The sequence below is a fragment of the Ornithorhynchus anatinus genome, chromosome 12 (genome assembly GCF_004115215.2).
Source record: "Ornithorhynchus anatinus isolate Pmale09 chromosome 12, mOrnAna1.pri.v4, whole genome shotgun sequence".
Classification (NCBI taxonomy): Eukaryota; Metazoa; Chordata; class Mammalia; order Monotremata; family Ornithorhynchidae; genus Ornithorhynchus; species Ornithorhynchus anatinus.
This window is the reverse complement of record NC_041739.1, coordinates 43520964-43592831: the sequence shown is the minus strand read 5'-3', so window position 1 is coordinate 43592831 and position 71868 is coordinate 43520964. Positions and strand designations below refer to the sequence as shown.

The 71868-nt window shown below is 45.4% G+C and overlaps 2 protein-coding genes and 1 non-coding gene across 3 annotated transcripts; 2 read left to right on the top strand and 1 right to left on the bottom strand.

Annotated features, from left to right (window-relative positions):
• The first annotated feature begins 4143 nt into the window (after positions 1-4143).
• On the top strand, positions 4144-12037 carry LOC103164955 (vomeronasal type-1 receptor 4-like). The gene is made up of 2 exons (XM_029076536.1): positions 4144-4205; positions 11092-12037. The coding sequence occupies exons 1-2, from the start codon at positions 4144-4146 to the stop codon at positions 12035-12037; spliced, it is 1008 nt and encodes a 335-aa protein (XP_028932369.1).
• A 2952-nt stretch (positions 12038-14989) lies between these two features.
• LOC120638721 (vomeronasal type-2 receptor 26-like) lies at positions 14990-54914 on the top strand. The gene is made up of 9 exons (XM_039913684.1): positions 14990-15068; positions 16646-16768; positions 17393-17460; positions 48135-48972; positions 50088-50185; positions 51440-51667; positions 53051-53082; positions 53239-53362; positions 54171-54914. The coding sequence occupies exons 1-9, from the start codon at positions 14990-14992 to the stop codon at positions 54912-54914; spliced, it is 2334 nt and encodes a 777-aa protein (XP_039769618.1).
• A 7777-nt stretch (positions 54915-62691) lies between these two features.
• LOC114815731 lies at positions 62692-62799 on the bottom strand. The gene has a single exon (XR_003763533.1). It is a non-coding gene; the product is annotated as a U6 spliceosomal RNA (small nuclear RNA).
• Between the last annotated feature and the right edge of the window lie 9069 nt (positions 62800-71868).

Sequence of the window (71868 nt, the reverse complement as noted above, 5' to 3'; positions counted from 1 at the left end):
GGGAAGGCAGGGGAACAGGGGGTTAGAGGAGAGCTTTAAACATCTGGAACAACTTGCACGGGCAATGGGCATGGGTGCCAATAAGGATGGAGAACTAATTTGGCCAGCCAGAGGAAAGGGCAGAGTAAAAGCATGTAAAGATAATCTTGAAGAGGACAAGGTAGGCCTGATATCTAGAATTCCACCCGCCGTGTTCTGTGGCTTGCGCCTAGGAGCAAAGGAAGCAGACTGTGCAGGTGATCCAGGGCTGTGGGTTAGTGGTTCAGTGAAGGAACAGGGAGCAAGTCAGTTAAGTTTAATAGAGAGGTTGGTTTTGACAGGGTCAATTTGGTTATTCTCAGTAGGTTGGTTGGATATGGAGGCTAAATGGGGAATGTTGAGTGAGAAAATTGGATGGGGTCAAAAGATCGGAAGCTCTGTGGGGAAACAGCGTGGATTATTTGTGAGGTGGAAGTGTGTGGGAGAGAAGACACATGAGGAGGTTTTGGTCAGATAGAGGTATTTCAGAGTTGATGAGAGAAGAGACTATGCAGTGCCTAGCAATGATGTGATCAAGCGCGTGTTCAAGTTGGTGAGTGGGTGAACTGGGGTGCAGCAGGACATCAGTGGGGTTGAGGAGTAGTAGAAAGTAGGCAGTGGAAGGATCATCAGGAACATTTACGTGGACATTAAAGTAGATCAGTGTAGGGATGCGGAAAAAGAGAAAGAATGTGAGAAAGGGATCAAAGTGGTTCAGAAAGTTGGAGGTGGGGCCTGGGGGCAGTAAATGACTGTGACATATCTGGAATGAGTGTCAGAGGTGGATGATATAGGCTTTAAAGGAAGGCAAAGACAGGGATGGAGGAGGCAGAATGGTGTGAAAGTAGCTTGGGGGCATGAGATGGAGCAAACACCTCCACCTTTCCCAGAGTCTGGGGGAATGAATGAATGAAGATGAGGCTCCCTTTACAGAGAGCAGCAGTGGAGACCATGTCATCTGGAGAGAGCCAGGTTTCAGTGGTGGTGAGGAGGAGCAGTGACTGAGTCAGGACACGTCAAGGATGTAGGGAAACTCCTCCATGATGGAGAAGGGCTTCCACAAGCTGCGCTTGGCTGAGGCTTTGGGAAGAGTGGCTGGGAAGGGGACCGAACAAGGGGTAGGGAGGGGTTGGATGGGAGTTAGCTGATGGGGCCGTTAGAGGAGGATGAAGGGTGGTGCTGGAACAGGAAGACATGGATAGGGAAGGGGAGGTGGTGGGGACTGAACAAGGGGTAGGGAGAGATTGGCTGGAGGATGGGAGGAGGGAGGTCTGGGCTGGGCTGCTTGGAGGGTGGGCTACTTGAGGGGTCATGGTGAGGTCAGAGAAGTTTAAGAATTAGGTGAGGTAATCAATAGCAATAAACTGCTTAATCCCATGATTCCCTGAGGAGAATCTTGGGATTTTGAGAGCTGATCAGGGACTAAGTATTGGAGTTCTGGTGGACAGACTGTAGGCAGTGTTCTGATGGCAGATGAGCTGGTTCTGCTGACACCACTTGGCACAGAGATTTCACTTTCCCTGGGCAGTTATCCGCCCTGTGCGACTGTCTAAGGTCCACTGCAATTGGGGGCCCCTTGGTGGAGAGATCTCAATGTCCTTGGGCATGTGAACTGAACTCTACTGAACTCAATTCACTTGCTCCCTTATTCCCTTCATCAATCTCTTACCGCTAACCCACAGCCTGGAATTACCTGCACAGTCCAGCGCCTTTGTTCTTGTGCACGAACTGCAAAGTGCTGCTGGTGGACTTCTAAATATCCCACTGACTTCATCCATTTCAAATTTATCCTTGTGTACTTTAACTCTTCCCTCTCCTCTGCTGCCTAAAATTATTTCTCCACCCTTATTGTCACCCATGCCCATTGCCCTTGCCAGTTGCTCCAGACATTTAACTTCCTGCTCAGGCCCCCATCCTCCTGCTTCTCCCATCCCTTGCCCCTAATGACATGGCCACCTATTTAATTAAGAAATTGACACTATCAGGTATAATGTCCCTAAAATCTCCCTGGACCCTCTCCCAGTCTCTCCCCTGTCCTGCCCCCTCTTCAACTCTCCCATCTTTCCCAGCAGTATCTCTGGAGGAGATCGCCTCCCTTCTCTCAAAATCCACAGCCTCCACCTGTGCATCTGACCCCATTCCTTCATGCCTTATCAAAATGCTTATCCCCTCCCTTCTTCCCTTCCTTGGCTTCACTGACACCGTCCTCCCCTGGTTCTCCTCCTATCTCTCAGGCCACTGATTCTCAGTCTTTCATGGGCTCCTCCTCTGCCTCCCAACTAACTGTGGGTGCCCTCAAGGTTCAGTTCTGGGTCCCCTTCTTTTCTCCCTCTACACCCAATCCCTTGGAAAACTCATATAATTTCAAGTATCACCTCTATGCTGATAACACCCAAATCTACAGCTCCAGCCCTTATCTCTCTCCCTCTCTGCGGTCTCGCATTTCCTCCTGCCTACATCACTACTTGGATGTCCTTCCATCGCCTCAAACTTAATATGGCTAAAACTGAATTTCTTTCTTCCCACTGAAACCTTGTCACTTTCCCATCACTGTTGACAGCACTACCATCCTTTCTGTCTCACGAACCCATAACCTTGGCATTATTCTTGGATCCCCTCTCTCATTACACCCATATATTCGAACCATCACTAAATCCTGTCGGTTTTACTTTCACAACATTGCCAAAATTCACCCCTTCCTCTCCATACAAACTGCAATTACTGCAAGCACTTATCCTACCCTGCCTTGCTTATTGTGTCAGTCTCCTTGCTGACCTCCCTGCCTCTGTCTCTCCCCACTGCAATCCATACTGCATTCTGCTGTTCAAATCATTTTCATTGAAAAACATTCAGACCAAGTTTCCCACTCCTTAAGAAACTCCAGTGGTTGCCCATCCAGAGAAGCAACGTGGCTCAGTGGCAAAAGCCTGGGCTTGGGAGTCAGAGCTCATGGGTTCGAATCCTGGTTCTCCCACTTGTCAGCTGTGTGACTGTGGACAAGTCACTTAACTTCTCTGTGCCTCAATTACCTCATCTGTAAAATGGGATTAACTGTGAGCCTTACTTGGGACAACCTGATTACTCTGTATCTACCCCAGCACTTAGAACAGTGTTCTGCACATAGTAAGCACTTAACAAATACCAACATTACTATGCACCTCCATATCAAACAAAAACTCCTCACCATTGGCTTTAAAGCACTTAATCACCTTGAGCTCCTCAAATCTGCCAAACATTCATTCTTCCCCCCTTCAAAGCCTTACTCAATGTACACCTCCTCCATGAGGCCTTCCCAGCTTAAGCTCCCTTTTCCTCAGTTCCCTATCCCTTCCAGGTCACTTCGACTCACTCCCTTTGCTCTTCCCCCCTCTCCCCCAGCTGCACAAAATTTATATAGTTATATATGTATATATTTATAATTCTATTTATTTATATTCATGCTAACTTATTTTGTTGTCTGTCCCCCTCACCCAGACTATAAAGCCCATTGTGCGCAGGGATTGTCTCTCTTTATTAGTAAATTGTACTTTTCATGTGCTTAATACAGTGCTCAACACACAGTAAGTGGTCAGTAAATACTATTGAATGCAGGCAGTGTACATTAACTGTCATGGGGAAGTGGGGATAAGCTGAGGGTGAAGTAAGAAGAAGAAATTGAAGGAAAATGGAATTATCATTTTAGAGTTCCTGAGAACTATGCTTTACTTTCTGGGAAAGAGGAGAGTCCAGAACTTTACTAGATCAGACACACCAGTGTTTCCTACTCTGGCAATCAGGACTCTCCCCTCCTTTCTTAACCCTCCATCTCCCCCCACCCCTTTGCTATTTTAAAGAGGACTTCCAACAGGGAAGGGAGTTGGTTCCTTCCATGGAGATATCTCAGATTCCCACTCCAAGCACTGTCACAACAACAGCAAGTGACACTGTAATGGCACCCCTGAAGAGAGATGAGCTCAACCACCTTGTCCCTATAATTGCTGCTCTGCTGCATCCCTCCAGAACAGAAAAGCTAAGTCTTTTTCTGCACAGAATTGCGTGTTGGGAGAATAAACTTGTTCAGGTGAGTGTGTCATTAAGTGTCAAGCTCTGTGCAACATGGAATGGAGAGGGAGAATCAGAGGGGGCATGCAGCCTGAAAGCAGGGATAAGGAGACCTGGGGCAGTGAGAGCCCTGGGGCAGTGATGAAGTGAGAAGAAGAAATGTAAGGAAAATTGTATTATCATTTTAGAGTTCCTGAGAACTATGCTTTACTTTCTGGGGAAGAGGAGAGTCCAGAACTTCACTAGATCAGACACACCAGTGTTCCCTACTCTGGCAATCAGAATTCTCCCTTCCTTTCTCTGGTCTCCCTCCACTCTCCCCACCCCCTTCCCTCAACCTGGCCTAAACTCTTTTTCCTGTAATGATTTTTGGTGATTTTCATTCCCAGAAAATAAGATTGATTAACTTCTACCTTTAATCTTACCCATAGGCCCCACTTAAAACTTAGAGGTCTACCTAGAGATCTTCTAAATGTTCCTGCTGCCTTTTTGGCAATAAAGATTTCATATCCTGGGTTTCCTACTTTTACAGAAACTTCCTCATCCAATTCCTTCATTGAAATTTCACATTTTAGTCAATAATACACCAGCATCCATCCTGTCCCTTTAGACCTCAGTGATGGTATTGCCATTTACTTCTGACTGCCTCTTTCTACTCTCCCACATCCTAATCTTTGCTCACACCCTTCCTCCTTTCTTTAATACCCGTCCCCTTCAAGTATCCAAGCCTTTACCTCTTCTCATTTTCAAAGCCCTCCTGAAAATCCATCTCCTCCAAAAGGCATTTCCTAATTAATTTCCTCCTTCCTATATTGCTTCATTCCACTGTCACCCTAAAAAATTTATGTTTACACGATTAGCACTTACTGTAGTCTCACTGCAGTTTTGTTTGATATGGAGGTTGATAGGCAACCACTAGAGATTTTTGAGGATGGGAGTGACATGCCCTGAACATTTCTGTAAAAAGATAATCTGGGCAGCAGAGTGAAATATTGCCTGAAACTGGGGACAGGTAGAAGATTGGGAGGTCAGAAAGGAGGCTGTTATGATAATCTGGTCAGGATAGGATGAGAACTTTTTTTCCCCACTTTAGCCTTTCTGTACAACTGTTTTCCTATATTGGCTAAAGGTTTCTCACTCTTTCTTACTTCCTCTTTGCCTTCTTCTTTCCCCACCTTTATCTCTGTTTTCTTCTTTTTTCTCCATCTCGACCCTGTCTTTTCTATTTCACTCCACTGTGTTATGGGTCTTCACATAGAAATCAATCACTTCTAAAATTCTTAAAACACTTTGTCATCTCCATAAGTATTGGCATAACTCCTTCTGTTTCCACCAGTTTTCAAATACTGAGCTTTAGGTTCTCATTCATCTGTAAAGTCATTTTTTCCTGGAAGCTTGAAGATGCCCTAGCTGGTTGTTTTATCTTCTCTCCTTGTAGTCATTGTAAATATATTTATTCCCTCTATAGATCTTACCCCTTTCCATTTTAATCTGACATGATTTTAGTGTCATTATCCACTGTAACAATACACTTTCACTCAATTATTGCTATTTGATTGAACACTTACTGTGTGCAGAGCACTGTATTAAGTGCTTGAAAATTATAATGCAGCAATAGAGACAAAATCCCTGCACAAAATGGGCTCTCAGCCTGGGGGAGGGGTAGGGTGGGGTGGAGTCAGGCATCAATACAAATAAACAGGCATCAATATAAATGAATATAATTATAGATATATACATATATACATATGTGCTGTGGGGGGAAGCACAACGGAAGTGAGTTATGGTGATGCAGAAGGGAGGAGGAGCTTACAAAAACTGGGTTTAGTCTGGGAAGTCCTCTTGGTGGAGGTGTGCCTTTAGTAGCACTTTGAAGGGGGGAAGAGTGACTGTCCAGAAGATTTGAGGTGAGAGGCAGGTCCAGGCCAGAGGTATGTGGGCCAGGGGTTGGCAGCAAGACAAGCGATATTGAAGCACAGTGAGAAGATTAACACCAGAGGAGCAGAGTGCAGATTGGATGTAGAAGGAGAGAAGGGAAGTGAGGTAGGAAGGGGACAAGGTGATGGAGACCTTTAAAGTCAATATTGAGGAATTTTTGTTTGATATAGAAGTGGATAGGCAACCCCTGGAGATTTTTGACGGGGTGGGGGTGTGACATGCCCTGAGTTTTTCTGTAGAAAGATAATCTGGGCAGCAGAATGAAGTATATTCTGAAGTGGGGAGAGGCAGGATGTTGAGAGGTCAGAAAGGAGGCTGATGCAGTAATCCAGTCAGTGTAGGATGAGAGATTGTACTAACGTGGTAGCAGTTTGGAAGGAGAGGAAAGGGTGGATCTTGGCAATGTCATGAAGGTGAAACCGGAAGGCTTGGTTGACAGATTGGATAAGTGGAGTGAATGAGAGAGAGGACTCTTGGATGACATCAAGGTTGCAGGCTTGAGAGACTGAAAGGGTGGTTGTGCTGTCCACAGTGATGGGAAAGTTTGGGAGAGGGCAGGGTTTGGGAGGGAAGATAAGGAGACTGCCACTCCTGTGGACTTTCAAAGTAATGTTAAGGTCTAAAGGCCTTGCCCGATTAAGTTCTCTTTTCCCAGGCTCCCTCTCCCTTCTGTGTCATCTATGCACCTGCAGCTGTGACCTTTTAGCATTTGATATACACACTACCCTCAACTCCAAGAGCATCTATACACACTTCTTTGTTATATATTATTATTTCTTTATGTTTATCTCTCTTTCCCCATTTCTAATGTCAGCTTATTGTGGGCAGGGAACATGTCGTGCTACGTCTGTTATATTGCACTCTCCTGAGTCCTTAGAACAATGCTCTGCACATAATAAGAGCTCAATAAATTCCATTGATTGATTGATTAATGGATGGATAAAGAAAAAATGAAATAGGAGTGCCCTAACCTGTACTCTGATTCAAATTTTTTCTTGTGGGTCACAAGTGCACATTTCAGAAGATGGAGTGATGTTTGTTTTTCCCTTCTCTATCCACACTGCCTACTATGCAGGCTTTGTGGGCACTTGCATGTTACATACTTTGGCATGTCCATCCCAAGGAGTCTATTGCTACATAATATCCATATTACACACTGTGCATGTCTGACTGGTACAGTAATAATAATAATAATAAGGTTGGTATTTGCTAAGCGCTTACTATATGCAGAGCAATGTTCTAAGCCATGGGGTAGATGCTGGGTAATCAGGTTGTCCCACGCGAGGCTCACAGTCTTCATCCCCATTTTACAGATGAGGGAACTGAGGCCCAGAGAAGTGAAGTGACTTGCCCACAGTCACACAGCTGACAAGTGGTAGAGTCAGGATTCGAACCCATGACCTCTGACTCACAAGCCCGGGTTCTTTACACTGAGCCACGCTGCTTCCCAAGGGCACAGTACAAGGGTACAGTAAGGGCACAGGTTCATCCAATTGGTGGTCAGCTTCACCTACATCCAAGCTAGGTGCCAAGTCAATTTCCAATTGGTGCCAGGAAGCCTCTTGCAGTACTGTCTGGAGGTCTCAATAGTATTTTGGACACAATCCTGCCATTTTTCTGGGAAGCTAGTTCCACTAGAAATCTGAACCTCCTTGAACATGGACACCTCAACCTTTTACTTTATGAGCAATTACATTCTTCTTTCAATTTTTCTCTCAAATAAATAATACCTTTTTTTGACCAAGAAAACTGGAATCTATTATCTCTTAAATTTAAGCTTTTACCTCATCTACAGATGTTTTATGCTTTCAAGTCAATTTTGTGTACACTTTCACCAATTGCCCTAACTTACTCTGTTAAATTGCACAATTATTTAATTAACCCTCTAATCCCACGTTAATCACTTTAGCATCAATATTTTGGGCAATTTGCTCTTAGGTTGATATTACCCTGTGTTACTAACAGTAGCTGTAGCTGGAGTATTCTTTACAGTTCTTGAAACAAGTATAAGATCTGCATATGTATAAAATTTTAACCTCACTTTAAAGAAGTTCTAAATGTATTGGCAAAACTGATTGTCACCTATGTCATAAGAGGGCATGGCAAGCAGCATAGCCAACTGGATAAAGCGTGAGCCTGGGAACCAGAGGATTTGATTTCTAATCCTGGCTCTGCCACTCGCGTGCTGTGTGACTTTGGCCCAGTCACTTAACTTCTCTGTGCTTCAGTTTCCTCAACTCCAAAATGGGGATTCAGTATCTGTTCTCCCTCCAATTTATACTGTGACCCCATGTGGAAAAAGGACTGTGTCTAAACTGATTAACTTATGTCTTCCCCAGACCTTAGAACAGTGCTCGACACATAGTAAGCACTCAAAAAATACTATAAAAAAAGAAGCTTTTTCAGTTCCCTTCAGGATTATCGGTATTCTCCAGTCTGGTCTGTTTTCATTAAATCTTATGTCTTTTTACCACAAGGAGGCAGTGTGATCTGGAGGAAAGATCATAGTTTAGGAGTCAAGAGTTCCTAGGTTCTAATCCTAATTCTGCCACTTACCTGCCAGATCACCTTGGGCAAGACACTTGACTTGCTTTGTCCTCAGTTTCCTCATTATTAAAATGGAGGTTCAATAACTATTCTCCCTCCTTCACAGACTGTGAACCCAGTGATGAATAGGGATGTATCAGACCTGATTGTCTTATACCTACTCTGGTACATAGTACAGTGCTTGACATATAGTAAGTATTTCTAAAATACCATTATGATTGTTATCAAAGGAGAGGCAGCATGCTCTAGTGAAAAGTCCAAGAAGTTTGGAGCCAGGAGATCTAGCTTCTAGTACAAGCTCTGTCTCTGGCCTGCTATGTGACCTGGGGCAAGTTGTTTGCCTTCCCTAAATCTCAATTTCTTCAACTGTTAAATAGGGATGATGATAATATCTGTTTCTCCCCACCTTCCAGGGATATTGTGAGGATAAAATGGATCGTTGATCTAAAAATATTTTGGAAAAAATAAAATTGCTATACAAAAACAAGGTATCATCGTAACACTGATGGAAATCCACAGTTGTTATTTTCCTTGTGCATTTTACTATGTTTGATTGTGATGCTATCATATTTAATTGATATTACCAACTGCTATTTTTGGTTCTTGATATTCTATTTCATAAGGAAGCATTTCAAATTCTCACTCTATCACCTGGGGTCTTGATTGATCTAATTCAATCTATTTCTGATAACATTTGGCCACATAGCCTATTATGGTCCTTTTGCATCAACTAAAATTAAGTTCAAAGACTTGATATATTAATGGTTTCTTTAATTCAATCATTCAATTTATTGAGCATTTACTGTGTGAAGAGCACAGCACTATGCACTTGGGAGAGTATAATGTAACAAAGTTGATTAATACATTCCTTGCGTGCATAAAGCTTACTCTTTAGAGAGGGAGATAGACATTAATGTATAAATGAATAAATTGTGGATTTATACTGTAAACCTCTTCTAGATTGTAAGATTGTTGTGGGCAGGGAATGTGTCTGTTAATAATGTTACATTGTACTCTCCCAAATGATTAGTACAGTGCCCTACACACAGTAAGTGCTCAATAAATATGATTGATTGATTTACATAGTTGCTGTGGGACTGAGGGAGGGGTGAATAAAGAGTGCAAATCCAAGAACAAGGGCAAAACAGCAGTAGGAGAAGAGGAAATGAGGGTTGAGTCAGGGAAGGCCTCTTGGAGAAGGTGTGGAGAGTGATTGCCTGACAGAGGTAAAGTGGGAGGGCATTAATTCCAATTCATTTGCATCTAGTAGTTATCGTCATGTGTCCATAATTCTTGTTTCAGATGTTGTTATGTTTCTAATGAGAGAATTTCTGAATATTTCAAAATGTCACTTTCAATTTGATTTTTGTTATGCTGTTAAGTAGGTTGGAAAAGTTGTGTAAAGGATCTGAAGAATCACTTTCCTGGTAAGTCACAGAAGAATTTAAAATGGCTTATGTAAAAAACAATCACCTAAAAATCATAATAAATGCCAAACAATTTTCTATCAGTGGCATTATGCTGAATTCATCTGGGTCCACAGGATCCTTGGATAAAATGTTTGCTACTGTTCTCTTTCACATGTGTACTATTGTATAAGGATGCACAACTTGATATTCTTAGGGTTCCCTTCTAATGCCCTAACTTTCCCTCTAATACCTCATTTTGGATGTCTTATCCTCTCATTAATTTACTCAAATGTCTCAGTCCATTGCTACTGTAGCTTGTACAAAAACAGTATGTCCTAGTGGACACAATAAATATTATTACCAAATATGATTATCACTTCCACCACCACTACAACCACATTCAAACATCATTAGGGATCACTTTTCTATTTGTGTACTATTAGGTGAACAATTATATGCTTCCTAAAATAGAGATCAGAAATTCTCCAGCATCATGGGATTTTATAATGGCAAACTCTGACTTTTGATTTATGGCCCATTTTCTTCCTAATAATTCCCAATATTTCCTTGGACTCTTTGGCTTCCACAGCCAGTGAAGATACAACAATCTCAGTAACAAGTTGTGATGTGAGAATTTGGAGCCAACCATATCTTAGTTGTAGCTCAGATTATTTTTCCATAGACACATTACTTAGCATTTGTCCATACTGAAGATCATTTATTGTTTACTCCATTCTTGGGACCACTGAGAATATGTGCACATGAAAATGACATTCACCAAGTATAAAAGTTTAGTGTCACCTACAAACCTGGTGATTGCCTTGCGCACTGCCTCTCCCAGAACATTCAGAACATTCATGGATATTTTAAACAATACCTCCTATGGTCTCTTTGGCTTCCAGATAGTTTAAGAGCAAATGCATGTTTTATTTTTGTTTGGAAAGGTTGAATTCACCTTTCTGCCCCTCCCCATGTGGACATCATCCACCTCTGAAAATTGTTATCATGCAACATTAGTTGAGGGTGGACTAGAATAGAGAATTTGGCCATCATGCTGAAAGGCACATTTCAAATCATCCTCCTTGAGTGTGTCCAATTCTATCTAGCACAGGTGTGCCATTTTGGGTTTCTCTTTAAGGTATTCTGAATTCTGCAATTCTGAAGAAGTCAAGAAAATACCTTCAGGTGACGGGATTTTGACAATTCTGTTCATTGCTCAGACTGGGGTTGGGCTTCTGGGGAATTCAATTCTGCTCATGCTGTATATCACCATTTTCATTTTCCATCACCAACAGAAGAAGATCACAGACCTGATCCTCACTCACCTGACTGTGGCCAACACAGTGACCCTTCTCACCCAGACTACTCCAGGGATGGTTATTGCCTTCAGGTGGGAGAATTCTCTGGATGGTTTTGGGTGCCAGGTCAACTCCTGTATCAGGAGAGTGGCCAGAGGCCTTTGTATCTGTACCACCTGTCTCCTGAACAGTTTCCAGCCTGTCACCATCAGCCCCAGCAGCTCTGGCTGGGTCCATCTGAAACACCAGGTCCCCAGGTTGATCTTGCCTGCCTTTATCATATTCTGGATCTTCAATCTATTAGTGAAAATGAATGTACTAAAACCAATTGTAGACAACAAAAATGTCACCATTTCAATCAGTGGTGACAGTAGGAAGAGTTGTACTAGCATATTTTATTTAAATAAGATAAATAATTCTTCATTTCTCACTGCTAAAACTTTCTGTGATGTCTTCTTTGTGCTCCGCATAAGCTGGGCCAGTGGTTATATGGTACTTGTGCTACACCACCATCGTAGGCAAGCCCAGCACATTCATAGCAGCAGCCAAACCCACAAAGCTTCCCCAGAGACCAGAGACATCCAGACCATCCTGCTCCTGGTCACTTGCTTCGTTTCTTTTTATTGCATCAATAGCAGCATTACTCTGTTTATGAATTTTATTAAGATGGATGACATGACGCTTTATGATCCTTTATCATTTCTGGGTTCATGTTATGCTTTCCTTTGCCCCTGGGTGCTGGTCAGCAGTGCTCCCCGCATTTCCAGACTCAAATCAATCTTTTAAGGAGCTGAGATACCATTCTCCTTCTATGTACCGAAGGAAAGAAATACAGGTCAGCTCTTGCTTTCGTTCATGGCCTAAAGAATGTTGGTAAAGGCTTTAGTCAATGGGAGAAGCAGGATCTGAGAAAAGGTTGTCCAAGTGCGTTTGCCACTCCCTACCTAGAATGGCTTAGTGGTTAAAGCATGGGCCTAAGACTCAAAAGAACCTGGGTTCTAATCCTGGCTCTGCCATTTTTCTGTTGTGTGACCTAGGGCAAGTGACTTCACTTCTCTGAGCCTCAGTTACCTCATATGTCAAATGGGAATTAAGACTGTGAGCCACATGAGGGACAGGGACTGTGTTCAACCCAATTTGCCTGTATTGATCCCATCATTTAGTGCAGAACCTGGCACTCAGTAAGCCCTTAACAAATTCTATTATTATTATTATTATAAAAGAGCATTGGGAACCACCAGTGAAAGATCTCATACACACCGTATTTGTGGATTTTCTTCCCAAATATCTGTTCCATCTGCATGAGCTCAACTTACATTCCCTCACTGAACAGTAGAAAACAATGTTCTCCAAAATATCCCAGTGTTGTTACTAACTATGCTAGGGCCTCACAGCAGATACACACATCTTAGTTAAGAAAGGAGCACTTGACTTTTCTTGCCTCCCCACTATTTTCATTCATTCGTTTCTGTCCATTTCCTCCTCCATCCAGTTTTCTTTGAGGCAATATGAAATCATCATCATCAATATTTTATCATCATATTTATCTTTATTATCATCATCATCCTCAATCTCTATATATTTTATTTTAAATTCTGATCCTTCAAAAGGAAACCCCAAACTTAACCCATCTACCCAATCAGTGCACAGACCTCAGCCGGGTACACCTTGCATCTACCCCAGCATTTAGTACTGTGGTTGGCAAATAATCAGTTAATCAATCGCATTTATTGAGTGCTTGCTATATGCAGAGAACTGTACTAAGTCTTTGGGAGAGTACAGTACAACAGAATTAGCAGACCAGTTCCATGCCTAGAACAAGCTTAAAGTCCAGAGGGGTAGTCAGGCCTTAATATGAATAAATAAGGAATTTATAATATATAATTTAATGATACATATATAAATCATTCAGTCATATTTATTGAGTGCTTACTCTGTGCAGAGCACTGTACTAAGTGCTTGGGAGAGTGTTGAAGGGGGTGGGGCAAATATCAAGTGTCCAAAGTTTGACAATTAAAGTGTGTAGACAAATCAGAAAAGAGAGCAATGCGAGGAAAAAAGGGCATAATAGGGGAAGGACTCTTGCAGGAGATGAGATCTTAGTAATTCTTTGAAGGTGAAGAGAGTGGTGGTCTAGCACATTTGGAGGGGGAGGGACCTGGGAGTCAGAAGGATCTGTGTTGTAAACCTGGCTCTGCTAGTTGTCTGCTATGAGATCCTGAGCAAGTGACTTCACTTCTCTGGGCCTCAGTTACTTCATTTGTAAAATGGGGATTGAAACTGTGAGCCCCAGGTGGGACAGGGACTGTGTCCAATCTGATTTGCTTGTATCCACCTCAGCTGTTAGGATAGTGCCTGGCAGATAATAAACAATTATGTTATAGTAAAAGCCTTGGTGTCATCCTTGACTCTCTTCTCTCATTTACCCCACATATCCAATCCATTACCAAAACCTGCCAGTCTCACCGTCACAAAATCGCCAAGACCCGCCCTTTCCTCTCCATCCAAACCACTACCACATTAGTACAATCACTCATCTTATCCCGACTGGATTACTGCATCAGCATCATATCTCTTTTCCCAACCTTCTGTCTTTCCCCACTTCAGTCTATACTTCAATCTGCTGCCCAGATTATCTTTCTACAGAAAGGTTCTGGGCATGTCACCCTCTTCCTCAAAAATCTCCAGTGGTTGCCTATCAACCTTCATATCAAGCAAAAACTCCTCACTATTGGCTTCGGTGCTCTCTTCCCACCTTGCCCCTTTTTACCTCACCTCCCTTCTCTCCTTCTATATGCCAGCTCGCACACTCCACTCCTCCGGTGCTAACCTTCTCATGTTGCCTTGTCCTTACCTGTCCTACCATTGACCCCTAGCCCATATCCTACCTCTGATGTGGAGTGCCCTTGCTCTCCAAATCCATCACACTTCCCCCTTTCAAAGCCCTACTGAAGGCTCACCTCCTCCAGAAGACCTTCCCAGAATAAGCCCCTCCTTTTCCTATGCTCCCTCTCCTTTCCACTCCCCATTGCCTCAATTTGCTCTTGTTCTACCTGCCCCCCCACCCCTCCCACAGCACTTGTCTATCTATGTGTATATTTACAATTCTATTTGTTTATATTAATGATGTGTATGCATCTATAATTCTATTTATATTGATGTTAGTGATGCCTGTTTACTGGTTTTGATGACAGGCTCCCCACTTCTAGACTGTGAGCCCATTGTGGGCAGGGATTGTCTGTATTTGTTGCTGAATTGCACTTTCTAAGCGCTTAGTACAGTGCTCTGCACACAGTAAGTGCTCAAAAAATACGATTGAATGAATGAATGAAAAGCTTAATAAATACCCTTTAATAATAATAATAATAATAATAATTATAATGTTGGTATTTGTTAAACACTTACTACGTGCAAGCACTCTTCTAAGCATTGGGGTAGATACAAGGTTGTCAGGTTGTCCCACCTGGGACTCACAGTCTTAATCCTCATTTTACAGATGAGGTACTGAGGCACATAGAAGTGATTTGCCCAAAGTCACACAGCTGACAAGTGGTGGAGCCAGGATTCGAACCCTCGACCTCTGACTCCCATGCCCGTGTTCTTTCCACTAAGCCATGCTGCTTCTCAAATACTTGAAGTTAGGCCCTAGTGTAATTTGAACTCATGACCCCTGGTTATTGTTATTATTATTATGCCTGTTCTTCACCCTTGTTGATCCCATCCAGCCTCAGTCCACCAATGGTAGAATCCAAGAGGGAGGGCACCTCCAGCTATAGAAGGGGCCAGTACTGTCCAGGCCATGGAGGTGCCTTCAGCAGTAAGGCCCAGGAGTTTGACATTTTGGAAAAGAAAATGATAGTTAAACGAATTTCATTTGTCTATGTAGCTAAGAAAATGTGCATTCAGTCCCTTTCTTGTCAAGCTACAAAAAGCTAGATGCTGCTGTCCCGTCCCCACCCCCGCAATTCCATATATGTCCCAGCATTTCCCATTTTGTGGCCATTTTACTGCTATTCCCTATTTTGCCTAGCTCTCCAGCCTCTCCTTTTCACACCTGAGGTCCACGTTTGCTCCTGAAGGAAAGGCCGCTAACCATCCCAGTGCCCATTTGGCAAACCAGGGGGAAAAAAAACTGAATCAAGGGGAGGATCTCTGCCATTCTCCTACCAGTGACCAGATAGATCTGTAGGATCTATCCAGGGGAGGGACCCCTGAGCCCTCTGGCCCCTCTCCTCCCCTCACACGGGAGCCTAAAATTGAGCCAGAGAGAAGGCCTGCTGACCACACCAGCACCCACTCAGCAAGATGAGGGGCAAAAGATTGAGACAAAGAGAAAGTCTCCGCCACCCCCTGCCCTCCCCTCCCCTCCCTTCTCTTCACACGGAGGCCTAAGGAAGCCAGAAAGAAGGGCTGTGACCACCTAGCATCCATTTGGCAAGCCACAGGACAAAAAACTGAAACAGGGAGGGTCGGTCTATCTACCCACCACCCTCCCCCCTTTTCCTGCCCCTGCTCTCCCCCAACCCCCCCGCGAGAGTCCTGGGATCACCACTTTGAAGGGAAGAGAGGCTGAGCCTTGGCAAAAATCTGGAGGCAAGAATTCAGACTCCCCTCCACTCAAAGATGTAGGAGAGCAACTTACTAGGAGTTAACAACATGTCAACAGTCCCCCATCAAGGACTAAGGACTCGATAGCCCTGCTTGCCTATTCACTAGGCAGATGCTTTAATGACTCGCTAACCACATTCCCCCCCAGCAGGGAGCTGCTGAGTCTTCTCCTTCTAGAGGAATCCTCCACAGCCCACTGGGTGTACAGATCACCTGCTGCAACTCAGGACTTTGTTTTATGCCCTAACCCCAAAATGTGCCTTCACTCCTCTCCCTCTTGTCTCCGCTTCACTATTCCAGCAACCCTCTTCATCCCCCTCCCCACACGTCGGCCCCCTTCATTGCCCTCCCATCCAACCCCTCCCCACCCCTCTTTCCTGGTCCATCCATGACATTCTGTCCCAGCACTTCCCTTCATTCCCCTCTCCACGCACTAAGCCCCTCCAGCTCATCCCCATTCAACTCCTTCCTAATAATAATAATTGTGGTATTTGTAAAGCACTTACTATATGCCAGGAACTTTTCTAAGTGCTGGAGTGGGTACAAGGAAATAGGGTTGGACACAGCCCCTGTCCCTCAGGAGGCTCTCATTCTTGATCATTTTACAGATGAGGTAACTGAGGCATAGAGAAGTAAAGTGACTTGCCCAAGATCATACAGCCAACAAGTAGCAGGGCCAGCATTAGAACCCATGATTTTCTGACTCCCAGGCCCATGCTCTATATAATACACCATGAAGCTTCTTCTTCTCCCTGCTCATCCCCACCCCATGCACCCTCCCCATAGCCTCAGCCAAGTACAGCCTGTGGAGCCCCCACTTCATCATGGGGAAGCTTCCCTTCATTATTGAACTGTTCCTGTCCTGGTCACTATTCCTCCTCACCATTACTGAAATCTGGCCCTTCCCAGGTGACAAGGTCTCCCCTGCTGCTCTCTCCAGAGGGGGCCTCATCTTCTCCCATTCCCCCAGATTCACTGTGAAATGAGGAGGTATTCACTTCCTTCTCATGCCCCAATGCTGCTTTGGCACCATTTCACCTTCCCCATCCCTTTCTATCCCTTCCTTCGAAGCCCATGTCAACTGCCTCTACCCCCCACTCATAATTCTAGTAATGGGAATCTACTGCCCCCCCACCCAGGTCCCATCACCAACTTCTTTAACCATTTTGATCCCTTTCTCACATTCCTTCTCTCCTTCTCCTTGCCTACACTGATATTTAAAGACTTCAATACCCACATAGATGCTCCTGATGACCCTTCCAATGGCTACTTTCAATCACTCCTCAACTCTACTGACCTCCTGCTGCACCCCATCTCACCCACTCACCAACCTGGACACACAATCAATCTCATCATCTCTAGCCACTGCATAATCTCTATCCTCCCAACTCTGAAATCCCCCTATCTGATCACAATGTCCTCACCTGCGTTCTCTTCCACAATCCCCTCCCAATAAGTCTGTACTGTTCACCCACAGAGACCTCTGATCTTTTGACCCCAACCAATTTTCACAACTCCTCATGCCCTATTTAGCCTCCATACCCAAACTACCTTCCCTTGATGACCAAATTGCCACTTTCAGCACCACCCTCTCTACTGAAGTAAACTCACTCTCTTCCCTGTCCCTACATTGATCTCGAACCACTAACCCTCAGCCCTGGGTCCCCTCTACAGTCTACCTCCTTTGCTCCAGTGCACGAGGCATAGAGTGTTGCTTGCAGGAATCTAATTATCGGGTCAAATTCATTCCCTTCAAGTTTATCCTTGTCTGCTTTAACTCTGCCCTCTCCTCTGCCTGGTAAAATTGTTTCTCCATCCTTATTGACACCCATGCCCATCACCCTCACCAGTTGTTCCCCACGTTTAATTCCCTCCTAAAGCTCCCTTTCCCCCTGCCACCCAAATCTGCATCTCCTCCCCTGTTCTCTCCCCCCTCCCTTCAGGCTTGTATCTCCTCCTGCCTTGAGGATGTCTCCACCTGGCTGTCTGCCCGCCACCTAAAACTCAACATGCCCAAAACTGAGCTCCTTATCTTCCCTCCCAAACTCTGTCCTCTTCCTGACTTCTTGTCACTGTGGACAGTACGCCCAACCTTCCAGTCTCTCAAGCCCGCAACCTTGGTGTCATCCTTGACTCAGCTCTCTCATTCACCCCACACATCCAATCCGTCACCGACACCTGCCAATCTCACCTTTAGAATATTGTCAGGGCCTGCCCTTTCCTCTCCATCCAAATGGCTATCGTACTGGTACAAGCTCTCATAATATCTCAGCTGGATTATTGTGTAAACCTTCTCTCTGATTTCCCTTCATCCAGTCTCTCCCAACTCCAGGCTATTCTTCATTCTGCTGCCTGGATCATCTTCCTGCAGAAACGTTCTGGCCATGCCACTCTCTTCCTTAAAAACCTCCAGTGGTTGTCTATCAACCTCCCCACGAAACAGAAGTCCTCACTCTGGGCTTCAAGGTTCTCCATCACGTTGCCCCCTCCTACCTCACCTCCCTTCTCTCTTTCTACTGCCCACTCTGCACGCTCCGCTCCTCTGCTGCTCACCTCCTCACTGTCCCCTGTTCACACCTATCCCACCGTCGACCTCTGGCCCACGTCCTACCGCTGTCCTGGAATGCCCTCCCTCCTCACCTCTGCCAAACTAACTCTCTTCCCCTCTTCAAAGCCTTACTGAGAGCTCACCTCCTCCAAGAGGCCTTCCCCAACTGAGCTTCCCCTTTTCCTCTGCTCCCTCTGCTCCCTCTCTGCTCCCCCTCCACCCTCTGCTCCCTACCCTTTCCCCCCTTCACCTCCCCTCAGTTAACCCCTTTCCCTCTGCTCCTCCACCTCTCTCTTCCCCCTCCTCTCAGCACTGTGCTCATTTGCTCATTTGTATATATTTTTATTAGCCTATTCATTTTGTTAATGATTCTATTTAATGTGATTATGTTGTCTTGTTTTTGTCCGTCTCTCCCAGTTAAACTTTAAGCCCGTCACTGGGCAGGGATTGTCTCTATCTGTTGATGAATTGTACATTCCAGGAGCTTAGTAAAGTGTTCTGCACATAATAAGCGCTCAATAAATACTATTGAATGAACGAATGAATGAATCCCTGACCTCCAGTAACCTGGCCACCTACCTCATCAACAAAATTGATAATATCAAGCGTGATCTTCCAAAAATATCCCAATATCCCGTGACTCTCTCCAGTCCCTTCCCTCTACTGCCCCTTCTTCAATGTTCCCTTCTTTCCCAGCAATATCTCTAGAGGTTATCTCCTGCCGTCTCTCAAATCCACCCCCTCCATCCAGGCATCCTATCCCATTCCTTCACTCCTTATCAAAACACTTGGCCTCTCTCTTCTTCCCTCCCTATCACCCGCGGCTGCTCACTCTACAATGGCTTCTTCCCCCACTGCTTTTAAACATCCCCATATCTCCTCTACTTTAAAAAATCCCTTCTGTGACCCGACAGTTCCCTTCAGTTATCGCCCCATCTCCCTCTTACTGATCCTTTCCAAACTCCTTGAGTGAGTTGTCTACACCCACTGTCTCAAATTCCTCTCCTCTAATTCTCTCCTTGACGCCCTCCAATCTGACTTGCAACCCCTTCACTCCACTGAAGCCACTCTCTCAAAGGTCATCAATGATCTCCTTCTTGCCAAATCCAATGGCCTCTACTCCATCCTAATCCTCTTCAACCTCTCAGCTGCTTTTGACATTGTCAAAAACTCCCTTCTCCTGGAAATGTTATACAAACTTGGCTTCACTCACACTGTCCTCTCCTGATTATCCTATGTCTCTGGTCACTCAGTCTCCGTCTCCTTCTTGGGCTCCTCCTCTGCCTCCTACCCTTCACAGTAGGCGTCCCTTAAGGTTTAATTCTGGGTCCCCTTCTTTTCTCCATCTCCATCCACTCCATTGAAAAACTCATTCACTCACATGGCTTCAGCTATCACCTCTGTGCTGATGACATCCAAATCTACATCTCCAGCTCTGATCTCTCTCCCTTTCTGCAGTCTCTCATTTCCTCCTGCCTTCAAGATATGTCTACTTGCATGTCCTCCCATCATCTCAAATGGAAAATGGCTAAAATTGAACTTCTTATCTTCCCACCCAAGCCCTGTCTTCCCACTCACTTTCCCATCACTTGTGACAGCACCACCATTCTTCCTGTCTCACAAGTCCATAATCTTGGCATTAGCCAGACTTCTCTCTCTTATTCAACCCACATTTTTAGGCCACCATTAAATCCTGTGAGTTTTACCTTCACAGCATCATTAAAATCCACCCCTCCCTCTCCATCCAAACTGCTACCACATTAATGCAAGCACTGATCATATCCTGCCTTGATTATTGTGTCAGCCTCCTTGCTGAACTCCCTTTCTCCTGCCTTTCCCCACTCCAGTCCATTCTCTGTTCGCTGCCAGGATCATTTTCCTTCAAAAACATGCAGACCATGTTTCCTCACTCCTCAGTAAACTCCAGTGGTTGCCCAACCACCTTCGCATCAAACAAATATACCTCACCCCTGGCTTTAAAGCACTAAGTTACCTTGCCCCCTGCTACCTTACTTTGCTACTCTCCTACTATAACCCATCCCACACATTGTGTTCTCCTTATACTAATCTCCTCACTGTACCTCCATCTCATCTATCTCACCACCGACCTCTTGCCCACATCCTACCTCTGGCCTGGAACACCCTCCTTCCTCATATCAAACATATACCTGCTCTCCCCCACTTCAAAGCCATATTAAAGGCTCATCTTCTCCAAGAAGCCTTCTCTAAGACCTTCTCTCCCCTTCTCCCACTTCCTTCCACTTCACCCTGACTCGCTCCCTTCATTCATCCTCCCTTCCATCTCCTCAGCCCATATACATGGATCTGGAATTTATTTATATTAATGTCTATCTTTCCCTCTAGACTGTGGGCTCTTTGTGGGCAGGGAATGTATCTGTTTGTTCTTGTATTGTACTGAAGGTACTGACGGTATTTGTTAAGCGCTTAGTATGTGCTAAGCACTGTTCTAAGCACTCGGGTAAATATAAGGTAATCAGGTTGGACATAGTCCCAGTTCCACATGGGGCTCACAGTCTTAATCCCCACTTTACAGATGAGGGAACTGAGTCACAGAGAAGTGAGGTGATTTTCCCTAGGTCACACAGCAGACAAGTGGCGAGGCCACTTGTGGGATTAGAACCCAGGTCCTCTAACTCCCAAACCCATGCTCTTGCTCTAAACCAACAAAACACACCCAGCTATACAAAGGTACAGCTATGGTATGCCACTTGGTAAGCTTGGGTTGATCTCTTGGTGACTGAAAACTCATTGCGGACAGTGAAAGTGTCTATTACATTTTTGAGTATTTGTTAAGCTCTAACTATGTACCAGACACTGTACTAAGAGCTGGGGTGAATACAATTAAATCAGGTTGGACACTGTCCCTCTCCCATGTGGGGCTCATAGTTTTGATCCCCATTTTACAGATGAGGTAACTGAAGCACAGAGAAGCAAAGTGATTTACCCAAGTTGTCACGGCAGACAAGTGGGAGAGCTGGGAATAGAACCCATGACCTTTTGATTCTCAGGCCTGTGCTCTATCAACTATGTCAGGCTGCTTCTCCATTATTGTATTGTTATATTGCACTTTCCCAAGCTAATACAGTGCCCTAAAAGCATTTATTGGCTATTTCGTTTTACCATTGAAAGGGAACATTGTATGTATGAATTAATTCTCTCAAACATTTTGGTAATTATTTTGAGGGTTTTTTTGGAGAATTTCTGTTCACAAATAACATTAGAGTTCTAGGAGAGGTAGGGAAGGTCAACAGTCATGGAAGTTGCACTGCTCCTCAAAGTTGGGGGGTCAGAAACACAACTACATTGTGGGGGAGAGCTATGAACTATCACTTTCTCACCTTTCCCACCCCCCTCACCCTGCCTTCAATTATCTCCAGCTTCTTGCTGGAAATATTAGGGCCACTCAGATCAATCAATAAATCAAAGCTCATTTAATGTTTAATGAACACTCGCTGAGTACAGAGCACTGCACTTAGTACTTGGGAAAGTGCAGTGGGTGTGGGAGGTGGGAATGGGATTTCTAGTTGGGGTGTAGTGGGAGAGAAACAAGAAGCCAGTCATTTAACCTCTTTGTGCCTCAGTTTCCTCATGATAAAACAACTGTTTCATGTCAGTCAGTGCTATTTATTGAGTGATTACTTTGTACAGAGCACCATACTAAAGATAGAGAAAGTACAATACAACATAGTTGGTAGATCCCACTGTTCCTCATATCCCAACCCCTTCAGCATCATCCTGACTTGCTCTCTTTGCTCTTTCCCTCTCCCAGCCCCAAAGCACTTACGTACAAATCCATAATCTTCCCTCCCAAGCCCGGTCCTCTCCCAGACTCCCCTATCACCGTGGATGGTACGACCATCCGTCCGGTCTCTCGGGCCTGCAATATCGGTGTCATCCTTGACTCGTCTCTCTCTTTCACTCCACACATCCGATCCGTTACCAAGACCTGCCGGTCTCACCTTTACAATATCACCAAGATCTGACCTTTCCTTTCCACCTAAATGGCTACCTTACTGCTACAGGCTCTTTTTATATTCCGGCTAGACTACTGTGTCAGCCTTCTCTCTGATCTCCCTTCCTCCTCTCTCACCCCGCTCCAGTCTATTCTTCACTCCGCTGCCCGGCTCATCTTCCTGCAGAAACGATCTGGGCATGTCACTCCCCTTTTTAAACACCTCCAGTGGTTGTCTATCAACCTCCGCTCAAAACAAAAACTCCTCATTCTAGGCTTCAAGGCTCTCCATCACCTTGCCCCTTCCTTCCTCTCCTCCCTTCTCTCTTTCTACTGCCCACCCCGCACCCTCCGCTCCTCTGCCGCCCACCTCCTCACCGTCCCTCGGTCTCGCCTATCCTGCCGTCGACCCCTGGGCCACGTCCTCCCGCGGTCCTGGAACGCCCGCCCTCCTCACCTCAGACAATCTAATTCTCTTCCCCTCTTCAAATCCCTACTTAAAGCTCACCTCCTCCAAGACGCCGTCCCAGACTGAGCCCCCCTTTTTCCCTCTGCTCCCTCTATCACCTCTCTGCAGCTAAACCCTCTCCTCCCCCATTTCCCTCTCCTCCTCCCCCTCTCCCGTCCCATCCCCTCAGCACTGTACCTGTCTGCTCAACTGCATATATCTTCATCACCCTATTCATTTTGTTTATTTTGTTTAATGAGATGTACATCACCCTGATTCCATTTAGTTGCCATTGCTTTTATGAGATGTTCTTCCCCTTAACTCTATTTATTGCCATTGTTCTTGTCTGCCTGTCTCCCCCGATTAGACTGTAAGCCCGTCAAAGGGCAGGGACTGTCTCTATCTGTTGCCAATTTGTACATTCCAAGCGCTTAGTACAGTGCTTTGCACATAGTAAGTGCTCAATAAATACTACTGAATGAATGAATGAATGAATGAATGAACATGGGTGAGAAGTGGGCAGTAAGACAAATGATATAGAGGTACAATGAGGAGTTTAGCTTTAGAGGAGTTAAGTGTGGAGGCTGAGTTGAATTAGAAAAGTAGCAAGGTGAGGTAGGAGGGAGCAAGTAGGGTGCTTTAAGGCAATGGTAAGGAGTTTCTGCTTGATGAGAAGGTTGTCGAGGAGTGGGGAAACTTGACCTGAACGTTTTTGCAGAAAAATGATCCAGGCAGCAGAATGAAATACGGACTGAAATAGAGAGACAGGATTTGAGTGATGTGGGTCACTTCCTTCTCTGGCCACCCTGTTCATTGAGCTGGATTAGTATCAGTCAATTTACTGAGTGCTTACCATATGCAGAGCACCATTCTAAGCACTTGTCTAAAACTGGGCTCCTTATCTTCCCTCCCAAACCCTGTCCTCTCCCTGACTTCCCTGTCACTGTAGATGGCACTACCATCCTTTCCATTTCACAGGTCCACAATCTTGGTGTCATCCTTGACTCTGCTCTCTCATTCACCTCACACATCCAATCCATCACCAATACCTGCTGGTCTCGCCTTCATAATATCGCCAAGATCCACCTCCATCCAAACTGCTACTGTGTTGGTACGAACTCTTATAATATCCCAACTGGATTACTGTGTTAGCCTCCTCTCTGCTCTCCCTTTCTCCTGTCTCTCCCCACTCCAGTCTATTCTTCATTCCATTGACTGGATCATCTTCCTACAAAAATGTTGTGGGCATGTCACTCTGCTCCTCAAAAACTTCCAGTGGTTGCCTATCAACCTTCACATGAAACAAAAACTCCTCAGTCTTGGTTTCAAAGCTCTCCATCACCTTGTCCCCTCCTACCTCACTTCCCTTCTCTCTTTCTACTGCCCATTCTGTACACTCCACTCCTCTGCTGCTCACCTCTTCATGGCCCCCCATTCGCGCCTGTCCCTCTGTCGATCCCTGGCCCATATCCTACTGCTGTCCTAGAATGTACTCTCTCCTCACATCGGCCAAACTAACTCTCTTCCCCTTCAAAGCCCTACTGAGAGCTCACCTCCTCCAGGGGGCCTTCCTTGACTGAACCCCCCCTTTCCCTCTGCTCCTCCTCCTCTCCCCTTCCTCCCCACCCTCTGCTCTTCCCCTCTGCTCAGCACGGTGCTCATTTGCATATATTATTTATTACCCTATTCATTTTGTTAATGAGGTGTATATCTCCATGATTATATTTATCTTGATGCTGTTTTGTTTTGTTTTGTTCTGTTTTGCTTTGCTGTCTGTCTTCCCCTTCAGACTGTGAGTCCGTTCCTGGGCAGGGATTGTTTCTATCTGTTGCCGAATAGTACATTTCAAGCGCTTAGTACAGTGCTCTGCACATAGTAAGCACTCAATAACTACTATTGAATGAATGAATGAACTTGGAAGAGTACATTATAAGGAGATGGGGAAACCCCTGCACTATCATACTAGTCTCTTTCTCCCCACTTTTCTCGAACTGCCAAACGCCTTCCTATGGACACAGGAGGCACCCTCAGACTATCTGAAGGGGTCAATCAATCTATTAATCAGTAGTATTTATTGAATACTTACTGTTTGCGGAGCACTGTTTTAAGTGCTTGGGAGAGTATAATACAACAGAGTTGATAGACATGCTCCTTGCCCACCACGAGCTCACAGCCTAGAGGTGTGTGCTTGTTTGTTACATTTGCTTGGCAAGATCATTAAAACAACACTCTTACCAAATAAGAATCATCAGCTTTTAGTTCCTATAGCAAGGACACAGGATAGTTCCACGGGGCCAACTTCACCTACATCCTGGTTCATTGACTGGTCAATTTCCAGTTGATGTCAACCAAGTTTCCCTCCGTAATTTTCACAGACATTCTCTGCTCATTAGACATAATCCTACCCTTATCTTGGGGAATTGGTTCTCCTAAAAGTGGGTATCTCCCCATCTCCCAGTAACAGCTCAACATTAACACTTTTCTTCCCCAGTAGTAAACGTATCAAAGTAGAATTGACTTTATTTAAGCCATCACATTTACACCAGACAAATAAACAGATAATTGCTTTTACCAAATGTGCTGATATGCTTCTTTAACCAAAATAGCCTCTCTACATATAGTGCCATACAATTCCTGACATTCTAAATGAAGAGCAATTAAGGGAGCAGTGTGACTAAGAGGAAAGAGAATTGGCCTGGGAATCAGAGGACCTGACTTCTAATCCCTGCTCTGCCATTTACTTGTTCTGTGATATGTCATTTCTCTGTGCCTCAGTTCCCTAATTTGCAAAATGGGGATTCAATACCCTCCTACTTAGAGTGTGAGCCCCATATGGGACCTCATTACCTTACATCTACTCCAGTGCTTAGTACAGTCTTTATCAGTACAGTCTTTTTAGTGGTCCTCCTCGACAACCCAGCTGCCTTTGACACTGTTGATCATCCCCTTCCCCTCACCATGTTAACCAACCTTGGCTTCACTGACTCCATTCTCTCCTGGTTCTCCTCATCACTCTGGTCATTCATTGTCAGTGTCCTTTACAGGTTCCTCCTCCCTCTCCAATCTCCTAACTGAAGGGGTTCCTCAAGGGTCAGTTCTTGCTCCCCTTCTATTCTCCATCTATAATCACTCCCTTGGTAAACTCCTTTACTCCCAGGGCTTCAACTATCATTGTTACTCAGATGATACTCAAATCTATATCTCCTCACCTGTTCTCTCTCCCTCCCTCCAGGCTCACATCTCCTCCTGCCTTCAGGACATCTCTTCTTGGATGTCCTCCTGCCACCTAAAACTCAACATGTCCAAGACTTCTTATCTTCCCTCCCAAACTTTGTCCTCTCCCTGACTTTCCCATCACTGTGGATGACACTACCATTCTTCCTATCTCACAAGCCAACAATCTTGTTTTCATCCTTGACTCCACTCTCTTATTCGCCCCACGTACCCAATCCGTCACAAAAACCTGCTGGTCTTACCTTGACAACAATGCCAAGATCTGCCCTTTCTTCTCCATCCAAACCGCTACCATGCTAGTATAATAATAATAGTAATAATAATAATAATAATAATGATAGCATTTGTTAAGCACTTACTATGTGCAAAGCACTGTTCAAAGCCCTGGAGAGGATACAAGGTGATCAGGTTGTTCCACATGGGCTCACAGTCTTAATCTCTATTTGAAGATGAGGTAACTGAGGCCCAGAGAAGTTCAGTGACTTGCTCTAAGTCACACAGCTGACAAGTGGCGGTGTCGGGATTAGAACCTACGACCTCTGACTCTCAAGCCCATGCTCTTTCCATAATCACAACTTATTCTTCCTTCTGCACTTGTTGTATTTTTCTCTGTTGGTACTGTAAGTTTGTGCATACAGTTGTGGTGAATTAGAGGAGACCAAGACAGAAGACTGTGAGCCCATTGTTGGATAGGGATTGTCTCTGCTGCCGAATTGTACTTTCCAAGCACTTAGTACAGTACTCTGCACACAGTAAGTCCTCCATAAATACTATTGAATGAATGAATAAATCCTATCTCAACTGGATTACTGCATCAGCATCCTTTCTGGCTGCCCAACCTACTGTCTATCCCCTCTTCAATCCATACTTCACTCTGCTGTCTGGATTATCTTTCTACAGAAGTGTTTTGGGCATGTCACCCCCCTCCTCAAAAATCTCCAGTGGTTGCCTATCAACCTCTGTATCAAGCAAAAACTCCTCACCATTGGCTTCAAAGCTCTCCATCACCTTGACCCCTCCTACCTCATCTCCTTCCTCTCCTTCTACATCCCAGCCTGCACACTCTGCTCCTCTGGTGCTAACCTTCTCACTGTGCCTCGTTCTCACCTGTCCCACCATCGACCCCAGGCCCACATCCTACCTCTGGCCTGGCATACCCTCCCCTTCTCACATCTGCCAAACTAGCTCTCTTCCCCCCTTCAAAGCCATACTGAGTGTTCACCTCCTCCAGGAGGCCTTTGCAGACTGAGCCCCCTTTTCCTCTGCTCCTCCTCTCCTCCCCATCTCCCCACTCACTCTCTTTGCTGTAACCCTCCTCCCCACCCCACAGGATTTGTGTACATATGTACATATCTATAATTCTATTTATTTGCATTAATGCTTGTTTACTTGTTTTGATGTGTATATATCTATAATTCTATTTATTTATATTTATGCTATTGATGCCCGTTTACCTGTTTTGATGTCTGTCTTTCCCTTCTAGTCTGTAAGCCCCTACTGGGAAGGGATTGTCTCTATTGCTAAATTGTACTTTCCAAGCACTTAGTACAATGCTCTGCACACAGTAAGCGCTCAATAAATACAACTGAATTAATGAATGAAAGTGTTTGGCACACAGTAATCACTTAAAAAATATGATTATCCATCATTATTATTTTTATTAATAACATTAATAATAATAATGAAATCCCTCACCCATAGGCATTCCTAAACTGTACCAATGGAAATGGATGAAGTTGGCCTGATATTTAGATTTCCACCAGCAATGCTCTGCGGTTAAAGCACAGGAGTGAAAGAGGCTCACTCAGCAGGTGATCCAGGGCTAAGGATTAGAAGTACGAGATCAACAAAGGGATAGGGGATAATTGAGTTGAGTTCTGTAGAGAGGGTGGTGTTTAGAGCATTTATTTGGACATCAAGGGAAGGAAGGTAGATTGGGTAAAGAAGCTAAATGGGCGTAATGAGTTGAGAAAGTTGGATGAGGTCAAAAGATTGGAATTCTCTGTGGGGGAATAGTACAGATTCACGGGGAGGAGATGTGTGGGAGTGGAAGCAGTGGTCAGATAGTGGTCAGATTTCAGAGTTGGTGAGGTTAAAGGTTGTGCAGTGGTTATAGATGATGAGACCAAGTGTATGTCCAAGTTGGTGAGTGGGCGAGGTAGAGTGGAGCAGGAGGGTCATAGGAGTTGAAGAGTGTTAGAAGGCAGTCTGCAGAAGGGTCATCAGGAAGCTCCAGGTGAATACTGAAGGCCTCAAGGATCAATGTGGGCATGGAGAAAGAGAAAACAAATATAAGAAAGGGATCAAAATTGTTTTAGAAGTTGGAGGTGGGACCTGGGGGGCAATAGATAACAGTTACCTGGAATCTGGAGTGGCAAGTAGAGGAAGATGATATGGGTTTTAAAGGAAGGGAAAGAAAGAGATGGGGGAGGTGAAATGGTGAGATAGTGACACTGGGGCCCTAGAAGGATGCCAATACCTCCTCCTTTCTCAGTGAGTCTGGGGGAGTAGGAGAAGATGAGACCCCCTCTGGGGACAGTAGCAGTTGTTTTCTATGTTGCCTGGGAAGAGCCAGCTTTCAGTGATGGTAAGGAGGAGGAGTGACTGAGTCAGGTACAGGTCAAGGATGAAGGGAAGTTTCCCCATGATGGAGCTATGGTTCCACAGGCCACACCACTAAAGTTGGCTGATCTGTCATGTATGGCTGATCTGGGGGCCTGAAATTTAATACACTTGGTTAATGCCAATTTCAATGCAGGTCTTGGTCCCTATGGTGGTCCATTTCCCAGAAGTAGCAAATTTCTGCATCCTGAACTCCTTAAGCTCCAGAACTACTACGAGTCCCCAGAATTATATCCTATAGCTTTTCTTCCCCATTTGAAGAATTATTTCCCCTCCTCTTGCTCGAATCTTGCAAAGCAACTTCTATAGCAACAGAGAAGGAATCCCACTCATCTTGGACAAGCCTTGTCCCTCCCTGGGTTTGATTATTCCTGGACCAACTGATCTGGTCCCTAAACTCCCAGTGGTCGCTTTAGCAAGTTTCCACGATTGACCTCCCCAACCCTGGGGCTAAGACATGAGCTTGTCCCTGAACTCACACTGCTCCTCAGATCAGATAGGGGAATGTGATTGTTTCTCTGATCATGATGCCAGTTCCCTACCCAGGGGACTCTACTGCAGGCCCCTGCCTCTGGGATCCGAATCCAGGGGCTTAGGGAATGTTCCCAAATGTATGTTTGGGACTGTTCCCAGCCTATGTCTGCAAAGTCACAAAATATTTTCTGTCTAGTTCATGGAGGGTGAGGGTCAACCTTTATCCTTCCCTACTCTGTGAGGGCATTCATCTTCCCAGGAGGGGAGTGGTGATCGGCTCAGAGCAACTGAGATCTAGATATGGCCTCCACCCCTTGTTTCTCTAAATTCACTGAAGACTGGGTCTTGGAGTGCATTCTCTCTTGCTGAAAATGAAATTCCCAGGAATCCCTAACTTTTTCCTCTCCTCCCCAAAGTTGTCGATTGAACCTCTGAATCACCTCCATCTTTTCCTCTAATTGCAAAGTAATGAGATCTACATCCATCACGAACCTACTGAACAGTGATCCCCTGATGGATATCGATATAATGGCACATGACCTATTCCTTCAAAGGGTCCCTGACCCACTTCAGCAGTCGATGCATTTATCTGCCCTTGTTTTTTCCCTAATGTGCCTTACGTGCCCTCCTCCTCTATTCAGTGTGGAAGAGTGCCCCATCAGGCACCCTGTGACACCCTTGAACTTCCTTTTTTTCTTTTTAATGATATTTGTTAAGCACTTATTCTCTACCAGGCACTATACTAAGTGCTGGGGTAGATACAAGCTATTCAGGTTGGACACAGTCCCTGTCCCACTTAGAGCTCACAGTCTTAATCCCCAGTTTACAGGTGAGGTAGCTAAGGCACAAAGAAGTTAAAAGACTTGCCCTAGATCACACAGCAGACAAATGGTGGAGCCAGAACTGGAACCCAGATCTTTCTGGTTCCTAAGCCCATGCTCTACCACTAGGTTATTCTGGTTCTCTCTTGAAACTCCTTTGAGTTCCCAGCTTCTTCTCACCTTCTGGGATATTCCAGGTCCTTGAAGGGCCCATCTCAATTGTTAATATATTTGATAATAAACTCACCTTTATATATGTATTCATTTATTTCTAAAATTTAAGCAAATCCTACATTATAATGATCCCATCCTCATCTTTCCTTAGCTTTGGACCTATGAAAGACTTAAATGGGTTTCAGCCCCACTCTCTGTGTTCCCATACTCAATGACTGTGGGCAGGATAGGCAGTGCATGTAGGGAAATGGCAGTAGAGCTAGGTCTAAGGGAGGATATTTCTGTACCTACACTCTGCATGTTTTCAGTGGACAGGCTCTGAGTAATTGAGAGTTCATGACCAACTTCCAGTGTAAGAGGAGAGGATGTATCCACTCCACAGTTGAAGCCCCAGGTATTCCTTTGAATTCTTATTTCCATGCATAGTAAGACAACTACCTGTAAGGAGACCTTTTCAGAGGGTGCAGTCAGTTCTAGTTCCTGCAAGTACAGATAATTATAGCCTTACTACTACTAATAATAATGATGGTATTGTTACTGTCTGCAAAGCACTGTTTTAAGTGCTGAGAGGGGGGATGCAAGGTGATCGGGTTGTCCCATGTGGGGCTCACAGTCTTAATCCCCATTTCACAGATGAGGGAACTGAGGCACAGAGAAGTTAAATGAATTGCACAGTTATTTGCACAGTTAAATGACAGCACACAACTGACAAGTGGTGGAGCTGGGATTAGAGCCCGTGACCACTGACTCCTATGTCCATATTCTTTCCACTGAGCCATGCTGCTTCTCATAATAATAATAATGATTGTGGCATTTGTAAGCGATTAATGTGTGCCAGGCATGTTCTAACCACTGAGGTGGACACAAGTCAATCCAGCTGAACACAGTTGCCGTCCCACCTGGGACTCACATTCTCAATCCCCATTTTCCAGATGAGGTAACTGATGCCCAGAGAAGTGAAGTGAGTTGCCCAAGGTCACATAGCAGACTAGTGGCAAACCTGGGATTAGAACCCACTACCTTCTGAGTCCCAGGCCCGGGCTCTATCCTTTATGCCATGCTGCTTCTGTAAATCTTCTGAGAACACATACTTTTGAGAATATTTACACTTTTGAGAAGCAGTGTGGCCTAGTAGAGAGAAGATGCTCCTGGGGGTCAGATGATCCAGATTCTAAAGGCAACTCTGCCACTTGTCTGCTCTATGGCTTTGGGCAAGTCCCTTAACTTCTCTATGCCTCAGGTACCTCATCTGTTAAATGGGGATTAATACGGTGAGCCCTCTGTAGGACACGGACTGTCCTACCCGATTAGCTTGTGTCTACTCTAGTGCTTAGTACAGAACCTGACACATAGTGCCTGGTGCTTTAAAAAAAATGTTGAAGTCTCACAGAACTCCACTCTTCAAAATGATGATTTAGTCACAACTGTGATTTTCAATCGAACAGCAAATTTGTATTCAAGAATCCAGTGAACTCTCAAATTCCTCCTTTGGTGAGAAGGAGTGTGGCTTAGTGGTAAGAGCACAGGCTTGGGTGTCAGAGGTCACGGATTCTAATCCCCTCTCCACCACTTGTCTGCTGTGTGACCTTGGGCAAACCACTTAAATTCTCGTACCTCAGCTACCTCATCTGTAAAATGAGGATTAAGACTGCAACCCCATGGGGGGCAACCTGATTACCTTGTATCTGCTCCAGCACTTGGAAGAGTGCCTGACACATAGTAAGCACTTAACAAATACCATCATTATAATTATAATGTATAGCCAAGATCCAGTCTCTCTATTTTTTTGCTCCACCAGGACCTCAGGGGCTCTCTTCAAGAGGAAAATGGGCAGAGAGAATAGAAAACCTAGGTAACAAAAAGTCCTTCCTTTCTTCAGGCTCTAATGCTAAACAGAATTCTTGTTGACTAAGTCTGCTTTGAGATAGAAACCAAGAGGCTCAATCACATCACTCTAAACCATGAATTCCTTGTGGGCAAGGAATGTGTCTACCAACTCTCTTGTATATGGTATTATATTTTCCCAAGTGTGTAGTGCAGTACTCTGCACATAGTAAGCACTCAATAAATACCACTGATTGATGGATGGATTGATTGATTGGACATAATCCAGTCTCTCAGCTGAGCTCCAGCACTCCTGAGGAGTCTCTTCTTTTCATTCCTGCTCCGCTGAAGAAGTAGAAGGTGAGGTTACAAAGGGTTGTGAGAGGAATATAGAAAGGAAATATCAGAATGGTAGAAATTCCCTCAGAATCGTTAGCATGGATATGAAAAATGGCAACTACCAATCTCTGTCTCTGAACATCTTGTCACCACTATCAGAGAGATGATTAACCTCAGTGGACCATTCATGTTCTTTATGGTCCTAATTGAGCTCAAACCTTCTTAAGTATATCAATTAATATGTATCCAGTGGGAAACCTGTAAAGGCAAGTATTTTCCATTTGCCCACTCAAACTATATAGAAAATGAATCCTTGTGCATACTTTGCTTTCTCATTGTTCAGAATTCATTGGTTGTCCCCTCTTTTGAGTGATATGGGTTTTGATTACTCAAAAAAAAATTTTGTGAATGCCCAGTTCACACCCTCCTTGATTTCTTAGGCCTCAGGCTGCATCTTTTCAGGCTGACTGTCCTGATCTTTCCTATAAAGTAGCTGCCCCTCCTCATGCTTTATTTCCTCCAGCTCTAATATGTCCTTCCTAAAACTCCATGAAACGGTCCAGATGAAGGTGTAAGTAACATGGTTTAAAACACTTCCATAGGTATGCCTTTTGTTATTCAGTCCTCTAAACTGTAAGCTCGTTGTGGACAGGGAATGTGTAGGGTTACACTGTTATTTTGTACAATAACAATATGATTGAATGATTGACTGATAGCAGTATTTGCTAAGCACTTACTATGTGTCAGGTACTGTATTAACCATTAGGTAAAATCCAACATAATGAGTTCAAAAATAGTTGTAGTCCCACACGGTGACTATCATCTAATCTTGCCGCTGACCTCTTGCCTGCATCCTACCTGTGGCCTATACATTCATTCAATAGTATTTATTGAGTGCTTACTATGTGCAGAGCACTGTACTAAGCCCTGGGAATGTACAATTTGGCAACAGAGACAATCCCTGCTCAGTAACGGGCTCACAGTCTGAGATCCCCATAACATTCTCCCTCCTCATATCAGGCAGATAATTGCTCTCCCCGAATTCAAAGCCTTACTGAAGGCACATCTCCTCCAGGAAACAACCCCTGAGCCCTCCTCTCTTCTTCTGCCACTCCCTGCTGCACCACTCATACTTGCTTCTTCATTCATCTGCTCTCCTTTCCCCAGAGCACAAATGCATATATCTTTATCAACCTGCAATTTATTTATCTATTTATTTATTCATATTATTTGAATAAATGTTATATGTCTGTCTCTCCCTCTAGACTGTGAGCTCGTTGTGAGCAGGGAATGTGATTGATGTTATATTGTACTCTCCCAAGCACTCAGAACAGTGCTTTGTACACAGTGAGCCCTCAATAAATACTATTAATAAATAAATAAATAAAATAAATGGGGCTCACATTATTAGAATGAGGGAGAAAAGGTAATCTATCCCCGTTTTCAGATGAGGTAAATTAGGCCCAGAGAATGTTATGACAATTACCCAGGGTAATACAGTGGACAATGGCAGAGTCAGAATTAGAACCTAGATTTTCTGACTCTCAGGGTCATTTTCTCTCCTCTAGGCCATGATGCTTCTAATCAATTCCCGATGATGCTCAATGTATGAGTGGCTATTTTGATTGCTTCTGCGTGACAAACTCTATTTGGGTTTGGGAACCTCTCCCAATTCTATCCTGCTGTTAGACAAGTGAGGAGTGAAGATATGTGCTTGCTGTGTCTGAGTGTTTGAGAGCACATTTTCTGAGACTGTGATTTGGCATGTATATGAGTTTGTTTGTGTGAGAGGGTGAAAGACCACCTCTTACAGAGTGAGCATGAGAGTATACGTGGCTACAACTGGATACAACTGGATACTGTTACGGTGAAAGAGAGTGTGTGATGGAGTGTGGGACAGAGAGAGCAGCGTGGTTCAGCGTGGCTCAGTGGAGAAGCAGCGTGGCTCAGTGGAAAGAGCACGGGCTTTGGAATCAGAGGTCATGAGTTTGAATCCCAGCTCTGCCACTTGTCAGCTGTGTGACTGTGGGCAAGTCACTTAACTTCTCTGTGCCTCAGTTACCTCATCTGTAAAATGGAGATTAAGACTGTGAGCCCCACGTGGGACAAACTGATTCCACTGTGTCTACCCCAATGCTTAGAACAGTGCTCTGCACATAGTAAGTGCTTAACAAATACCAACATTATGATTATTATTAGAGAGAGTAAAAGGAAGAGTGTATGGTTGAGGAAAGTGGGTGCAATATGTGTCTCTACTGTCTGTCTCTTTTCCCTGTGCCTCTCCCTTTCTCATTTTTTTTTCTACACTCTAAACCTCCCATCTTTTCCCCTACTCTCTCTCCCTCTGCATCACTTGGGCACATGACTTGGGATTCTTTAAGTACTTTATATTCACTCCATCCTCCCCTCTACAGCACTTATGTACATATTTGTAATGTATTTGTTTGTACCAACATTTGCATCCTCCTCTATACTTTGAGCTACTTATGGTCTGGAAATGTGTCTACCAACTCTGTTTTATTGTACTCTCCCAAGTGCTTTGTAAGGTTATCTGCACATAGTAAGCTCTCAGTAAATACCACTGATTGATTCTTTAATTGAAAAAGTTCTAAGTCCCTCCCTCCTATTTCTTATTCTGTCCTCTCCTGCTCTCTGTTCTTCAGGCCTCACTCCATTTCCCCCAGATTTTCCTCTCCTCCTTCATCCACCAGGACTCTCCCCCGACACTGGGGCTTAGCTGCAATCACCCAGAACCTTCTCCCTGGATTCCTCTCAGTCAATCAATCAGTGGTATTCATTTATTGAATGGCTTACTGTGTGCAGGACACTATTCTAAGGACTTGGGAGGGTACAGTATAACAGAGTTGGTAAATACATTCCTTACCTACAAGCTTACATTCCAGCCTAGCTTACAGTTTACTCTCAACTCCCTGAGTTCTGATTCTTCATCTTCATCCTCATGCTTAAGCTCACTCCTATCAGTTTCTCCCATAAGGACAAGATGTTCCCAACTTCAGTGTCCACAGAGAATTTGAAGGAGAGAAGTCAAGGTAGGTCAGGGCTGGTAGGAAGGTTGGGATACTGGGGATCATGAATTGTGGGTGAAGGATGAAACTATCAAGCTCTCTGAACCATAGAGGAAGTGGAAGGGGACTATATCCCTAAAGGATTCTGGGAACCAATAATATCTTCTGGTCAAGGGAGGGGTGTGGAGTTTGACTGTGGATGGGTGACAGCTTCCTATCGTGCAGGATCAATAGTGGAGCAGCTCTTGGTGTATGGGCTCTTCCTCATGGGTGTTGAATCCATCCCCTCTATCCACAGCCAGCATCACTGACCTTCACCCAGCTCCAACAACGCTAGGGTCTCCCTTCTTCCTGGCTAATAGAGAGTCTATCCCTGGGAATCATGGCCAGGATTAGGAGAGAGCTGCCATGGTTGTGGCAGCGTGGGGCCAAGGTGACCCCAGTGATCAGGGCCCAGGTAGCACAGGGCATGGGAGACAGAAGAGCAGGCTGTGGGCAAGAAATGGGCAGAGAAGCAGCATGGCCTAGTGGAAAGGGTCCGGGGCTGGGAGTCAGAGGACTTGTGTTCTAATCCTGGCTCCACCACTTGTTTGCTGTGTGACCTTGGGCAAGTCATTTCATTTCTCTGTGCCTCAGTTTCCTCATCTCTGATTTGGGGATTTAATCCTCCTTCTTCTATCTTAGACTGTGAGCCCCATGTTTGACAGAGACTGAATCTAACCCTAATTAACTTGTATCTACCCCAGAACTTAGAACAGTGCTTGACACACAGTAAAGACAATAAATACTATTTAAAAAATAAGTAATATCTGACCATGGGGCATATCCACAGCTGCCCTCCCCTATTATATCCCTCTTCATCCTCTTTCCTCCAGTCTTGGTAGACCAGAGGCAGAGAGCTGCAAAGGGGACAAGGTTGGGATCCTGTTCCTACCCTGTCCTTATCCTTGGATCCCAGGAATTTCTCTAGCAGAGGGTGCTCCCAGTTATATTTTCACAATGGTATCAATCAGTAGTATGTAGAGCACTATACTGTGTTTGGGAACGTATAATACAACAAAAATGTCAGACAGTTTCCCCTCCCCAAGTGAGCATACAGTTTAGCGGAGAAGACAGACACTAATATGAATGTGATGTATAATATGTATTTAAAAATATGTAGATAAGTGCTGTAGGTTAGATCCTCAAAAATCTCCAGTGGTTGCCTATCAACCTCCGTATCAAGCAAAAATTCCTTGCCATTGGCATCAAAGCTCTCCATCACCTTGCCCCTTCTTTCCTCACTTCCCTTCTCTTCTTCTACATCCCAGCCCGCACAGTTGGCTCTTCTGGTACTAACTTTCTCACTGTGCCTCGTTCTTGCCTGTCCTGCCGTCGACCCCTGGCTCACATCCTACCTCTGGCCTGGAATACCCTCCTTCCTCAATCCACCAAACTAGCACACTTGCCCCCTTCAAAGCCATACTGAAAGTTCACCTCCTCCGGGAGGCCTTCCCATACTAAGCTCCCCTTTCCTCTGCTTCCCCTCCCCTCCCCATTGCCCGAACCACTCCCTTTGTTCTACATGCCTCCCAGCCCCACAGCACTTGTGTATATATGCATATATTTATAATTATAATTATATTTATCTGTATTAATGATGAGTATATATCTATAATTCTACTTATTTAGAATGATGCTACTGATGCTTGTTTACTTGTTTTGATGTCTGTCTCCTCTCTTCTTGACTGTGAGCCCACTGTGGGCAGGGATTGCCTCTATTTGTTGCTGAACTGTACTTCCCAAGTGCTTAGTACCGTGCTCTGCATACAGTAAGCATGCAATAAATATGACTGAAGGAATAAATGAATGAATGAGCCTGGGCAGAGGAGTCAGAGGACATGGATTCTAACTCCCACTCTGCCACGTTCCAGTTGCGTGACCTTGGGCAAGTCACTCAACTTCTCCATTCCTCAGTTACCTCATCTGTAAAATGGAGATTCAATAGCCGTTCTCCTTCCTACTTAGATGGTGAGGCCTGTATGGGACAGGAATTGTTTCTGACCTGATTATCCTGTAGCTTCTCCATCGTTTAGAACAATGCTTGACACATAGTAAGCACTTAACAAATATCACAGTTAATTGGACATTTCTTGAGAAATCATCACCACTCCCCTGTTCTGCCATTTTGCTCTGACTCATGTCTTCCCATTTGCACCCTGCCCCAGCCCTGCCTCTTTGCTCCTCTCTACACCCTAACAGCACAGTCCTGTTCATGAACAGCCCAGCTTCAGAGGTTCTGACCTCACAGGGAGGAGTGGGTCTTCTTCCCCATAGTAATGAGAGTCATCCTCCTCACGGGCATGGGAGGGGTCCTGGCCTATTGAATGACACCACCTCTCAGAACATCATCTGATTGGTCCAACCTCCTGAGAGGTGGGCCCAATTATACAAAGAAGGAGGCAGAGGTGAAGGGTGGGATATCTGCATCTCTTCATGCAGGTTTGGACCCTAAGACCGTTGGGAAGAAGAAGAAATGGGCAATGGGTGCTAAGCAAAAAGCAGTGAGAGTCGAATGAAACATTTTCCTAAGGGATATGGGCCCAGAATGTTTCTGCTGTGCTTCATGATTGCTGATGTGACATCCTTACATCAAACAAAAACTCCTTACCATCATCTTTAAAGCACTCAGTTACCTTGTCCCCTCCCCCCTCACTTCACTACTCTCCTACTACAACCCAGCCCACACACTTTGCTTCTCTAATATTAACCTTCTCACTGTACCTCGCTCTCATCCATTTCACCGATAATCTCTTGCTTACATCCTGTCTCTGGCTTGGAACTTCCTCCTTCTTTATATCAGACGGACAATTACTAACCCCACCTTCTTCCAAGAGGCCTTCCCTGACTAAACTCTCCTTTCCTCCTCTCCCACTCCTCTCTGCATCACCTTGATTTGTTCCCTTTATTCACCCTCCCACAGCCCCACAGTACTTATGTAGGTATCTGTAATTTGATACATTCATATTACTGCCTGTCCCCCACTCTACTCTCTAAGCTCATTGTGGGCAGGGAATATGTCTGGTATTTCGGTATACTGTACTTTCTCAAACACTTGGTGGAATGCTCTGCACACAGTAAGCAGTCAGTAAATATGATTGATTTACTGAATGACATCAGGACTGCCCACTCCACCCCACCACTGATTCTGTCAACCATAAAACCCACCCCTCACCCTTTCCCCACCTCACCCCATCTCTAACTCCATAAACCAAAACCACTCCCTCATCCAATCCTACTCCACCCCACAAATGACTCCATAAACTAAAACCCCCTGTCCCCCTCCAGCCGCACTCCACCCCACCACTGTGTCCATAAACCCTAAACCCCCTCATTGTGGCCCAACACTACCCTGCTACTGACTCCACAAATTATAACTCCCACTAGCCACTCCAGTTACCCTCCCTCTTGATTAAGGCTCCTAAACTCAACACTGCCTCACCCCCTTACTGGAGTGTCCTAGAAATCCCTGATGAACCAGGGCAAAATCAGCTCTGAGTATTGATATTATCTTGGAGAAATTTGCCTGAGAGCAGGATAGCTTTGTGTCAAGAGGCACTTTCATTGGTAAACAAACTCCTGACTCTGCCCCATCCTCTTTCTACTAGGTCACACAGTAATATTTTTTGAGAGCCTATTGTGTGCCGAGCACTGTTGGAGAGCCAGTGTGGGCTACCACTCTTTTTTGTGTAATGGTATTGGTCAACCACTTACTAGGTTCCAGGCACTGTTTGTACACTGTTAGGCACTGTACTGAAGCACTGGAGTAGATGTCATATGCCTGTATGTTTTACTCACTTATTAAGTAAAAATAACTCAACTTGAATTTCAGTCCCATTTCTGCTCCTCTTCAAAAGCTATACTATTATTAACCTCCCCCTTCTGCCCACTCAGACCCCAAAACAGCCATTCTCAGGAAGCCTATACAATGTCTGAGACCCAGTTGTTAATCCTCACCCCCGTATACAGGAGATTATAAAGTCTGATCAAATGATCAATCCATCAATCAAATGTATTAAGTGTTTCCTATGTGCTGAGCACTGTACTAAGTGCTTGGGAGAATACAATATATCAGAGTTGGCAGAAACGTTCCCTGCCCACAACGAGCTTACAGTCTTTGGGAGATAGACATTAATACGGTTGAATACATTGTGGGTATATACATAAGTGATGTTGCGTTCAGGAAGGTTGTAAATCCAAATACAAAGGAAACACAGAAGGGAATGGGAGAAGAGGAAATAAAGGCTTAGGCAGCCAAGGCCATTTGGAGGAGATCTGCTTGTAATAAAGGCTTTGAAGGCAGGGTTAGTGATCAGTCAGGCAAAAGCATCTATTGAGGACTTAATGTGTGCAGTATACTAAGCACTTGGGAGAGTACAGCACAACAATAAACAGACACAATCCCTGCCCATGACAAGCTCACAGTCTAGAAGGGGAGATAGAAATTAATATAAATTAAAAAATTACAAAAATGAGCAGAAGCATTGTGGGGCTGAGAGCAGGGGATTAAAAAAAGGGAATAAATTAGGGCTATGCAGAAGGGAGTGGAAGAGGAAAGGAGGGTTTAATCAGAGAAGGGCTCTTGAAGGAGATTTGGCTTTAATAATGTTTTGAAATGGAAGAGAGTAATTGTCTGTCGACTGTTGGATATGAAGGAGAGCATTCCAAGAAGGAGGAAGGCCATGGGCTAGAGAGTCTGTGGTGAGATAAGTGATATCAGTGTACAGTGAGTAAGTTGGCATTAGAGGAGAGAAATATGCAGATTGGGTTGCAGTAGGAAATTGAGGAGGTGAGGCAGGAGGAGGCAAGGTAATTGAGTGCTTTAAAACCATTGCTAAGGACTTTCTGTTTGATGAAGAGTTGGATGGGCAACCACTGGAGGTTTTTGAAGAGTAGGGAAACGTTGACTGAATGGTTCTGTAGAAAAACCATTGAGTAGCAGTGTGGTATAATGGATAGAGCACAGGGCTGGGAATCAGAAGGATCTGAGTTCTAATCCCAGCTGCACCATTTCTCTGTTGTGTAACCTTAGGAAAGTCACTTTAGTTACTTCATCTGTTAAATGAGGATGAAGATTTGAGCTTCATATGGAACTAAGACTGTGTCCAAACTGATTAACTTGTATATACTCCACTGCTTAGTACAGTGTCAGGCACATAGGAAGTGCTGAACAAATACCATTAAAAAAAAGGAGTTCTGTTTTGGATGTGTTTAATTTCAGGTGTTGATGGGATATCCAAGTAGAGATGTCCTAAAGGAGGAAGGAAATCTGAGACTGCAGAGATGGAGAGAGATCAGGGTTGGAGAAGTAGATTTGGGAAACATCTGCATAGCGATGGTTGTTGAAGTCAGGAAATTAATGAGTATTTCAAGAGAGTGGGTGTAGATGGAGAATAGAAGGACCCAGAACTGAACCTTGAAGAACTCCCACAGTTAGGGGGTGGGAAGCACAGGAGGAGCCCATGAAAGAGACTGAGAAAGAGCGACCAGGGTGATAGGAGGAGGCCCAGGAGAAGACGATGTCAGTGAAGCCAAGGTTGAATTACGTTTTCAAGGGAAGGTGGTGGTTGACAGTGTCGAAGGCAGCTGAAAGGTGCAGGAAGATTAGGATAAAGTAGAAGCCATTGGATTTGGCAAGAAGAGATCATTGTTTACCGTTAAGAGGGCAATTTCTGTGGCGCCCAGTGGGTGAAAGTCAGATTGGATAGGGGCAAGGAGAGAATTGGAGGAGAGAAAGTGGAAACAACAGGTGTAGGCAGCTCCTTCAAGGAGTTTGGAGAGTCATGGTAGGAAGAAAATAACTGGAGGGAATCGTGGGGTCAAGAGAGGGTTTGTTTAGGATAGGGGAGACATTAACAGGTTTGAATGAATCAATCAACCAATGAATCCATCCGTTTTATTTATTGAAAGCTTACTGTGTGCAGAGCACTGTACTACGCAATTGGTACAGTGTTCAGAGTTGTCAACATGATCCCTGCCTACAAGATGCATACAATCTTTAGGGTTAGACTGTAAGAACCAGAGGATGATGTCTGTATTATTCATTTAATCATATTTACGGAGCGCTTACTGTGTGCAGAGTTGCTGGGAGTGTTGGGGGTGAGGGAACCAGGGTTACCCACCACAACTCAGACCACACCAAGAATCTTCCCCTCCCCACCTCGCCCCGTGTGTTATGGGGTTGCACAGACTGGATACAGCATCCTCTGCTGGAGTGATGAGGGATGATAATCAGGAAGTTCTCAGCTCAGCATTCTCACTGAAATTGTCTGAATTTGTCAACTCTCCCGGCCTCCTGCCTGAGGCAATCCCTGCCAACCTCATCATCAAGCTTGGGACTGACACAGTTGACAAGGGAAACAACTCCCTCCCATTCCTGTCATCATCCTCCTGAGGAGCCAGAATCGGCAGGGGAGATGACAAGATTATTTCCAGTCTGTGTTTTGGTAGAAGTTTCAGGGACGCAGGTGAGGAGCTCCCAAGCAGGAACAGTCCCCAGAGCTCCCTGGCACGACTGAGGCCACCTGGCTCAGCCTGGGACCTGATACGATGGGAAGGGGAGGGGGAGATTGGATCCTTCCTCAGAAAACAACACAACTTGGTTTAGTTCTGCTCCAGGCTCAAGGACCAAGTTAGAGGTGGGAGGAACCTCTCAGGAGTATTTCCCTTGTCACCGGTGTCTATCCAGGTTGTCACAGCGAGGTCAGTGGGGTGGCATCAGGTAGGAGGTTGGAAGAGGTGATAAGGTCATAAAGTGTCAGGGACCGAGCCTGAGCCTCCCAGACTCCCTTCCCTGGTCCCCACAGAAGAGGCCACTGTGGCCAGGCAAGACAGCCCTCTGGGAGGAGGTCACTCCCCACATTCTGACCTAAGCTGTGAGGTCACCTGCTTCCTACACTGAGTGTACCTGGCAAAAACACAGACAATGCCCCAACATCACTGCCTGGGAAAGAGGCCCCATCTCTCTTATGTTTTCTCTAACAACAGAGCCCAGAGTCCAGTGGGAGAGTGTGCCTGACCTTCTCTCCCCTAAATTGCACTCCCAAACTGCACTGCTCAGCTCTAGGCTGCCTCAGCTACAATGATGAACCAAAACATTGAGGCTTAGTGGAAAGAGCTTGGGAGTTAGAGGACGTAGGTTCTAATCTTGTCTCTGCCACTTGTCTGCTGTGTGACCTTGGGGAAGCCACTTAATAATAATGATAATAATGTTGGTATTTGTTAAGCATTTACTATGTGCAGAGCACTGTTCTAAGCGCTGGGGTAGATACAGGGTAATCAGGTTGTTCCACATGAGGCTCACAGTTAATCCCCATTTTACAGATGAGGTAACTGAGGCACAAAGAAGTTAAGTGACTTGCCCAAAGTCACAGCTGACAGGTGGCAGAGCCGGGAGTCTAACCGATGACCCCTGACTCCGAAGCCCAGGCTCTTTCCACTGAGCCACGCTGCTTCCCCCATCCTACCATTTTAACTTAACATCTTAACATCTCTGGGCCTCAGTTGCCTTTTTTGTAAAATGGGGATTAAGACTGTGAACCCAACGTGGGACAACCTGATTACTTTGTATCTAGCCCAGTACTTATAGCAGTGCTTGGCACATATTAAGTGCTTAATACCTTAATTATTATTGTTATTAAAACATTCCTGGAACCAGCTCTGGGTGAGGCTGGTCCACTGTCAGGAAAGATTTGGCCAGGAGCAGATTTTCTGCTTAGACACAACCCAAGTATAAGGCCAGAAAGGTTGCTGGTGGCTAACTGTGTCCTGCAGAACCAGATTCATCCCAGTCCTGCCCCTCACCCTGGCCAGCCAAGCCCCCACTCTCCCTGGTCAATCAAGCCCCCACCTCTCGCTGATTCACAGCCTCATTCTGCATCTCCAGGCAGGGAGAACTTCTGGCTCTGCTGAGGCTAGAGGCCAGGCAGAGACTCAGGGCACAGTCCCACCATGGGCTGAGGGGGAGGTTACCTGCACTCACAGAGTAATCTTGGGTATGGCTTGAACTTTGGGCCATGAGCCACAGACCTGTGGGAAAATTGAATAGAAACATGAAGGACTGGAGAAACAGGCAGAACTGGATGGATTTTATCATCTGTGGTTCCTCTTTGCAACTCCACCAGGGGTTTGGGTCTTCCCAAGTTGGAGCTTGGGGATAACTCTAAGAGTGTGGCCATCCAGAGTTGCACTCATTTTTTCCCAGCCAGGCCAGACTCTGGTTCCCTGCCCCTCCTGATTTCTCAAACAGTAAAACTCCTTGATGAGGGGTGTCAGATCTCTTATCAAGAAGCAGTGTGGCCTTAGGAAAGAACACAGGCCTGGCAGTCAGGGGACCTGGATTGTAATCTTGGGTCTCTCCCTTGAAAATGGCTAGACCTTGGACAAGTTGCTTGACTTCTCTGTTCTTCAGGATCCTTAGCTGTAAAATAGGATTGAGGATCATGGATCGTACCTACCATCTGAACTGTACTCTCTCAAATATTTAGTACAATATGTTACCCAAATTAAGTGCTCAATAAGTAACACTGATTGAAGATTAATTACCTATTCTCCCTCTGACTTTTAGCCATGATCCCCCATGTGGGATTGGGGCTGAGTCCCACCTGATTATCTTATATCTACCCCAGCACTTGCTACCGTGCTTGGCAGCTTGTTCATTCCCTAGGGCTTAGAAGAATGTTCTGCCAACAGGAAGTGTTCAGTAGATACCATTGATTGACTGGAGGGATAACGGGCTAGGAGTTGGCCTGCCTCTGGGAACAAAGAGGATGAGAGTCTGCCTGCCGTAGTGTCCTCCAGAACTCTTCAGGGTCTGAACCACTTGCCTCAGTATATGATTACTAGTATTATTCAGGGCACAGTAATCACTCAGTGAATAGCACTGAAAGGTGGTTTACCACTTGCCTCAGATTGGGGATCCCTGGGGGTCTATTAATAGGGAAACTGGGAAAGCCAGAAGAAGCTGTAATTCTAGGAATATCTTTGACCCCTTTATAAGACCTGATTGAATTATTTGTACCTAAGTTCTACATGATCCTGCTGTGGCCCACCGAGAATACCTGAGAGTGGTTGAAGAGAAATGATCTTAGTACATTAGTACTAACTAATGTCCTAAGTACTAAGTACTTAGTACTAATGTACTTAGTACATAGTTCAAGGCTGTTGTTTTTATCACCCAACATTTTTCTCAACCCTAATTTTATTGCAATGGCAGGACAAAAGGAGAGTGAAATTCTGTCAAGGACATCCAACAGAGATTCAGGGGCAAATCTTAATCAGACGTCAGGCCTGGATGCTCCCATGGATCACTGGGGTGTTTGTCTAATGACCTCCTGGCCTCTTGCCTCCTCCAGGCTGGATTCCTACTGAGATAGCTACTGTCACCTGCCTTGATGTCCGGGAGAACACCCCAGACCGGGGCCGGATAACCCCCAGGGCAGTGGAGTGGCTGCTCTGGACACACGTCCCCATGGGTCTTGAGCAATTGACTATGCAGAGTAGGATCTGGCAGATGTGGTGGAGAAACTCATAGAAGTTCCTGAGTTGAGCCGGGGGAGAGGCAGTGCCCTAGCTCAGAGTCTAATGGAGAGGTGGGAGAGAAACAGGGGACAAAACCTGCTCCCCATATCTTCCCCCCTCTAGGTGGGCTACAGAGGAACCACCATATGGGACAAGTCGGCTTCTGAGTTCAGGGCCCTGTGGGAGGAGGAGTTGGCTCAAGGACACTAGGAAGCAGGGCTGGGGCTCTGCTCTTTCTATGACTGGAGTCCTGGGAGACAGGATCAGAGTCTTTCCCATCATGCTTAAGGACAGACTCTCAGTCTCCCTTCAGAAGATCGCTTGGCTCATTCATTCATTCAGTAGCATTTATTGAGCGCTTACTATGTGCACAGCACTGTACTAAGTGCTTGGAATGTACAAATCGGTGACAGAGACAGTTCTTGTCCTCTGACGGGCTTACAGTCTAATCGGGGGAGATGGACAGACAAGAATAATAGCAATTAATAGAATCAAGGGGATGAACATCCATTAAAACAATAGCAAGTAAATAGAATCAAGGTAATGTACATCTCATTAACAAAATAAATAGGGTAATGAAGATATATACATATATATATACAGTTGAGCGGTTGAGTTCAATGCTGAGGGGATGGGAAGTGAGAGGGGGAGGAGCAGAGGGAAATTGGGGGGAATGAGGGTTTAGTTGCGGAGGGGTGAAGGGGGGGGTAGAGGGAGTAGAGGGAATAGGGGAGCTCAGCCTGGGAAGGCCTTTTGGAGGAGGTGAGCTATAAGTAGGGATTTGAAGAGGGGAAGAGAATTAGCTTGGCGGAGGTGAGGAGGGAGGGCATTCCAGGATCGCGGGAGGACATGGCCCAGCGGTCGATGGCGGGATAGGCGAGAATGGGGGACGGTGAGGAGGTGGGCGGCAGAGGAGCAGAGCATGTGAGGTGGGCAGTAGAAAGAGATAAGGGAGGAAAGGTAAGAGGGGGAAAGGTGATGGAGAGCCTTGAAGCCTAGAGAGAGGAGTTTCAAAATGGCTCCATTTGATTCTGATAGTTGCCTTCAATCTCCTGGATTGTTCTCTTTCCTGTGATTCCTCTGTTTCCCAGAACTCTCATCCGTGACCAAACTCGACCCCATAACAATTGACTGTACAGCTTTTTGCCTCTTCAATAGGGTTTTGGGCTCGGGGGTGCCTATTACCCTTCCCTTCCTCAGGTTTGTGGTCTGGGTCAGAGAGGAAAGCCCCACCTGGACCCTTACCCAGAACCCCACGCATATAGTCTTTGCTGCTTCAGGCCAGCCCCAAGCTGCTTCTATGCTGGCTTCCCTACCTCCTGTTTCTGCCCACTCCAGTCCATATTTCACTCTGCTGCCTGTATCATCTTTGTAAAAAACATTCACTCCATGTTTTCCCACTCCTCAGTGAACCACTAGTGATTGCCCAGCAATCTCCTCATCAAAAAGGAACTCCTTACCATAGACCTTCATTTTACTCAATGACCTTGCCCCTTTCTATCTTACCTTGCTTTTCATTCATTCATTGCATTATTGAACTCTTAATGTAGACAAAGCACTGTACTAAGAGCTTGGGAGAATACAATACAGCAAACAGATATACTCCCTGCTCATTATGAACTCACAACCTAGAGGGGGAGACAGACATTAATATAAATAAATAAATGAATGAATAAATAAATTAATAAATTAAAGATATATACACAAGTGCAGTGGAGATAGGAGGGAGGATAAATGAAGGGAGCAAGTCAGGGAGACACAGAAAGAAGTGGGAGAAGGGGAGAGGAGGGCTTAGTCGGGGAAGGCTTCTTGGGAGGAGATGTGCTTTCAATAAAGCTTTGAAATGGGGGGTGCAAATATCTGCTTGATACAAGGAGGGAGGATGTTCCAGGCCTGAGGTAGGAAGTGAGTGAAAGGTTGGCATTGAGAAAGATGAGATCAAGGTACACTGAGAAGGTTAGCACTAGAGGAATGGAGTGTGCAGGCTAGGTTATAGAAGGAGAGTAGCTAGGCGAGGTAGGAGGGGGCAAGGTTATTGCTTTAAAGTCAATGGTGAGAAGTTTTTATTTGAGGCAGAGGTGGATGGGCAGCCACTGGAGTTTCTTGAGGAGTGGGGAAACATGGGCAGAACATATTTGAAGGAAAATGGTCCGGGCAGCAGAGTGGAGTATGGAGTGGAGTAGGGAGAGATAGGAGGCAGTGAGGTCAGCTGGGAGGCTGATAACAATAATCAAGGCAGGATAGGATAAGTGTTTGCATTAATGTGGTAGCAGTTTAGATGGAGAGGAAGGGGTGGATTTTAGCGATGTCGTGAAGGTAGATGTGACAGAATTTAGTGAGAGTTTGAATATGTTGGTTGAATGAAGGACAGATGTCAGGGATAATGTCAAGGTTACGGGCTTGTGAGACAGAACAAATGGTGGTGCCATCAACAGTGGTGGGAAAGTGAACGGGTGGACAGGGTTTGAGTGGGAAGATACCAAGTTCACTTTTAGCCATATTAAGTTTGAGGTGACAGGAGGACATCCTAGTAGAGATGTCTTGAAGGTAGGAGGAAATGCAAGATTGCAGAGGGGAGTGCGATCGGGGCTGGAGTTGTAAATTTGGGTGTCATTAGCATAGAGGTGATTTTTCTATTCCAACCCAGCTCACACCCTTCTCTCACTATTGTCAACCTAATCAATGTACTTTAACTTGTCTCCTCACTCCTGACCCCTCATCCACATCCTGTCATTGGCCCAGAACTCTCTACCCCTTCATATCTGTCAGATGATCGCTCTCTCCACCTTCAAAGCCTTTCTAAAACCACATCTCTTCCAAGAAGCTTTCCCTGAATAAGCCCTCATTTCCCCTCCTCCCTCTGACTTCTGCATCTCCTTTCTGGTTAGTTCTGTACCCTTTATTCATCCTATCTTCCCAACAGCACTTCTGAAAATATCCATAATTTATATGAGTGTCTGTCTCTCCTATGTTAGCTCGCTGTGGGCAGGAAAAATGCTTACCAGCCCTGTTAAATTTTACTCTCCCAGTGATCTCCAAACAGTAAATGGTCAATAAATTGGACTAATGGACTAAAATCTCTTTGAGGATAGGTACTGTTGCTTTTTGCTTTTATTTTATCTTTTCCCTAGTGGTATGAACAGTGCACTTTCCAAAGCAGGAGTTAAGTAAATACTTCTGATGGATTTGCTACATTGTCACACCTCCCTCTTAGTTCTGTTGTTCTCTACCCAGATCACCTATGGCCCATTTGACCCAATCCTGCATGACAAAGTACAGTTTCCATCTCTCTATCAGGTGGCCCCCAAGTTCTCCTCTCTTCCCTGGGGGATGGTCCGGTTAATGGTCCATTTTGGCTGGACCTGGGTGGGGTTGGAGGTGTCAGATGATATGAAAGGAGAGAGATTCCTCTTGGATCTGCCCAGGGAGATGGTCAGGAACAGTGTCTGTGCAGCTTTTACCAAGAAGATCCCTAGTGGAAAGTTCAACTTTTATACAGCCCAGGAAATCTACTCCAGTGTCATGGCTACATCAGCTGCAGTGATGGCTGCCTATGGGGATGCAGAGTCCCTGAACCTTCTGAGATTTGTGATAGAGAGTTTTGGACTATCCAAGATGGTTTTGATCACCACCTTTCACTGGGACTTCACTTTGAGCACGACCTATGAAACAAATAGCTATGATTTTCATGGGACTTTGACTCTGGCCAACCATGCTAAAGAGGGTCCGGGTTTCAGAGATTTTTTGCGGACAGTTAAACCAGCAAAATATCCAGAAGCCATTATCTTGAAGAAATTCTGGGAGTCTGCCTTTGACTGTTCTTTTTCACTGCCTGAAATGAATGGAAGAAAATGTTCAGAAAACGCTTCCTTGGAGATAATGCCTGTGCACATTTTTTCTCTGACAATGTCTGCCCTGAGTTACAGTGTGTACAACGCTGTGTATGCCGTGGCCCATGGGCTCCAGAACTTGCTCCTATCCAACTCAAACCTGAAATCTCTGGAAAATGGGGACTGCCTGGTGCCTCATCCTTGGCAGGTAATATTCCCGCTGGCACAGGAGCAGGTGTTTGGTAAGAGCTTACCCTGTTCACAGCATAGTCCTGAGCACTTAGGAGAGTATGTTACAACAGAGTTGGTCAAAACATTCCCTCTGCACAAGGAGATTTCAGACTAGAGGTCACAAGCACTTAGTTCAGTGCTCTGCACATAATAAGCACTCAATAAATATGAATGAATGAATGAATGAATGAATGAATGAAAAGAGGAAGGCCCTTCTGAAGTTAAGAAGTAGAGGGCCTTGTAGAAACTTATTTCTTCAGAGAAACTTCATCCTTTAACCTCTGACATATACAGGACTGGGTTCAGAGACTGAAACCTAGAAATCCATGCACTGAAATAAAATTGCAGGTAGGAGAGTGGAGGAACATTGCCCTAATGCAAGAAGTCCCTCTAGGGCATCTGGTTAAACTGTAACTAAGGTTTGGGCAATAAAAATTGGTTTGTTTTAATTTTAATCAGTGATGTTTCAGCTGGGCCAGCCACACACATCCTTGCAAAAAAGGGAGGTCTAAATCAATCAATTAAACAATGGTACTTATTGGATGCTTTCTGTGTGCTGAGTACTGTATTAAGTGCTTGGGTATTTACAGCACAACAGAGCTGCCCCCGATTAGACTGTAAGCCCGTCAAACGGCAGGGACTGTCTCTATCTGTTGCCGACTTGTTCATCCCAAGCGCTTAGTACAGTGCTCTGCACATAGTAAGCGCTCAATAAATACTATTGAATGAATGAATGAATACATTCCCAGTCTATATATCTATAATTCTACTTTTTTGTATTGATGCTACTGATGCCTGTCTACTTGTTTTGTTTTGTTGTCTGTCTCCCCCTTCTTGACAGTGAACCCACTGTGAGGTAGGGATTGCCTCTATTTGTTGTTAAATTGTACTTCCCAAGCGCTTAGTACAGTGCTCTGAACACAATAAGTGTTCCATAAATACAATTGAATGAATGAATAATTTGTAATTCACAAATGTTATTGATCTCAATACTGATTTAGGATGTAGTTTATCCATTTCAGGGAAAAGAGAACACAGTTCTAGGAACTGCAAATGTTAAACTTAGGAACATGACAAGGGAGAGCCTTTTTGGCTAGGACCATGCATCTCAGATTGGACTTTTTAGCCACCCACACACTCAGAGGTGGTGACTACTCTATAGTCAGTACTACCTTCTTCAAACTTATATCTATTGGAATAACCAATGCTGTCCTATTGGAGATGGTGGGGTTTGGAGGGTGGTCTCAGAGCACAGTTTCACAGGTCTCCATCCTTATCATCACCATCATCACCCCTGCCTTTCTCCATCCTGTGCACAGGACCCCGCTCCCAGTCTCCACAAACTCACTGCAGAGTACAAGGGGTCAGCACGGTAACTGGTACTGGGGTGGGGCTGTCCCTTGCTGTTAGACAGACATGCCTCTCCCTTTCCTCCTCCTTGTCTATGTATGGATGAGATGGAGAATATTCTCAAGGGGAGGTCCATTGTCCCTGGGTTACCTTCTTTGTTCTCCCTTTCATGTCGAGAGAGAGGGAGAGAAAGAGAGGGAGAAACAGAGACTTCCCTGATTCCTGGGCTGGGTGGCTGATGTGGGAGAGAGGAGGAGGGATCTAGAGAAGCAGGGCCATCAGCAGGGCCAAAGGTGGGAGAGCAGAAATCACCTCCCTGTGGGATGACTGCTCACAGATTCCTGGTCTCTTTTTTTGCCAACCAGTTTCAGTTTTCTTAGGAAGTCATGATGATATTGATATTTGTTAAATTCTTACTAGGTGCCAAGCACTTTATTAAACATGGGTGTCAATATAAGATAATGAAGGCAGAAACAGTCCTTGTCCCACATGGGACCCATAGTTCAAGTGATAGGGAGAAGAGGTATTGAATCCCCATTTTACAGATGAGGCAATTGAAGTACAGGAAGTGAAGTGACCTGCCCTAGGTCACACATCAGGCAAGTGGCAGAGCCAGTATTGGAACACAGGTCCTACAATTCCTAGACCCGAGGGCTTTCCACTAAGTCATGCTGACTCTTGGTTGTCACATAGGGGAAATTTGGCCATCCAACCCCAACCTCTCTGAATCACTGACCCGACTGTCGGCATGGCCACGTGGAAAGAGCATGGTCTTGAAAGTCGGAGGACCTAGGTTCTAATCCCAGCTCTGCCAATTGCTCTTCCATCTGCTAACTGTGTGACCTTGGACAAGTCACTTTACTTCTCTGTGCCTCAGTTTTTTCAACTGTAAAATGGGGATTCAATACCTGTTCTCTCTCCCACTTAAGACAGTGAACCCCATGCCTGACAGGTACTGTGTCTGACCTAAATGACTTGTACCTAACCCAGAACTTGGAAAAGTGTTTTAAACATGGTAAGCACTTAACAAGTACTGTCAAACAAACAGACTGACCACAGCAAACCCCATTGCAGCTAATCTCACCTCCCCTGGAGTCAGGAGTCTCCAATTTCCTTTATCCATTTCAGCTCCATGAGTTTCTGAGCAAAGTCCAGTTTGACAACCCTGTGGGGGAGCCAGTGTTTCTGGATGAGAACTACAGATCTACTGCAAAATTTGAGATTCTGAACTTTGTGATCTCTCCCAATGGAACTTGTGAGTTGGTGAAAGTCAGGGAGATGGACCCCCAGGCACCTCCTGACCAAGATGTTTTCATCAGTGAAGCAATAATTATGTGGCCCAGGGGATCCTCTCAGGTAAGCAGCCAGTGGGAATTCCCAGATGTCCTGGAGCAGTAGTCCCAGGCTTCTAGTAGTGATTGTACTGAGGGAGTGCATACTGTGTGCACAGCACTGTAACTAGTGCTGTGAAAGAATACTTTGGTAGCAATGAAGCGTTGACCTTGATCCTCAAGGGGAGATTGATCTTAGATTAAAAGGGGTAGAGGGGACTGTAGACAGACACATCAGAGGCAATTAAACACTCAAACTAGGCCAAAGAGGGGGTGCCTGGGGGTCCTATTAATTCTGCTAATCCTAAAGTGAAGGGGAGGAGCTGCAACTCAAGATGGCACAGTCTTCCCTCCCCCGTCATATGATGCCATCTGATGCCAGCCTAGTGCCCTCCCTCCAGACTGCTCCCTGCCAATAATAATAGTAATAATACTTATGGTATTTCTTAAGTGCTTACTTTGTGTCAGGCACTGTACTGAGCACTGGGGTGGATACAAGTAAATGGGGCTGGTCAATGTCCCTATCCCATGTGGGTCTCACAGTCTCAATCCCCATTTCACAAATGAGGGAACTGAGGCACAGACAAGTTAAGTGACTTGCTCAAGATCACACCGCAGACAAGTGTCAGAGATGGGATTAGAACCTGTGACCTTCTGACTCCCAGGGCCGTACTTTTTACACTACATCATGCTGCTTCTCCAGTTGCATGGGGTTCTGGGGATGCAGTGTAACAGTCCTGTGGGTGTCACTGATGTTGAGGAAGCTCATCTGAGGCTTAAATCCCTATAGACTGACATGGAAAGATTACCGTGGGAGCTTGGGCCCAAGTGACCTGGAGGGGAGGTGCTAGTTGCCAGAGGCTTTGCTTAGCCATATCTTGGGCCGGGCTAGGTAGGGATTGGCTCTTTCAGTGGGGGGTTCATGTGGAGAGAGTCCTGACCTGGCATGGCTTCCTTCTAGTCATCTCCAAGGGCTGGAGTTGGTGATGGATCTATCACCCTGGCCAAAGGGTCACCTGGGGAACATGATCCCCACATAGTCACGGGGAGATCACATAATGATGATCACAGCAACCCAGCTTGGTGAACTAGGGATCTCAGAGCAATTTCCCTAGTGAGAATTCCAGGAGTGGTATGGCAGCCCCAAGATGGGCCTAAGAAAAATGAAAATATTTTAGTATTCATCTATTCAGAATTTTGCACTTTTCTGGCATGGTTTCTCAAACATAACTTTCTGGATACAGTTAAGAATTTAAGGTTTATGGGGCTGGGGGGAAGAAACTCCTTGCAGTGAGCAATGGTGGGAGGAAGAAGGGATGTCTGGAAATTATGCTTGACCCTGGGGTAGGTTCAGGGAGACCCACACCACAGAATATAAATGGGACTTTGTCACTCTGGTCCCCCGAAGCTCCAGACTCTGAGCAAGAAAAAGGAAAAGCAGTGAGGTGGAGAAGGGGGGCACCTGTAGCCCAACCCTTGTTGGTGTTCATACCTGTGGGGAGGCCCCTGGGTGAGAAGGTCTCAGGATCACCCAGGTGGGTTCGGGGCTGTGGAGCTCCATCATTACTGTCACTGTCCTCTGTCATGAAAATTCAGGCTCCACGGTCACGGTGCAGCAGGAGCTGTGGACCCAGATTCAGAAAACACGCCCAGCAAGGGGAGGCTGTCTGCTGCTATTTTTGTGTCCGGTGCCCAGAGGGGGAGATTTCCAACCAGACAGGTAGGTGTGTGCAGAGATCCAGCTACTCACATGACCCAAAGCCTGCCCCAAAGAGGTCTCACTGCTCCACAGCCTGTGGATACAAGCCAAATGGTGAGAGACCCAAGGCATGGAGAGACAGAGACAGGCAGCAGTAAAGCCCAGAGGGCAGACAAGAGATGGTCATGCCTGATGGCAGACACTGATATCCAGGAGTCTTTCCTCAGCAGCCCCCTGCCCATGGACTGGTGTGACTGCAGAGCAAGGGCAAGGGATGGAAAGCACAAACTCAGCACTGGATGGGGAGGTAGGAGAGAGTGTTTGGACCAGATGTATTTTGGATCCCCCAAATCCCAAGCTTGGCTGTGACCCTGATCTGGAGGAGGGAAATGGGTGCAGCAAGACTCTGTTCCTTCTTTTTTTCCTCCCTCTTTAAGTATTTGATATTCACTCCACCCTCACTCCCAGAGCACTTATGTGTCTACCGATTATTTATTAATTTATTTATATTACAGTCTGTGTTCCCTTTTATACTGTGAACTTTTTCTGGTCAAATAACTTGTCTATACACGCTGTTTCGTTGTATTCCTCCAAGCACTTAATACAGCATTCTACACACACTGAGCACTCTATGAATACTGTGGATTGACTGAGTGATTGAATGATTCTTTCCTTTCAGATGCAGAGCAGTGTGTGAAGTGTCATGAAGATCAGTATTCAAATATGGAGAGAGATGGCTGCCTCCACAAAGCAGTGACTTTCCTGTCCCACAAGGAACCTTTGGGACTGATCATGGTCTGCATGTCTCTCTCCTTCTCTCTCCTCACAGCTCTGGTTTTCGAGATCTTCATTAAGCACCGAGATACCCCCAATAGTCCGAGCTAATAATCGCAGTCTTAGCTTCACCCTCCTCCTCTCCCTCATGCTCTGCTTTCTCTGTGCTCTGACCTTCATCGGCCAACCCACTCTGGCCTCCTGCCTCCTTCGACAAATGGCCTTTGGGATCATGTTCACCGTGGCTGTCTCATCCATCTTAGCCAAAACCTTCACCGTGGTTCTGGCCTTCAGGGCCACGAGCTTGGGGAGCAGAGTCAGGAGGTGGGTGGGGCCCAGAGCCTCAACCTCAACAGTCCTGTCCTGTTCCCTCGTCCAAGTGACCATCTGCATGATCTGGTTGGGCACTGCTCCTCCTTTCCTGGAGGTGGACGTACACTCTGAGCCCAGACTCATCATTGTTGAGTGTAACGAGGGCTCCATGACTGCCTTCTACTGCCTTCTGGGCTACCTGGGTGTTCTGGCCCTGGTGAGCTTCACTGTGGCTTTCCTGGCCAGGAGGCTGCCCGACAGCTTCAGCGAAGCCAAGTTCATCACGTTTGGCATGCTGGTGTTCTGCATTGTCCGGGCCTCCTTCCTCCCTGCATACCAGAGCACCAAGGGGAAAGCCACGGTGGCCGTGGAGATCTCCATCTTGGCCTCTGGTGCAGGACTTCTCAGCTGCATCTTCATCCCCAAGGGCTATGTGATCCTGCTGCGGCCTGACAGGAACACCCGGGAGTGGTTGAAGAGAAAATGAACCCCGGTACCTCAGTTCAAGGCTGTTGTTTTTAGCATCCAACATTTTTCTCAACCCCGATTTTATTACAGTGGCAGGACAAAAGGAGAGGGAAATCCTGTTGGGGACATCCAGGAGGGATTTGGTGGCCAACCTGAATCACAGGTCAGGACTGAATTCTCCAATGATCACTGGGGAGTTTGTCCCCTGATCTTCTGGGCTCTTCCCTCCCCCAGGCTGAAAACCTACGGAGATGACTGACATCACCTGCCTGGTTGTCCTGGAGAGCACTCCAGGTTGGAGCCAAATGATCCCAGGTTCAGTGGAATGGCTGCTCTGGACACACAACTCCAAGGGTTTTGGACAACTGTCCTTGCAGGACAGGTTCTGGTGGATATGGTGGAAAAAAATCACAGAAGCTCCTGGACTGCCAGATGTTTGGAGCCGGGGAGTGTGGGGGTCAGATGGGGGGGAAGACACTCCCTAACTCCCTTCTGTTGGAAACATTATCCAACCTTGGTTTCACTGATTCTGTCCTATCCTGGTTCTCCTCATCTCTCTAGCTGATCATTCCCACTCTCCTTTATGGGTTTCTCCTCTGTGCTGAATTGTACTTTCCAAGTGCTTAGTACAGTGCTCTGCACACAGTAAGTGCTCAATAAATATGATTGAATGAATGAATGAATGCATCCCACCCCCTCACTGTGGGGTTCCCTCAAGATTCAGTTCTGGATCCCCTTCTATTCTCCATCTACACTCACTGCCTTGGAGAACTCACTCACTCCCAAGACTTCAACTCCCACCTCTATGAGGTTGGTACCCAAATCTACATTTCCAGCCGTGATCTCTCTCCCTCTCTGAAGTCTCACATTTCCTTTTGCCTTCAAGACATCTCTACTTGTATGTCCTCCCATCACCTCAAGCTTACATATCCAAAACCAAATTCCTTATCTTCCCACCCAAATCCTGTCCTTCCCCTGATTTTCTCATCACAGTAGATGGCACCACCATCCTTCCTGTCTCACAAGCCTATTACTTTGGCATTATCCTTGACTCCTTTCTCTCATTCAACCCACAGATTCAATCCATCACTAAATCCTCTTCTTCCCACCTTCACAACATTGCTAAAATCCATCCTTTCCTCTCCATCCAAATTGTTACTAGAGTAATTCAATCACTCATCCTATTTTGCCTGGATTACTGCATCAAACTCCTTGCTGACTTCCCAGCCTCTTGTCTCTCCCCTCTCCAGTCCATACTTCACTTTGGCCGGATCATTTTTCTACAAAAGTGTTCTGGCCATGTCACCCCACTGAATGCCCAACCACCTCTACAGCAAACAAAAAACTCCTCATCATTGTCTTTGAAACATTCCACCACCTTGCACCCTCATATCTCACCTGGCTGCTCTCTTTCTACAACCCAGCCCACAGACTTTGCTTCTCTAATACTCACCTTCTCACTGTGTCTCAAACTCACCTCTCATCACCAAACCCTCACCCACATCCTGCCTCTAGCTTGGAGCACCTTCCCACCTCAAACCCGAGGAGTAATTACTCTCCCTTCCTTCAAAGCATTATTGAGGGCACATCTCCTCCAAGAGGCCTTCCTTGACTAAGCTCCCCTTTCCTCTTTTCTCACTCCATTATGCTTTGCCCTAACTTCCTCCCTCTGTTCTTTCCCACTCTCAGCCCCACAGCACTTAAATACATATCTATAATTTATGTATTTATGTTAATGTCTTTCTCCCCCTCTAAACCTGAAGCTTTTCATGGGCAGGGAATGTGTCTGTTTATTGTTGAATTGTACTCTCCCAAGTGCTTCATTTAATGCCCTGCACACAGTAAGTGCTCAATAAATATGATTGAATGAATGACCCTTGGGGGAAATACTCTTTATTGTGTGTAGTATTTGTTAAGCACTTACTGTAAGCCACACATTTTACTAGGTGGTAAGGTAGAAAGATAGTAATCAGTTTGGACACAGTGCCTATCTCACTTGGGGCTCATCATCTAAGTAGGAGGGTGTAGGATTTAATCTCCATTTCCCAGTGAAGAAGCTGAGGCACAGAGAAGGTTAGTAATTGTCCTAAGGTCACACAGCAGACAAATGTTGAGCTGGGATTAGAAGTCAGGTTCTCTGACTTCCAGGCCCAGGCTATTAGTAGCAGCCACGACTTCTCTAGTGTTGGTGGTGGAACTGCCTACATAGGTAATGAATGAGGATCCAGAAGTTCATCTTTCTCTCTCTCTCCCATCCATACCAAAGCTGGAGGCTTGAAAGGTATCTCTCAGAGCGGTGGAAAGGGGCAGTCAAAATGGGGCTGCTGACCTCTTGCCCAAATCCTACCTCTGGCCTGGAATGCCCTCCCTCCACATACCAGAAGGATAATTGCTCTCCCCCACTTCAAATCCTTATTGAAGGCACATCTCCTTCAAGAAACCTTCCCTGACTAAACCTTCCTCTCCTCTTCTCCCACTCTGTGCCGCTCTTACTTGCTCCTTCATTCATCCTCGCTCTCATTCCCACAGCACAGATGTATACATCTGTATATATATATGTATATATCTGTATATAAATACATTTATTTATTTATTCATATTAATGTCTGTCTCCCACTCTGGACTGAGCTCAGTGTGGAAAGGAATATGTCTCCTGGTCGTTATATTGTGCTCTCTCAAGTGCTTAGTTGAGTGGTTTGCACACAATAAGTGTCCAATAAATATGATTGAATAAACGACTGAATGAATGCAGAGCTGAGGTAAAGTATGAATTTTTAGTGGGAGAAAACAGCCTGCAGCCTGGATTTCTGTCTGCTACTTTCCTGAATGGAGAAAATGAACTGAGGCAGTGATCCAGGGCTATGGGTAGGAAATGCAAGAGGGTTAAGGGAAGAGGGTCCAGGGAAAAGGGGGCCAGGAAGTTTGGGGTTGGTGAAGAGGGTAGCATGGAGGGAGATACTTTTGCATCTAGGGATGGATGGATTTCTTTATATTTATGTCTGTCTCCTCCCCTAGACTGAAAGCTTACTGTGGGCAGGGAACGTGTCTACCAACTCTATGGTATTGTAATAATAGTAATAATGGTATTTATTAAGTGCTTAATATGTGCCAAGCACCGCTCTAAGCTCTGGGATAGTTATAAGGTAATCAAGTTGTCCCATGTGGAGCTCACAGCCTTAGTCGCCATTTTACAGATGAGGTAACTGAGGCACAGAGAAGTAAAGTGACGCCCAAGGTCACAGAGCAGACAGGTGGTGGAGCTGGGATTAGAACCCACTTCCTCTAGCTCCCAAGCCCATGCCTTTTCCACTCTGCTATACTGCTCTGCACACAATAAGCACTCAATAAATACCATTGTTGATGATAGTAATGATGATGATGATGATGATAGATGGATAGATGGATAGATAGATAGATATAGAGGTAGATAGATAGATAGATAGATGGATAGATGATAGATCGATAGATAGATAGATAGATAGATAGATAGATAGATAGATAGATAGATAGATAGATAGATAGTAAGGGCACCCTGCAGCATGGTCTAGTGACAAGATCACTCACTGGCTTGGGAGACAGAGGACATGGGTTCTAATTCCAACTTGGTTTGCTGTGTGACCTTGGACAAGTCACTTAATTTCTCTGGGCCTCAGTTACCTCATCTTTAAAATGGGGATTAAGCCCGTGATCCCCACGTGGGACAACATGATTACCTTGAATCTACCCCAGTGCTTAGAACAGTGCTTGGCACATAGTAAGTGCTTAACAAATGCCATAATTATTATTATTATTCTTTTCCTTCAACATTGCCCTCATCTTGGGAAGCAAGAAGCACCTGATAGTCTCCCGTCTGAATACTCCAGCTTTGCCCCAACCACCCCAATAAGCTCAGGGTGGTTGGTTCTGTCCCATCTGTTCCTGGGGTACTACCTAAGCCTTTGCAAGGAACTGGGGGCCATCGAGGGCCTCCCCAGGACACTCTGTGGGTGGTGTCAGTCGCTACCTTCCCCTAGGTGTTTCTGAGTTCCTATTAAGTCCTCCAAGGTAGACCAGGCCCCATATATAGAGATATCCAGTCTTCGGGATGAACTTCAGTCATGGCTCTGACCATGAAGCCCCACAGGGTTTCCAGGGTTCCCATTGGTAAGGCAAACAATCGCTCTCACGGCTTTGACTACCATCTCTACGCAGATGACACGCAGATCTACATCTCCGCCCCGTCCTCTCCCCCTCCCTTCAGGCTCGCATCTCCTCCTGCCTCCAGGACGTCTCCACCTGGATGTCGGCCCGCCACCTAAAACTCAACATGAGCAAGACTGAGCTCCTCATCTTCCCTCCCAAACCCGGTCCTCTCCCAGACTTCTCTATCACCGTGGATGGCACGACCATCCTTCCCGTCTCTCAGGCCCGCAATCTCGGTGTCATCCTTGACTCGTCCCTCTCGTTCACCCCACACATCCTATCCGTTACCAAGACCTGCCGGTTTCACCTCTACAACATCGCCAAGATCCGCCCTTTCCTCTCCACCCAAACGGCTACCTTACTATTACGGGCTCTCGTTATATCCTGGCTAGACTACTGTGTCAGCCTTCTCTCTGACCTCCCTTCCTCCTCTCTCGCCCCGCTCCGGTCTATTCTTCACTCCGCTGCCCAGCTCATCTTCCTGCAGAAACGATCTGGGCATGTCACTCCCCTTCTTAAACAACTCCAGTGGTTGCCTATCGACCTCCGCTCCAAACAAAAACTCCTCATTCTAGGCTTCAAGGCTCTCCATCACCTTGCCTCTTCCTACCTCTCCTCCCTTCTCTCTTTCTACCACCTACCCCGCACGCTCCGCTCCTCTGCCGCCCACCTCCTCACCGTCCCTCGGTCTCGCCTATCCCGCCGTCGACCCCTGGGTCACCTCCTCCCGCGGTCCTGGAACGCCCTCCCTCCTCACCTCCGCCAAACTGATTCTCTTTCCCTCTTCAAAACCCTACTTAAAAATCACCTCCTCCAAGAGGCATTCCCAGACTGAGCTCCTCGTCCCCCTCTACTCCCTCTGCCATCCCCCCTTTACCTCTCCGCAGCTAAAGCCTCATTTTCCCCTTTTCCCTCTGCTCCTCCACCTCTCCCTTCCCATCCCCACAGCACTGTACTCGTCCGCTCAACTGTATATATTTTCGTTACCCTATTTATTTTGTTAATGAATTGTACATCGCCTTGATTCTATTTAGTTGCCATTGTTTTTATGAGATGTTCTTCCCCTTGACGCTGTTTATTGCCATTGTTCTTGTCTGTCCGTCTCCCCCGATTAGACTGTAAGCCCGTCAAACGGCAGGGACTGTCTCTATCTGTTGCCGACTTGTTCATCCCAAGCGCTTAGTACAGTGCTCTGCACATAGTAAGCGCTCAATAAATACTATTGAATGAATGAATGAATGAATGACCTCCATTCTCTTTCCCAGGCTGAATCTTGGCCACCTTCTGCTCAGCATCTAAGGCTTTCTGATCTCCCAAAACTCCCTGAAGCCATTCACTAGCCCAGTGAATGACGGTCCACCCATTTTACTTTATGAACTCCCTACACTCTTCTGAGACGGTTCCATTTCCATCCAATAACTCAAGTCATTTAGTAAGACGATACAATGCGGTGACAAATGAGGATAGGACAGATTTGGAGGATAAAGTCCAAAGTGTGAGAGGAATCTCCCAAAGAGAGACTGAGAAGAGAGATGGTGATCTCTAGAGAAGATCTCCTGTCTTCTGTGAAAATCCACCCCCTCCACCTGTGCATCTGACCTTATCCCTTCACACCTTCTCAAAACACTTTCCCTCTCCCTTCTTTCTTCTCTGACTACCATCTTCAACTGTTCTCTCTCCAATAGCTTCTTCCCCACTGCATTCAAAGATCTTCATGTCTCCCTTATCCTAAAAAAAAAAAAACCCAAAACCCTCCCTTGACCAAGACCAGGATTAAGCCTGGAAAAAGAAATGGAAGTTACCTTCATCTCTTTCTAGTTATCACTCCAGCTCCCTCCTACCATTCCTCTCCAAATTTCATGAGGGCATTGTCTACACTCACTGTCTCAAGTTCCTATCCTCCAACTGTCTTCTTGACCCCCTCCAATCTAGCTTCTGTCCCCTTCACTCCACATAAACCACCCTCTTTAAAGTCACCAACCACTCAGCTTCATCTCTCAGCTTTCTTTGACACTGTTGGCCATTCCCTTCTCCTGGAAGTATTACCCAACTTTGGCTTCACTGACAGTATCCTCTCTTGGTCCTCCTCCTATCTCTCTGGCCACCCTTTCTCAGGATCTTTTGCGGGTTCCTCCTCTGCTTCCTACCCCTCTAACTGTGGGGGTCCCTCAGGGTTCAGTTCTGGGTCCCCTTCTATTCTCCATCTACACCCACTGCCTTGGAGAATTCATTCTTTCACATGGCTTCATCCACCCCACCAATATGGCATAGCATGGTCAGAAGCATTATGTAGTGGTTAGGGCATGGACCTGGGCGTCAGAAGGGGATGGATTCTAATTTCAGTCCCGCCACTTGTCTTCTATGTGACACTGGGCAAGTCACTTCCCTTCTCTGTGCCTTAGTTATCTCATCTGTAAAATATGAATTGAGACTGTGAGTCCCATGTGCAACAAGAGATTTGTCCAACCCAATTTGCTAGTATCCATTCCAGCCCTTACTACAATGGCTGGTACATAGTAAGCACTTAACGAATATTATTATTATTACCAACTCTATGCAGATGATTTCCAAATGTAAATCTCCAGCCCTGATCACTCTCCTTCTCTGTAGTTTTGTATTTCTGTCTGCTTTCAAGATGTCTCTACTTGGATGCCCTGCTCTCACCTTAAACTTAAAAGATCCAAAACAGAACTCCTTTTTGTCCTACCAAAACCTTGTCCGCCCCCAATTTTCCTGTCACTGTAGACAGCACCATCATTCTTACTACCTCACAAGCCCATAACCTTGTTGTTATCCTTGATTGATCTCTCTCATTCAACCCACACATTCAACATTATCACTAAATCCTATCATTTCAACCTTCACAAGATTGCTAAAATCTGTCATTTCCTCTCCATCCAAACTGCTACCATGCTAATAAAGGCATTTATCTTACCCCTCCTTGATAACTGTATGAGACTCCTAACTGACCGTTCAGTCCATGTTTCCCCATTCTTCAAGAGCCTCCAGTGGTTGTCCATCCATCTCTGCATCAAGCAGAAGCTCCTTTACCATGGCCTTTAAAGTGCTCAGTCACTTTGCCCCCTCTTACCTGCTCCCTTCCTACAAGCCTGCCTGCACATGTCACTCCTCTAATGCCAACGTACTTATTCTACTTTGATCTCATGTATCCTCTTGTCCACATCCTGCCTCTGGCCTGAAACGCCCCCCTTTTCATATCCAATAATTGGTCTCTCCCTTTTCAAGGCCCTAGTAAAGACACATCCTCTCCAAGAGGCCTTCCCAGCCTAAGCCCTCTTTTTCCTTTTTCTACACTCCATTATGCATCTCCCTGACTTGCTCCCTTTACTCATCCTCCCACCCATCCTAAAGGCACTTATGTGCAGATCTGAAACATTTATTTTTTCATGTTAACGTTCACCTCTCCTTCTAGACTGTAAGCTTGTTGGGGGCAGGGAGTGTTTCTATTATATTCTTTATTGAATTCTCCCAAGTGCTTAATACAGTGCTCTGCAAATAGTAAGCACTCAATAAATACAAATAATTGATGTGCACATAGCGTTTTATCAATAATTCCATTGACTGATTGAAAGCATCTAGGAGAAATAAAGAAAATAAATATGGAACACTTCACGCATTTTCATATCATCCTCGTACAGAAGTCATAGCTAATCTTCTCTAAATCTTCCTAATTTTACTCTATGTGCTGCCAAAATGAGCACTCTTTTAGGACCTTGCATCCAGGTTTTTAAAGATCACCTTATTTACACCTATTCAGATGACAGTTTTTCTTTTCAAATGTTCTGTACACGTTCTTGTGCTTTCTGGAAAATAATCCTTTCTCTAAATATCTCCCTGTTTTGAGAATCTCAATCATCGAATAAAGAGATTCAAAATTTCTTCTGGGGCAGGAAGCCACAGAGGCCGCTGGAATGTCTGCTTTGAGGCAATGATTAACATATGCATATTTGCTCCAAGACCTGAAGCTGGTGTATTAGACAGGAGAGCAATGGGAAGGACCCTCAGTCCCGACTTCTCTATGAATAGAATTCGGGTCCTCAACCCCACAGCGCGTTTCAGAGTGAGGAGGAGCAGGGCTCAGGGTGGACAGCGGGAAGGTTGAGGGTTCAGGTACTTATCAGGTTTCCTCCAACTCCCTGCCCCCAAAGTAGGCTCCAAGAGGGCGGGTTCAGGGCCAGCGGGGTTGGGACATAGCCACTCAGGGAAAGCCCCAGGCTGCAGTTGCTCCAGTGCAACCTGGCAGCTGGAGAAACTCAGGGATTGGCAGGGGGCAGGGAGCAGCAGCAGTCCCATGGGGTGGGAGAATGAGAGGTTAGTCAGCAAGGTCTCCTTGAAGGAGAGCTAGGGCGTCAAGTAACCAGAGACTGAAGAATTACTGGACAGTCACAAGCAGAAAAGGTACCAAATTCTTTAATTAATGTCAATTTTTTTCTTGATCATGTTTACCAGTAAAGAGATATTAACACGGCCTTGGTGTGTGTCTCTCTGGCGTAATCCCTGAGGGCATTTGGCAATTAAGCCTAAAGTTTGTGGTTTGAGCCTAACTAGAGAATGGTATTTCTCTGGTGCTAATTCTCACAAGGCTCAACTCTGTTTTAGCACCCAAATCCGTACTGTCACAAGAACTTCTCTTTCTACAAGTCTGTGTATGCTGCCGTTTACATGGCATAAGAAACATCTTCCTCTGGACAAGACTATGATTCATTCATTCAGTCGTATTTATTGAGCTCTTACTGTGTGCAGAGTCCTGAACTAAGCACTTGGGAAAGTACAATACCACAATAAACGGCAACATTCCCTGCCCACAATGAACTCACAGTCTAGAGGGGAGGAGACAGACATCACACACAAATAAAATGACAGATATGTACATAAGTGCTTTAGGGCTGGGAGGAGGGGAAAAACAAAGGGAGCAAGTCAGACAACACAAAGTGGGTAAGAGTAAGAGATGAGGAAAAGTGGTGCTTAGTCTGGCAAGACCTAATGGAGGAGATGAGCCTTCAATAAGACTTTGAAGTGCGGGGGTGGGGTGGGGTGTGGGGGCAAGGAGATAGAGTGCTTTAAAGTCAAAGGAGAGGAATTTTTTGTTTGATATGGAAATAGATGGGCAACCACTGGAGTTTTTTGAGGAGCAGGGTGATGCTTTCAGAACGTTTATGTAGAAATATGATCTGGGCAGCAGAGTGAAGTATGGATTGGAGTGGGGAGGGACAGAAGGCTGGGAAGTCAGCAAGGAGGCTTATGCAGTAATCTAGGCAGGATAGGGTGAGTGATTGTATTAACGTGGTAATAGTATGGATGGAGAGGGCAGGGCAGATTTTAGAGATGTTGTCAAGGTGGGAATGACAGGATTTGGTGAGGGATTGAATCTGTGGGTTGAACGAGAGAAAGGAGTCAAGGATAATGCCAAGCTTATAGGCTTGTGAGACAGGAAGGATGGTGGTGGCATCTGTAGTGATGGGAAAGTCATGGGGAGGACAGGGTTGGGATGGGAAAATAAGGAGCTCTGTTTTGGACATGTTAAGTTTGGAGTGACGAGCAGACATCCAAGTAGAGATATCTTGAAGGCAGGAGGAGATGCGAGACTGGAGAGAGGGAGAGAGATCAGGGCTGGAGATGTAGATTTGGGAGTCATCTGCATAGAAGTGATGGTTCAAGCCATGGGAGATAATGAGTTCTCGAAGGGAGTGGGTTTAGATGGAGAATAGAAGGGTATCCAGAACATATTCTTGACTGACCCCCACAGTTAGGGGGTGAGAGGCAGAGGAGGAGCCCATGAATGAGACTGAGAATAAATGGCAAGAAAGATAAGAGGAGTACCAGGATAAGACAGTCAGTGAAGCCAAGGTTGGATAACATTTCCATGAGAAAGGGGTGGTCAACCATGTCGAAGGCAGCTGAGAAGTCAAGGAGGATTAGGATGGAGTAGAAGCCATTGGATTTGGCAAGAAGGTCACAGGTGACATTTGAGAAGGTGGTTTCTGTGGAGTGAGGGGAATGGAAGATAGATTGGAAGAAGTCCAGGAGAGATTTGGAGGAAAGGAATTTGAAACAGAGGGTACAGCTAACTTGCTCAAAAATTTTGGAAAGGAATGGTAGGAGGGAGATGGGATGATAACTACAGGGAGCCATAGGGTTCTTTTTAAGTAGGGGAGACATGGACATTTTTGAAATCAGTGGGGAAAATGCCATTGGAGAGCAAATGATTCAAGATGGCTATTACGGAGGGAGGAAGGGAGGGACTGAGAGTTTTGATAAGGTGTGAAAGAATGGGGTCTGATGCGCATGTAGAGGAATTGGCTTTTGAAAGGAGGCAGGAAATCTCCTCTAGAGAAACTTCTGCCCACTTACACTGTGAGCCTCATTGGGAAAAGGACTATGTCCAAAACCAATCATCTTGTATTTACCTCAGCACTTGATACAGTTCTTGGTACATAGTAAACCTTTCATAAATATCAGAATTATTATGATCATATGCCTAAAACATCAAACGTAAAGATTGTTAATGCTACTTGTTTGGGATTAGCTGATTTCTGATTTCACCAGTTGAGCCATATACTCAATCCATTGCTTGTCTTGTCTAGTTTTATGCCACTGAGCCATCTCTGACCCACAGCAACGCCACAGATAAATGTCTCCCGAAACACTGTGCTACCTTCATTTGCAATCATTCTGGTGGTGTATCCATAGAATTTTCTTGGTAAAAATATAGAAGTGATTTGCCACTACCTCCTTCTATGCAATAAACTTGAGTCTCTGACCTCGACTCTCTTCCATGCTGCTGCTGCCCAGTACAGGTGAGTTTTGACTTCTAGCAGATTGCCTTCCACTTGTAAGCCATTGCCCAAGCTAGGAATGGAATAAATATGCCTCCGCTTGACTCTCCCTTCTGTGGGAGAGACTGGTAGAGTACTGGAAACTCCAATGTGCGACCCTGTGAGGGGCATAAATAATCTACCTCATCCAATTCCTCTTTGATATCATAGCTATCTTGGACAGTGTGGACCACTTTCCTGTGTGCTGCTTACAATAGGCACCTTTTATGTATTGCATAGTCTCTTTGTCTTATTGCCATTTTAATGTTTTCATACTTTATTGCTCCTAATCTGTCTGCTTTCAGTCCCCTTGACCTTCTAGAGTCATAGATCATGAGACCTAGACCATGTCTAATTCTCACCTGTATAATCTTTCCCGGCATTTAGTGCAGAGTTCTGCACAAAGTATGTGTTTAATGAACACTATTACTACAGTATTACAACTACTATTACTACTATAATGACTACTGCTATTACCACCACTACTCCCGCTGCCTTCTCCTGTAAAAATGGTCCAGCCTTGATTTCTCTGACACTGTCCTCTTTTGGTTCTTCTCCTGGTTTCTCTGGCTGATTCTTCTTGGTTACTTTCTACTTCTCTTCCTCTGCCTTCCACCGCCTTAACCAAGGGGAGCCCACAAGGTTCAGTTCTGGGTCCCATAGCCTCACTATCTCAACATTGATGACTCTAAATCTGCCTTTCCAGCTTTGACCTCTTTCCTCTTCTGCAATCTCACATTTCCTCCAGTAATCAGTATATTTCTACTTGAATGTCTGGCCAATACCTCCAACTCAACATGCATAAGAATGAATTTAACTTCCCACTGAAATCCTCTCCTGTCCCTCTCCTGTCATCACCACTGACTACCGAGGACCACCTTCCTCCTGGTCTCACAAACCTGAAGTTTCAGCATTATTCATAACTATTTTCTCTCCTTCAACCCTTATATCCACTCACCTCTTTAACCACTAACCTGCCTACCCATTCTTCCCTTCCTCCCTTTCAGCTATCCTTTCACTCATTCAATCATTTTTATTGTGTGCTTACTGTGTGCAGAGCACTGTACTAAGTGCTTTGGAGAATACAACATAATGATAAGCAAGCACATTCCCTGCCCACAGTGAGCTTGCAGTCTAGAGGGGAAGACAGACATTAATATAAGTAAATAAATTGTAGATATGTACTTGGGTAATGTGGGGCTGGGAAGGGGGATGAATAAAGGGAGCAAGTCAGGGTGTCACAGAAGGAAGTGGGAGAAGAGGAAAGGAGGGCTTAATCAGAGAAAGCTTCTTGGAGGAGATGTGTCTTCAATAAGGCTTTGGATGGGGGAGAGTAATTGTCTGTAGTATTGAAGGAGGGAGGGCATTTCGGGACAGAGGCAGGGTGTGAGCAAGGGATCAGTGGTGAGATAGATGAGATGGAGGAGCAGTGAGAAGGATAACAGTAGAGGAACAAAGTATGTGGGCTGGGTTGCAGTAGGAGAGTAGCGAAGTGAGTTAGAAGGGGGCAAGATGCTTGAGTACTTTGAATCCAACAGTGAGGAGGTTTTGTTTGATGTGGAGGTGAATGAGCAATCAGGGGAATTTCTTGAGGGGTGGGGAAACACATCCTGAACGTTTTTGTAGAAAAATGATCCAGGCAATAGAATGAAGTATGGACTGGAGTGAGAGACATCCTCCCTTCTTACTTTCCTTCCACCCCTCCTCTATCCATCCATCCATCCATCCATCCATCCATTCTTCCATCCATCCATCCATCCATCCATCATTCTACCTATCCATTGTTGCTATTTAGAGAACATCTTCTGAATGCAAATAATTTTACTAACTGCTTAACAAGTACCACAGCAACAAGATACATATCCCCTGCCTTCAAGAGACTTGGACAGGTAGCAAGCGGCTTGAGCCCCTTAAACCTCATCTCCATGACCTTCCAGGCAAAATGGAAGCTACCACCCTGCTCCTATATTACCAGGACTCCCAGCAGTCTCTCCTCCAACTGGGGAAGGGCTTTAGCTCTGAGATGGAGGGATGGGGTGTATGTGAATTTTCATAACTAGTCCTTGAATTGCTTTTTGTAGGATACACAGGCAAAATGAGCCTCGCTAAAGTACAAAGGACCAAGAAACTTCTTTGACCATTTTCTACCAGTTGAAAGGCTGACTTATGGCCAATTATGAAGTACATCCTCCGATTGGTTCCAATAGATAGGATTTAATTAGTGAATATATCCTGATAGTCAGGACCACCTCCTTTGATTATTTCCCACGAATTACTCTATTCATTCTGTTAATGAGATGTACATTCCCTTGATTCGATTTATCGTGATAATGTTGTCTTGTTTTTGTTTTGTACTTTGTTGTTTTGCTGTCTGTCTCCCCCAGTTAGACTGTGAGCCCATCATGGGGCTTATCTCTACCTCTTGCTGAATTGTACATTCCAAGCTCTTAGTACAGTACTCTGCACATACTAAATGCTCAATAAATAATATTGAATGAATGAATAGGATCTCTCTCTCTCTCTCTCTCTCTCATGCACTCTCTCTTTCTCTCTCTCAAGAGTGGACACTCAGTGGGATCAAAGTGGGACATACAGAACCCAAGGAAGATAAAAGGAAGGTTTCTGAAAAATCAAAATAAGTAGCCTTCCCTGTCTCCTCCACCTCACCTCTTCCTGTCTGGCACAGAGAGAAGAACCAGGGTGGTCCCAGCCACCGACCCCAGCATTTTCCCATTCCTGGCTCCCACTCCCTTTCCAGACTGACTTCACAAACCCTAATTCAAGCCCCTTGGGATAGGGGGAGCTGGGAGAGTTGTTCGGCCAGCTTTGCCAGCTGCACTCTGCACTGTCACATGCTGTTCAGAAGCTATCAGTGTGTGGAGTGTAAGGTTCTTGATGGGGAGCCTTGCCAGCTGGAGGCAGATAGCTCAGTTAATCTAATAAACAATAAATTATATTCATGGAGTGCTTCCTGTGTGCAGAGCAGTGTACTAAGTGTTTAGGAGAGTACAATTTGAAATAATTGGTAGACATGATCCGAACCCCATCCTTTCACACCTAACTAATAATAATAATAATGATTACAGTTTTTGTTAAGCGCTTACTATGTACCAGACTCTGTACTAAGCGCTGGGGAGGATACAAGCAAATTGGGTTAGACATAGTCTCTGTCTCTCATAGGGCTCAAAGTTTCAATCCCTATTTTACAGATGTGGTAACTGAGTCATAGAGAAATGAAGTGACCTGCCCATGCATGGTCACAAAGCAGAAAAGTGGCAGAGCCAGGATTAGAACTCATGACCTTCTGACTCCCAGGCCCACTATGCCATTCTGTTTCTCTGATCAAAACACTTGCCCTCTCCCTTATTCCCTCCCTAACTGCCATCTTCAAATGACCTTCTTCAGTGGCTTCTTTCAAATATGCCCATGTCTTCCTTACCCTAAAAAACCCTCCCTTGTCCCCATGACTCCCTCAGTTATCGCCCCATCTCCCTCCTACCATTTCTCTCCAAAAGCCTTGAATGAGTTATCTACACATGCTGTGTCAAGATCCTCTCCTCTGATTCTCTCCTTGATCCCCTCCAATCTGGTTTCTGTCCCCTTTACTCCACAGAAACCACCCAATCAAAGGTCACCAGTGATCTCCTTCCTGTCAAATTTTACAGCCTCCTCTCCATCCTAAATCTCCTCAACCTCTCAGCTGCTTTTGGCACTGTTGACCACTCCCTTCTTGTGGAAATATTATCCAATCTTGGCTTCACTGACACTATCCTCTCTGGCTACTCATTCTGTCTTTTGTGGGCTTCTCTGCTGTCTCCTATTCCTTAATTCTGGGGGTCCCTTAAGTTTCAATTCTGTGTCCCCTTCTATCCTCCATCTACACCCACTCCTTTGGAGAAGTCATTCACTTCCATGGCTTCAACTACCACGTCTGTGAGGATGGTACCGAAATCTACATCTCCAGCCTTGATCTTTCTCCCTCTCTGCAGTCCCATATTTACTCCTGCCTTCAAGACATCTTTACTTGGATGTACTTTTGTCACCTCAAACTTAACATGTCCAAAACAGAGCTCTCTATCTTCCCACCAAAACCCTGTCCTCTCCCTGACTTTCCCATCACTGTAGATGGCCCCACCATCCTTCCTGACCCACAAGCCCCTAACCTTGATGTTATCCTTGACTCCACTCTCTCATTCAACCCACATAATCATTCCCTTACTAAATCCTCTTGGTTAAGTCTGCACAACATTGCTAAACCTATGCTTTCCTCTCCATCCAAACTGCTACCTTATTAGTCAAAGCTCTTATCCTACCCCACCTAGATTACTGTCAGCCTCTTTGATTGCCTCCCTGCCTCCTGTCTCTACCCACTCCAGTCCATATTTCATTCTGCTGCCCAGATCATTTTTCTATATAAACGTTCAGACCATGTCCCCACTCTCCTCCCGAACCTCCAGTTGTTGCCCATCCAACTCTGCATCAAATAGAATCTCCTTACCATTGGTTGGTTTACCACTCAATCACCTTGTCTCCTCCTACCTCACCTTGCCACTCTCCTACTACAACCCAGCCTACACTACTTAGCTCCTCTAATGCTAGGCTTCTCACCGTAGCTTGATCTCATCTGTCTCACCACCAGCCTCTCACCCATGTCTTGCCTCTGACTTGGAATGCCCTACCTCCTGATAGTTGACAGACAATCACTCTCATCCCTTTCAAAGCCTTACTGAAGGTACATCTCCTCCAAGAAGTGGTCTCTGGCCAAACTCTCCTTTCCTCTTCTCCCTCTTCCTCCGTGATAGCCTGACTTGCTCCCTTAATTCATCCTGCCTCCTCTCCTCATAGCACTTATGTACATATCTGTAATTTATGTGTTTATATGAATGTCTTTCTCCCCCTGAAGACTCTAAACTCTTTGTGGGCAGGGATTATATCTGTTTAGTGTTGTATTGTACTCTCCCAGTTAGTACAATAAAAATAATAACAGAGTAAGTGCTCAATAAATATTATTAAATGAATTGAAGGAATGAATAAAACCCTTTCTCTGCTAATGAGGTTTCAGGGCTTTCAGTTGAAACTCTGAAGCTCCTAACCACAGCTTTAGGGTCGAAGGCATGACTGCTTATCCTTGAAGAGCTCTCTCCCAGGGATCCAATCTTCCTATTTCGAGGACCTCAGGTAAAAAGACACCTCAACAATTTTAGTTTGAATCACCTCTTGTCAGGGGTTTCAGAAGAGAATCAGTTTTAATCTCGACATGTCAAAGCCATTGTGAGCATAGAATTGTTCTCAGATGGCTCCTGGGTGCTGATTAATGGCAAGGAGAGAGGCAGAGAGAGATGCCTGCTGTGCACACAACTCCCAGTGCTCCAAGGGACAACAGCATGGCCTAGTGGATAGAGAACAGGCCTGGGTTCTTATCCCTGATCTTATCCCATTCTCTTAACCAGGAGAGAATGGAGTTAGTGAAGCCAAGGTTGGTTAACATGGTGAGGGGAAGGGGATGATCAACAGTGTCAAAGGCAGCTGAGTTGTCGAGGAGGACCACTAAAAAGACTGTACTGATAAAGACTGAACTAAGCACTGGAGTATATGTAAGGTAATGAGGTCCCACATGGGGCTCACACTCTAAGTAGGAGGGTATTGAATCCCCATTCTGCAAATTAGGGAACTGAGGCACAGAGAAATAACATGTCACAGAACAAGTAAATGGCAGAGCAGGGATTAGAAGTCAGGTCCTCTGATTCCTAGGCCAATTCTCTTTCCTCTTAGTCACACTGCTCCCTTAATTGCTCTTCATTTAGAATGTCAGGAATTGTGTGGCACTATATGTAGAGTGGCTATTTTGGTTAAAGAAGCATATCAGCATATTTGGTAAAAGCAATTATCTGTTTATTTGTCTGGTGTAAATGTGATGGCTTAAATAAAGTCAATTCTACTTTGATACGTTTACTA

What these genes read in the sequence shown, in the direction of transcription:
- LOC120638721 (XM_039913684.1), top strand. Translation starts at nt 14,990, where the DNA reads ATGGTAGAATCCAAGAGGGAGGGCACCTCCAGCTATAGAAGGGGCCAG. An exon ending in CCATGGAGGTGCCTTCAGCA is followed by an intron (nt 15,069 to 16,645) that starts GTAAGGCCCAGG and finishes CCCTCCCCATAG; the next exon opens with CCTCAGCCAAGTACAGCCTG. An exon ending in AGCAAGAAAAAGGAAAAGCA is followed by an intron (nt 53,083 to 53,238) that starts GTGAGGTGGAGA and finishes ATGAAAATTCAG; the next exon opens with GCTCCACGGTCACGGTGCAG.
- LOC103164955 (XM_029076536.1), top strand. Translation starts at nt 4,144, where the DNA reads ATGCAGCCTGAAAGCAGGGATAAGGAGACCTGGGGCAGTGAGAGCCCT. An exon ending in AGCCCTGGGGCAGTGATGAA is followed by an intron (nt 4,206 to 11,091) that starts GTGAGAAGAAGA and finishes TTTCTCTTTAAG; the next exon opens with GTATTCTGAATTCTGCAATT.